The sequence below is a fragment of the Chiroxiphia lanceolata genome, chromosome 17, assembly GCF_009829145.1.
Source record: "Chiroxiphia lanceolata isolate bChiLan1 chromosome 17, bChiLan1.pri, whole genome shotgun sequence".
Taxonomy (NCBI): Eukaryota; Metazoa; Chordata; class Aves; order Passeriformes; family Pipridae; genus Chiroxiphia; species Chiroxiphia lanceolata.
The window spans coordinates 1,595,515-1,655,633 of record NC_045653.1 but is presented as its reverse complement, the minus strand read 5'-3'; the positions used below and the strand labels follow the sequence as shown (position 1 = coordinate 1,655,633).

The 60,119-nt window shown below is 46.8% G+C and overlaps 2 protein-coding genes across 2 annotated transcripts; one reads left to right on the top strand and one right to left on the bottom strand.

Moving 5' to 3' along the window:
- Positions 1–7,632: 7,632 nt before the first annotated feature.
- ASIP (agouti signaling protein) lies at positions 7,633–12,326 on the top strand. Its single transcript, XM_032704712.1, has 3 exons — positions 7,633–7,845; positions 10,887–10,948; positions 11,962–12,326. Exons 1-3 carry the CDS (start codon positions 7,665–7,667, stop codon positions 12,136–12,138), a joined length of 420 nt encoding a protein of 139 aa, XP_032560603.1. The 5' UTR covers positions 7,633–7,664; the 3' UTR covers positions 12,139–12,326.
- Positions 12,327–27,005: 14,679 nt separating this feature from the next.
- AHCY (adenosylhomocysteinase) lies at positions 27,006–53,860 on the bottom strand. The gene is made up of 10 exons (XM_032704703.1): positions 53,739–53,860; positions 52,027–52,217; positions 49,187–49,262; positions 47,201–47,353; positions 41,370–41,482; positions 38,171–38,378; positions 37,260–37,347; positions 36,283–36,400; positions 30,970–31,164; positions 27,006–27,938 (listed from the first exon to the last, which is right to left on the bottom strand). The coding sequence occupies exons 1-10, from the start codon at positions 53,764–53,766 to the stop codon at positions 27,807–27,809; spliced, it is 1,302 nt and encodes a 433-aa protein (XP_032560594.1). The 5' UTR covers positions 53,767–53,860; the 3' UTR covers positions 27,006–27,806.
- Between the last annotated feature and the right edge of the window lie 6,259 nt (positions 53,861–60,119).

The following is a 60,119-nucleotide window of genomic DNA, read 5'->3' as shown; positions in this document are numbered from 1 at the left end:
CCTTTCCCAGGATGTCCATAACTCAGGCGTTTCCTGCCCCAGTGGAAGGTGACCCTGGGCTGGGGAGCTCTGCTGGGAGCTGCTGCAGCTCCAGGATCCAGCTGCTGATGGGAACAGGGATGTTCCCGGGGAGAACCCTCCGTTTTGTGGGTGGAAATGCTTCTGCTTAAAAGGTGAACTAGAAAGGTGGTAAATCCCCAATGGGGAAGTGTCCCCAGTGACCCACAGGGAATTATCAGCTGGAATATCTGACAAAGAGAAAGCAACTCTGTGCTGAGCAGATCTGCTGCACTGCTGGGATCCATTATAACCACGAGCTACAGAACCCACCCAGGCACTCTTCTGAGCCCAAACCATGCAGAATCTACAAAGACTTGTTTCCTACCCCATTGTTTACACCAAGAGGCAGAGAAGCAACTTCAGGCATCTGAGCACAATATACCATGTGCTCATCCCCCCCCATTGGACCGGCAAACCTCTGTGCACTCCGAGGATCCTCCTCTCTACTCCCCTCCTCCAGGATGGCCCACCATAGTTATTTCCTCCTCAGAATGTGTGTTGCTTTCCTACAGGCAGTTTATCAATTACCACTTCCAGACATTTATCTTCATCCTTACTTCCCACTTCTGGGTCACACATGGATTTCCCCCCTTCCATGAAAAAGCTGTGCCCCACAGCACTTCGTAGAGATAGCCCAGTCCTCTCACTGATCCTGTGGAGATACCCAGGCTGTTCTGATGTCTTTCCTCTATATGGGACACGACATCCAAGTCCCTGATCCCTGGATTTTCCACACACACACGCAAGAGCAACACAACTGATCTCATTCCCCATTTCCTCATTTCTAAAAGGGCACATGATTGCAACAGATAAAGTTTGCAGCTACTTCATACAAATCTAAGGGCTCCAACCATTCCTACGTGTCTGTGCCACAGTCAAAATAACATGACCTCGCCAGGATGTGGAAGGAACATCCAGAAACCTCTGTTCCTCCCCACAGGCACCAGTGGTCGTGCCAGGAAGGTCTCCCCTCCCTGCCATTCAGCACGTTCAGCTGGGCCAGGCCAACACGTGTCAGCAACATGCAAATGGTACCTTCAAACAAAGATTAACTCTCACTGAGGATGTCAAGGATGCAGGGCAGGCAGAAGAGCAGGATATTTAGAAATTTCCTTACACAGGGAATGGGAGTGAAAGGCTTAATATTCTCTTTTAAATTTTACCCTTTAGTCACAGCCCCTTCCAGTTTCCCTTTGGCAGGTCCATCTACCATCAGCTAAGCAGGGATTGCTCCTTCTCCATGGCATCCACAGGAGCCCCTGAGGAGGCATCCCCCAGCAGCCTGATCCTGGGTTAGAGCTGTGCTGGGTCAGAACCAGCCTGGAGCAGGAGCAGCCCCAGCAACTGGAGCAGCCCCAGCAGCTGGAGCAGGCTGCAGAGCCTGTTGGTGCCCCAACAGTCTTGGATACTGGGATACAACACCCTGGATTGATCAGCACTGAGCACCACCCTGCACCCCATCTCCTGTGTGTGCACTGCACAGGGGGAGCTTCCACCACCACCACAGCTCCTGTTCCTCACTTTGCTTTCCACCCTCTGCAAACAGGGATCACACCCAGCACCTCCCAGCTCCATCACCCGCACTGTGGAAATGCTCTGTCCTCTGACTTTCAAGAAAATTGCTCAAAATTTATCAGGAAAAACCAGAGAGTGAATTTATTTTGGCTCTAGCATCAGATACAAATCAACCATTGTTCTTATTTGTCACATTGCCACCATGACCAGAAGGGTTATTGTTGCTCAAAGGGTTTCAGAGGTGAATTCACCATCAGCCTCCACCAGCCACAGATCAAATATTTCCTAACTCATGTCCTGTTTAAAATAAAATAACTTCACCTCTTAGATACCTTGATTGTAACAAAAGCCAATTTGTCCCTAAATATATAAATAAAACAAAACCAAAGAAAATAGAAGCTTCACAGGGAATACAAATAGGAAATCTCAGGTATCCATGTCTGTAAAGCCTTCATCAAGTCATGAACAGGGAGAGAAGGACTGTCAAAAAAGTAATGTCTCTTAATCAAAACAATATACAAGCTGTTACAAAACAGTGAAGGGATAAGTATTCCTCACTTGCCCATCCTGCCTGAGGCAGTTCAATAGAGCTGGAAACAATTATAACTTAGATTTCCCCCAAATGAGCTAGAAAAAGACTTAAACATGCAGAAAATGAGGAACAGGTCAGAACACTCTTAGAATGATTTATAAAGTTCCCTAAATGCCAGTATGAAGGCAGGAGTACATTTTCAAACAATCACAGTCCCTACCCCTGAGCTTTAAACAGCCCTAGGACCAGGAAAACATGTAATTTTAAAAGGATAAAGTATTATGAGAGGTTAATGCTGTTAAAAATAAATCAGAATATTAGAATTACTTAAAAATGGGAAGGAAAATAATACTCTTCAGAGACAGGTTAAATTCCAAGCAGGCTGTGTGGAGTGCCCTGTAATTACTCCCCCTAATAACACTATCCATCTAATAATGATTAAAAAAACCAGATATTAAAAACATCTTACCTTCCATCAGCTAATCAGAGGACAGGTGTTGAAGTTGTTTTAACTTAAACAGTCTAAACAATTGCCACAAAGTTGGCATATGAAGAGGAGCTTCTCGTAACTGAGACGTGAGAGAGAGGGATTCCTTCCCCCTCTAGTACCTTAAACTAGGAATCCAGGAATCCTTCTGGAATAAGCAGACTGATTGAGTCATTCGTCCACCCACAACCTCACACTTTCACTCCATACTTGTGGAATCAGCTGCTCCTTGAAGGAAGGCTAAAAATCCAGTTTAAAGTAGGTGCTAATTGTTAAGCTGGTGAAGTTGGCTGGGAAAGCTCATTTTCAGTAAAACAGGGAATAGCCAGAGAATTATCACTAATTTAATGGCTCTGTGGACAATAAAGCCATTATGTGGGCTTTGGCTTGACTCAGATCCTGGTAAAATTTTGGAATAGAAGATAGAGAACTAGATTAAAGATAACTAGAGTGGAGCAAGGAGATTATTTGGCATAGTCGGGGTCACTAAAGGAGCACTACCTCTGCTTCTAATGAGAAATTAGAAAACTGAACAGAAGAGCCATTGGATAACTGAAGAACTGGGAGAGAAATCATTTCTATATTTCTATATTTCTATTCTCTGGGCTCAGGACGAATGGTTCTTGTGACAGAGCTATTGTGCTCCTGGCTGTGTGTTCACAATGGATTTATGAGTGCCTGTGGAACCGATGATTGAAGAGCCTGAAATCCCCAGAACACGACTGGGTAAACAGCGTGCTCCTAAATGTCCAGGAGGGAGCAAAGCTGGAATGAACCCCTTGTGATCATATGGTCACATTTCTCCCATGACAGGCTGCAGATCCTGCCTGGATTTCAGTACTTATGTCTTAACTAAACCAAGTGATAACATGTCTGGTAATCCTCCACTCTAAACTTGCCTTATTTCAATTTCTAGGAGCCAAACCCTTCTAAACCTTCTTCTTCACCGTGGAAAATGCTTTTGTTTTCTTTTTTTCCCCTCCTGAGAGGTGCTTGGATGAGCAGGTAGCTTCCTAATGTTTTCCCAGCTCAGGTGAACAGCTTGAGCCCATAGAATCACTAAATATAAATTATTTCTCTCCAAGTTCTTCAGTTCAGTTCAGTGCATACAAGGAAACTTCCCTTATTGAGAAATAGCCTTCCCCTTTTGTGGGTGATGCATCATCACCTGGCAAAGTCACTGAAGGGGATAAAGATTAGAAAACATTTGGAAACTGAACCTCACGGGCAATCCCAGAGAAACCCTTCCCCTCAGCCTGAGGCCAGGCTGTATAAAACAACCTCCCTGGGTCCTCCTCCAGCCACAGCAACAGGGTATCACAACTGCCAAGTTGTACTTCAGTAAAATATGAGGAGAACCAAATGCTGAGGAAAACATATTCCCTGACGTAGAATCATAGAATAGAATCCCAGAATGGGTTGGGTTGGAAGGGACCTTAGACACAAGCCAGTTCCACCCCACTGCCATGGGCAGGGACAGATTTTACTAGACCAGGTTGCTCAGGTCCCATCAGCCTTACCTTGAACACTTCCAGGGATGGGACATCCATGTACCTGGGGAATCAGGAATTCCCGAGTTTGTTCTTTCGGATGTGCTCAAGAATTTGCCTTTAGCGATTGCATTTGAAAAGCATGAAAATTTGATCCCCAAATGGTCTAAGAACTCAAAGACCAGAACACAACAGAGAAACAGAAATATGCTGGTTTTCCCCTTCTCATGCTTCCAAGGACCTACCTCAACACACAAAGGCCAAGCCTAACCCAGCTGGAACTGAGCTTGTGTTGTGTTTGCATTCTGCAGAATCAGGTTTTGATAACACTGTCAAAGTGTTATAAAATTTACATAAAGCTTTATATACATATAAAGCGCTCACTCAACTTCTCTCATATTTTAATTGCCTGCAAAACAAGGGCAGATGTGCTGGGTGGAGATGGCAAAGAGGTGCCCAGGGGAGCATAGGAGAACACTGGAAGGGGATGGAGGAATTTGGTTGTCCACTCAAACCCCAAAAACTCTCTGCAAGGTTTGGCCCTGTCATTACCCACCCAGAAGCTCAGAGGTGTACAAGAGGTCCATACCAAAAAGGGGGACTGAGATTATCAGCCCATTCCCCCTAAACTGAACAAAACAACTGCAATTCAGTGAGATTCGGGTTAGACCCCAAATGTGGCTTGTTTGGGGCTCCAGGTTTGTTCTGGGGAGAGACCTTTGTTTGCATCAATTTTACTTTAAATTATTTTGTGGTTTGAGAAGGAGTAACAGCTATTTCTTTGTATTAGTCATGTGTTCTCACACCTTGATAATGCCCTTTAGAGCCTTAAAAAGTGCCTGTCTTTGCTGTGCATTCTGTGAACTCAACCCTAACCTGCTGTTAGGAAACTTCTATGGCAAAGGAACCCCTGGGGCTGGGGCCAGCAGGGCACTGCCTGCACCACTGGGGATTGTCTCAGGGGGGTTCTTTCCTTTCCCTCCAAATGCCTCTTTTTACTATTTACTATTTCCCTTTTTACTGCTATTCCTTTACCGAAACCTGATGGCTGCGACGGGGAGATCCCCAGCCATCCTAATTCACCTCCACACTTCATTTCGTAACTTTTTCAGTTTCTCACCATCTGAAAATCTCAACGTCTTTCACGGCATCCACTAATTCTAGCTTTTTTTTCCTTGCATTCCCTCTTTTTCTGTCGTATCCTGTGGTTTCATGGGCATGGTGGTATTCTCCCAAAGGTTGGACTTGATGGTCTTGGAGGTCTTTTCCAACCTTGAGGGTTCTGTGATCCTTCTCAAAGCAGGATCTCAGCAGCAGAGTGGAGACGAAGATTTGTCAGTGAGTTATTGAGGCTGCAACACAGTTTTCTATTTTTCATAGGTCTTTGTTCACCTACTTTAGCGTCTCATTTTTCTAAGCAGCTGTTTTCAGGGTAGGATCCTGACTTAGCAAATATTTTCACATACTTCCATTATACAATTGCCCCAGGCAAGGGCTGAACTTCTGTAGAAGAGTTTGCAAGATCAGGGCATGTAAAGAATGAACACAGACCCTTTACTCAATTGCAATAGCTGAAACCTCAAGCCCACAATTTTACCATCACAACAAATATTCATGGGAAGACTTGTTCCTTTTGGTTATCGCAATTTTTATTTTCTTCTAAATAAGGTCTACTTTCTTCTCTAGGAGGTGATTTGGAATCAAATGAAAGATTCCTCCCATCTCATTTTACAAAACTGGAATCAACTGGTTCAAAGGAGACTTTTACCCACAGCCATGACCATGGCCCAGCTGGGGTCTGAACTTTACATCAGCTTTGAACAACACCAGCTGTGGATCACTTGAAATACAGATATAACAGCCCAAGGTTAATCCCCCAGTGTGAATCTCCAGGCTCTATTTCAGTTGCACCTCACACAGATGTCTAAACCACAAAGAATCCGACACATACTTCCCTGCAAATCCCACTGGGGTCCTAACAGATGTGAGATCATAGAAACAGAGAATGGCTTGGGTTGGAAAGGACCTTAAAGCTCATCCAGTTCCAGCATGGGCAGGGACACCTTCCACTAGCCCAAGTTGCTCCAAGCCCCATCCAACCTGGCCTGGGACACTTCAAGGGATGGGGCAGCCACAGCTTCTCTGGGCAACCTGTGCCAGGGCCTCACTAACCTCTGAGTAAAGAACTTCTTCCTAATGTCTAACCTAAATCTCTCTCTTTTCTGTTTGAAACCATCCTGTCTGCCCTATCACTCTGTGTAAAAAGTTGCTCTCTCTCTTTCTCATAAGCCTGTTTAGGCACTGGAAGAGGCTCTGAGGTCTCCCTGGAGCGTTCTCTTCTCCAGGCTGAACAATCCCAGCTCTCCCAGCCCGTCTCCAGAGCAGAGGTGAATATCCTCATGGCACAGCTACAACCACCATGGAAAGCAGCATCCATACACCCAGCACTGATTTGTTCCATGAGCGTGGCCTGGAGAACAGACGATTTTAGAACTGAGCCCAAATGCTTGGAATTAGAAGCATAATATTCACCATCTCACAGGAACAGAGGGGCAGTGGGGGCTATAAAAGCACGTGCAGAGAACAGACTCTGCATAGCAGCAGTGACCGGATTGAAGCCCTTCCAATGCAGAAACTCTTCATCTTTTAACTCTCCAGTAATGAAGTCATCACAAGCAGATGAATGGCTTAAAACATTTGGTTTCACTCCCTCCTTTTACTGCCACCAGTAGCTTTTCACTGATGAAAGGCTACCCATAAATCTGGAGGCTGACAGTGCCCCTGGGGGAAGGCTCCCATAACTCTGACACAGCATCAAAGTAATGCACATGGAAATAAAAATCATCTTTGAAACACAGCCCTGCAAGGAATCTACAAGAGAAGGAGCCCAGGCTGGTGACACAGTCTGTGTGCCCCTCACTGTGTCACCGGGGGCTGGGAGCGTCATCTGACGTCAATGGCCACACTCTGCTCAGGTTCCTCCATAAATATCCCAAATCCCACAGACTTTGTCACATCTTACAAGTTATTCAGTGCACAGTAAGGTCCATAAAGACTTTACAGCACTGGGCCTTTTCATAACTCCTGTGAGCTACGGCCATGACTTACTATGGGATTAGAGCAGTCACTTTTGAGGTTATTTTCAGGAGGAGGAAACTACAGGGAAATACTATTTGTGTTTTCAGGGTTTTTTTTTAAATTGACATTATTTTTCCATGTTTTCTAGGACAAATTTGTTAACGAGATTTTCTAGGAAATAAAGTCTGATGAAGCGATTGAGCTTCTGCCCTTGGTCACACATTGCTGTAAAACTCGCTTGGGAGATCTCCTGCATCTTCTGGGAAAATAAACCTTGCAAGGAAAGAATCAGGAAAAAGAAACTGTCTAAGAGAGTTCTATTTGATACAGAGTTTTTCCACTCTGACAACTAGAAACTTAGGTATTCTGGTATCAAAGTGCTGGAAGTAAAAGAACTGTCAAAGTTTTGTTGCTAAAGCTGCACAACGTGGCAGAAAACCATTTCTGACATTCATATCCTTGCACCTCTTCCACCTGCAGCTTTTGACTGACTCTGGTTTTCATGACGATGGAATTTTTCCTCCCCACGATGGAAAGGAAGAAACTCTTCCTCAGCCTCCTGCTCTGCTACAGCTTGCTCAGAGCTGCTGATTCCCACATGGTCACTGAGGAGAAGGCAGAATGCAACCTGTCCAGGAGCAGCAGAATGGATCTCTCAGATCTCCCACCCATCTCCGTAGTAGGTGAGTAAAATCTGCCATTCGGTGCCAAATTAAGAGGATTTGCAGAAAATGCAGTTGTTGGCTCCTATGGACTATTTGGATAACTCTGCAATGTCACACAATTGCCTTAGTGCAGAGCTGTTGTGGCTACAGCACCCAAGAATGACAATGTGACAACCCTCAGTTTAGAGGAAAAAAAGAATAATCATCAGATGACTTATTTTAGTTTTACAGATTTTACTTCAGGTCCCATCGTACTGCAGGTCTTTTTGTATTTAGGTGTTCTTCTGCTGATATGGGCAATAACCTTCCTTTGAAAACCTCATGCATATAAAAAATATTAACATAATGTGGGGTCTTTTTAAGTATCTGCTCTTGTGGTAGAGAAATCAACAGTATTAACAGCTATTAATGTCACCTCAGTTTACCTGGTCTTTAACCAGGGGAAGAAAAGAGCACTGCAAGGGAGAGCCAGGGGTCATCTATTTATCCAAGAGAGACCCAGCTCTATCCCTACTCTTACTCTGTCCTGTTAGGGAAGAACCTTGTTAGGGCAAAGCTTAACTTTTCTTCACAAAATATTTTCCTTGTGTCTGCCCAAATTTACACAAACTTCTCCTTTCAAGAATCAAGTTTTTGGAGCTAATTAGCTGCAGAACACCATTCATAACTCTGTCAAAACACTAATAATGCAAAAAATACTCTTGTTTAGCTCCTTTCTACAGTCTTTTAGTGCTTTTGCTTAAAGCAGTTTGGTTTCTTACCTTGTTTACTGTATTTTTTCAGAGCTCTTGCTCATGATGACATTTCTTTAAGGAAAAACAGTTGCCCTGCACTTGCATTTCTACAGAAATCTGAATGTTTGAATCCTGAGTTAACTTGGTCTTGTTTAACTGCAAGTTTAGTGAACCTTGTGCTGTTGTGCAACCTCCCAAGCTGCACCATTGCATGGTCCTTGTGATCCCTGATACCTTCAGCATCACACTTCCAACATTTTTTTTTACTCCAGTTAAAATCAGAGATATAAAATACACTCACTTCAGTTGATTTCTCTATCTTCTCACAAAAGTGAGCCCCTGCTTTAAACATGACAGAGATGCTGTGTCATGCCATGTGGAAGTGTCCAAGGCCAGGCTGGACAGGGCTTGGAGCAACCTGGGCTAGTGGAAGGTGTTCCACTCGTGGCAGGGGATGGAACAAAATGAGCTCTAAGGTCCCTTCCAGCCCAAACCATTCTGGGATTTCATGAACTGAGTTTACCACAGAGATGGAACATCTCTCAGATACTCTAAGAATTACCTTCCTTTTTCAGAACAAAAAGGAGAGGTTGAAGTTATTTTCAGTACAGCTCGTTTTGAGGTACCAAACTCTTCCATGGCTCTGCAAGGATTCTCTGCTATTCCTTTGCCAACAGACATCCAGGATAGCAAAGATCCCCTAACACTGTCAGGCCCTTTTGCTCTGGGGGGTTCTGCAATGCCCCACAAAAACCCTCGTCCCTCTCTGCCCCGTTTGGTTGTCTGCAAAGAGGCACCTCCTCAGGAGCAGAGCAGCCTGTACCCCCTCCATGGCACATCCCAGCTATTCTGCTTCCCCATTTTATACTCAACAGAGGGATGAAGCAATCAGCCAGGGAGTGAAGAGCAATCCCCAGCACACTGATAGTCTAAGCCAACACCACAATCCCCAGTTCACCTCTGCGTTCGTTCCTCCCCTGCAAACAGTGTCCTTTCATACAACAGAGCGAACATTTGACACTGAAAATGCAGGAATAGTTCAAAAAAACAGATCTCTGCATAACACTCACCTCTTCTATAGCCAAAGCAGTCCAAACAATCCTGTACAACTGGACTACACAAAGTCAAATTAAGGTAGATTTAAATTATTTACACACATCTTGGTTACTGTCAGAAAGTTTCAAAGGACAGAATAACAAAGAACACTCAATATTCCAGCTGGAACTGGATCCAAATCACTAATTGAGTTAGTGCAATACCTTTATGAAGGCTTCCCCTTTTTAAGTGACAATAACTTTATATGTTTGAAGTACAGGTTTCCCCCCCACACACTATTTCTTAGAGATACATAACCCTAACTATAAAAATTCATGATTAATAAATGAAACGCCTCAAACCAACCCAAACTGTTTATTCTTCACTCTGTAACTCTGCAAATCCTAGCAATTAGTAAATATTCAGAAACATACTGATAGAGAACACTGGAATAGATGAGGAGCCACCATTTATCAGTGGGGATATGGACATTTTTTATCCCAATCATTCCTTACGTACATACAGTGCTTATTACAAAACTCACACACAGAGTAAAGGTATCAAAAATATCATAACAGGCTGGGGAGCTGGGAAGTGTCTCACACTTTAACAGTCTTGCTGTGTTAGAGGCCAAGACAAGTCTTAGTCTTGGAATTTATATATAGTTATAAATATATACATATAGTGATAAATACATATGATAATCCAAGTTACAGGCACATGAAAGAAACACGTTTGAGAATAATGTTTTCTAAAACAAATGGTGGGTGGAGAAGGAACAAAGAACTGCAAATGAAAGGTGGCATCACTCAGATGAGGAGTTTATACCAAATCAGCAAAGAGTTTTTGCTTGTGAAAACCAGTGTATGCTTCCTAATTCCTTCCAAAATTATACATGTAACACCACCTTCTAACAGAAAAAATTACAGAATTCTAAAGATTTTTCCTATTTTTGTTCACATGAGTAATGTCCATGAGTACCCTCATCTTTTAGACAGGGACCTTTAATTTTATTTCTCCGAAATTGTTCCTTGTTTGCATCTACCAAACAAAGTGTAAAAATTCTCTCCTAAAATACAAACATCAGTGTTCTTCTGCTTTGCACAAGCAGCAGTGACAACAAGAGTTCAGACACTCTGTGCCTGAGGTGAACACCTTCACTGGAAAACACACAGGGATGAGGTGGCAACACAGGTTATTTGCCTTCTCTCACCCAAAAATAGGATTATCTCAATGAAACACCATGCTGTAAAATTGGTTTCATGTTATGTTGTGCTATTCTCATTAAAGATTTAACTAGAAGATCCCAGAAAGTCAGCAGGAAAGAGGCAGAGAACAAGAAATCTTCCAAGGTAGGTGGTTGTTCAGAAAACTTTGTTGAATTAGAATGGCTCGTTACATGTAGAGTTTCCCTCTGTGCATTCATTTGGAAGGCTTTCACTGCCATTCCCTGAGTTAAATAATTGACATACAGCTTGAAGCTCTAAATACTGTAAAACCACATGCAAAATAATAAAGGTGGAAAAAACTAGAAGCTGTGGCTGCCCCTGGATCCCTGGAAGTGTCCAAGGCCAGGTTGGACGGGGCTTGGAGCAACCTGGGCTGGTGGGAGGTGTCCCTGCCCATGGCAGGGGTGGAACAAGAAGGGCTTTAAGGTCCCTTCCCATCCAAACTATTCCCTGAGTTACAAAGGTGCACAGGGTGCCTGTAGCTGGCAGGCTCCAGAGATCCCTCCCAGGTCCCAGGCACGTGCTGAGCAACCCAAAATTTCCCACCTTTCCCAGTCCCAGACGGAGGAGCAGCACTCCTTGGGCAGGCTGGGGGACACTTACCCATGTGTGCAGTTAAGGTTTCTCATGGATGAAGGATCACTGGGCTCCAAAGGCAGCTTGGCAGCCCAGCCCTGTGAGGTGGAGCATTGCCAGGTCACCTCCCTGCTCTCTCAGCCCAGCAAAGTGGTACCAGCCCCCCAGCCCGACTGGGAGGGTTCAGCCTTTCATTTGAAAAGTTTGGGGATCCAGGTACAACACCTTAATTAGTTTTATTGATAACTTCATCATCTTTGGATGTTTTTCTATACCTTCACTGTTTCCAGAGTTTTCCCTGCAGACCATTTTCCAACACTCTGCCCAGTCACAGTCAAAACCCAGGGCTCACAAGGTTTGTCATTTTGCTCAGAGGGTTGGTCTCCAGCCACCATTTCCCACGGTCCAGACCAACCACACCTCTGTGTTGCTAATCCAGGCCTCACTGCCAGCAACCACCTCCTCACCTCAAGCCAGACCCTCCCTCTGTTCCCTCTCTTGACCCGTGTGACCTGTGCTCACTTCACTTTTCTACGAGTCCCCACGTTTTTGTCTTCTAGAAAAATGCTGAACACAAGACACCTCCAAAACCAAGGCCCCCCCCAGCTGCCAACTGTGTGCCAACCTTCAGACCCTGCAAACCACACCTGAATTCCTGCTGTAACTACTGTGCTTTGTGCAAATGCCGAATTTTCCAGACAATCTGCCAGTGCCTGATGTTGAACCCCAAGTGCTAAGCCAAGCTGGAGACACGATGAGGCTCCTGTCTTTCATTAGTTTCTCAAGTGAGTATTTCAAATTGCCCCGTGTGTATGGCAAAATAGAGAGCTCTGAAGCTTGGATTTGTCCCTCTTAAAATTTAATGGACAGCTTTTTTATGGGGTTAATGGTATCACAACCAGGATGTTATTTCAAGGAGCAGACAACCAGGGAGATTGACAGTGATTAGGTATTTTTAGCAAAAGAGTTTGGTTTAGGATGAATTCTGGATTTTTGGTGCTTTGGGATTGTTCGGGTTTTTGGTTTTTTTTTTAAAAGAGTCATAACCCTTTTCACATATTCAACAAAAATCAGGACAAGAATTTATGTAGGTTATTCTACCTAAAAATAAGGCAATTTTTCAATCATCCTCAGCTAAGCATCAGTCCATCCACCTTCAGGGTTTGTAGTCATTGCAGTAACCAGCACCTCCCAGGTGTATAAAATACATGTATACTTGAACCCTAAATGTATCTGTGCCTCATAACATAAAAATCAGATTTTTTCCCATATCCGTATCCACATATCCATATTTTTCCCATATCCATAGGAATCAATTCTTCAGCCCTTCTTCTCCTGCTGCCAAGGACATCGTGTATATAAAACCCAAAAGCAGGAAGACATATCCACAACTTGGAGGAAGAAGGAAAGATCAGCCAAAAATGAATGTATGTCCCACATGTACACCTTGAAGCAAAGCAAATTATAAGCAATCAATCCCTTTCTTTGCCCTTTCCTGCTAGGGGCAGCTCCCAGAACCTACCCCAAGGGTGAATTCAGGCATCAGTCTCCATGTGCTGCAGGCAACCAGTGACCACAGGGGAAAAAAAAACCCATATCAAAGGGTGTAAAGGCTCAGAAACAGCTCTGAAGGTGTGAGTGAAGCTCAAGGCAGCAGCAAACAGGTGTCTGGGAGGCTTCTTTCTCTTGTTCTTGAAGCTCTTTGCCTCAATCTCAAGGTATCCAAGATGGCACAGAAGGAAACTCCTTCTTGGTTAAGCTACCAGGAGAACAAGGAGGGAGCAGACCCAGAAAATGTCCCAGTGACTCATCTGTCAAACTCCAGCTCTTGCTTTTCACCTCCTCTGTTCTGTATCTACAGGGTTCATCTCCCCTGCTCCCTTCCCTTCTTTTTTTCTTCTTTGGTACTTCCTTGATTTCAGCATTTTCCCTTCGTCCCACTGCTATTCCCAGTCACCCCAGGAGCCACGTTCACTCCAGGTTAAACCCCTCTCTCCTGTGTTCTCTCCACCTGCCTCCACAGGGTCCCTGCCAATGCTCTCCAGATTTCACAGTCACAGATTTTCTAATCGTGAATTTTGAACGCAATTCATGAATTTTCTAATCCTCTGTGCGGGTCTGCTTGAGAGGAAATTCCTTTATTGATTTATTTCTAAACACACATTTTGTAGCTGAGGGCTACAAAAGTCTTCCAGGAAGGCCAAGATGATACAGACAACACTCCAAAGGCACTCAAGCCTCATGAACTCTTTTTTCTTATAATAATCGATCTGAAGCCCAGAACTCAAAACACAGGTCAGGTGCTGACAGAAATTTTTGTTCAGTCTAAAGATAGAAAGATGACAGATTAATCTAAGAGAGAGCCCTAATGATGACAGGATGCCATTGTGTTCCTTATCTTTTATAAAATACATCCGTTGACACAGGCCATGCAAGCTTGAATTCTTGTACATTTACACAGATATGTTTTTTAATCATATATCTTGGCTCAGGAATCTGTAAGCCACTCAGATATGATAAAAAGGGAATGAGAAGGAAGACTGACACATTACAGCAGACTTGGGAATTTGGACCCTTCCTCTACTAGGTAAAGATTTAGGTTCCCTTCAAGTTGTTGACAGTGTCATTTTCATACCAGAAAGTCCAGCTGGTCAGAAAAACTGTATTTTACCTGGGTCAAGGGGATCAGGAGGAGAGGGAAGGGAAGGAGAGAGAGCCAGAAACCAACCAAACAGCTGCTCTCTAGACAGCAGCTCCCACTCCAGCTTTGCAGTATCACAGGGTGGCTGAGGACAGCAGGAACCTCTGGAATTCCTCTGGTCCAAGCAGGGCCTCCTAGACCTGTTTGCCCTGGATTGTGTCCAGGTAGCTTTGGAAGACTCCACCACCTCCCTGGACAACCTGTCCCAGTGCTGGGTCACCCTCACCATTAAAAACAGAAAAAAAAGCTTCCTGATATTTGACTCTCTCCAGTGTGTCCAAGTCTCCCTGGTGCTTGGGAGGCCAACCTGGACACAGCACTCCAGGGAAAACCTGCCCAGTGCTGACCAGAGGGAAGGGATTCTCTCCTTGACCTGCTGGTGACAGTCCTTCCAACATAGCCCAGGACACAACTTACCTTCTGTCCTGCAAGGGCACACAGACTCATGTCCAACTTTGTGCTCTCCAGGCCCCCCCAGGGCCTTTCCTGCTGAACTGTCTCCCAGCTGGGTGTCCCCCGGCACATCCTGGTGCCAGGGGCTGTTCCTTCCCAGGGTAGGACTTTGTGCTTCTCCTTGTTGACCAGCAGGAGGTTCAGACTGTTTTTGCAGCCTGGCTCAGTCCCTCTGGACTTACCAGCCCCTGCCCCTGGTGTCACCAGAAAACCTGCCAAGGACACCCTCTGCCCCATCACCCAGAGGTGTGGCACAGCCTGGGACTGTCACCAAGGGAGGTGGGAAGTGCCCAGACCCACCTGAGGAGCCACGGACACAGCAGCAGACCCAGCCAAGGACAGGATGTGCAGTGAAGGAAGAGACCCAGGCAGACCACTGAGAGGATTTGTTTTTCAACACATATGCATACACTTTTTAATATAGCATTTACCTACAGTGTATTTTAAAGTTTGATTTATTAATAAGCCTTCTTTGCAACTGGAATTTATTAGAAAGAGGTTATGCTTTCTTTGCTGTTCATCTATCACACCAAAGAATATATATAATATATATTATATATAATATATATAACCAAGTACTCTGAAATTAGTAGTGACTTGACCTTTCTGGGTAAAGATCATGTTGCATGAGGTGTTGAGAGGATATAGAAATCAATAAAATATGTGCACCAAATGTTTGCTTCAATGTTTTTAGTTTGAACAGCTATTTCTGCTGAGCAAGAGTTCCCCCAGGGACCCACCTGGAATGTCACCAGCATACAGATGATAAAACATGCACATGACAAAAATGGAGTGTTAAATTTTTAGCTGTCAGATACCAAAATACCTCCACTGAAAATTTGCTGGAATTCAAGTGTAGAGACAGCCCCAGTAATGCTCCATGACAGAGTCATTGAGCTCCTAGAGACTAATGGGAGTTTTACCCTAATTAGAGGTTAGGAGGATTAAGCACAAATAAATCACTATTAGCTTTTCTGAATATTGCCTGTCTTGTGTAAATTTAAAACAGATACTATATTTTTCCCATCCAGAGGCCTGGCTTGATTGCTTATTGTCACACTCAAAGCCCATAAAACCCAAGTTTATCCTGGTTGATAAAACAAATGGTAGAATTAACATCTTAATGACTGTACCAAACTAATTTTAAACATGTCATAGTTTTCCAAGCTAATTATTGAAACGGTCTGGGAGACCCCAAAAGGAAACCAAACAACTTCCCACGTCAGCCTTTAGGAACTTCTCACAGAAGGAAAGATTTGATGGAAGGTAAAACGACTTTTCCCAAATTCTCTAGATGAGTCAGTAGCATCTGTGACGTTGGTTTAGCTGAGGGTGATGAAAGACCAGATGAGATCCCTCTGAGATGAGTACAGTGCTAACCTAATTAAAGGAAAACCAGATAGACATTTGTATATCCAAACTGAGGAGCCAAGGAAGAAGTTGCATGTGCCATGCCCAAAGCTGGCTCTGTGGGAGCTCCATTTTACAAAGCAAAAATTACATCATCTCAGTCCTCCAGCAGACCTCTCAGAGGACACACTCCTCAGGAGGTACTGTAGCCTTGAGGTCACTCCCTGAGTGGGTGTAGACATTAAATGCCACTCAAGGACAAAGCAAAGAAGCATTAATTAATAACATTTTTCAACAGAGTACTTCAAGATTAATTAGACCATTCTATGGCCAGAAGTGACTCTATAAACACACTAAATAGGCCAATTCAGCACTTGTCCACATCCAGTGTCCTATTTAACACATATATGAGTTAAATTGAGTTCACAGAATCACAGAATATGCTGAGTTGGACCCACAAGGACCATCTCCTGGCCCTGCACAGGCTCATCCCCAAGAGTCACCCCCTGTGCCCCAGAGGATCATCCAAACCCTCCTGGAGCTCTGGCAGCCTTGGGGCTGTGCCCACTGCCCTGGGGAGCCTGGGCAGTGCCCAACCACCCTCTGGGGGAAGAACCTTTCCCTGAGATCCAACCTGAGCCTGCCCTGACACAGCTCCAGCCATTCCCTGGCTGCTGTCCCTGGTCCCCAGAGCAGAGCTCAGTCCCTGCCCCTCCTCTGCCCCTGCCCAGGCAGCTGGAACTGCAGTGAGGTCTCCCCTCAGTCCCTTCTCCAGCTGAACACACCAAGTGCCCTCAGTGTCCTCGCACGGCTTCAAATCAAGGCCCTTCCCCATCTTTGTTTCCTCCTTTGGACACTCTCTGATGGCTGAACATCTTCCTTCCATTGTGTCCCCCCAGGCTGCCCCAATATTCAAGGTGAGGCCGCCCCAGGGCAGAGCAGAGCGGGACAATCCCCTCCCTGATGCCCCAGGACAGGGTTGGCCCTCCTGGCTGCCAGGGCACTGCTCACTCACGGCCAAGTGGCCACTGACCAGGACCCCCAGGGCCCTTTCCTGGCACTGCTTTCCAGCCTCTCATTCCCCACTCTGTCCATACATCCAAGGTTGCCCCATCCCAGGGGCAGAATCCGGCACTTCCCCTTGTTGAACTTCCCATGGCTGGTGATTCCCAGCCCTTGGATCTGTCCAGGTCTCTCTGCAGGCCCTCCCTGCCCTCGAGGGACTCAACAGCCCCTCCCAGTTTTGGGTCATCTGCAAACTTGCTCAGTGTCTCTTCAGTGCTGTGTCCAAGTCATTGATGGAGGTGTTGGAGAGCACAGGGCCCAGATGGAGCCCTGGGGAACCCCAGTAGTGACAGGTGCCAGCCTGATGTCACCCCAGTCACTGTCACCCTCTGTGCCCAACCCCTGAGCCAATTGCTCAGCTGATGTACTCAGGCCTGAAAAAGAAAATAATTAACAAGGGACTCCCTCAACAAACCCAGGAACAATTCACGTTTTTTTCTCTCTGCTGCTGAGCTCTGACCTGCTGTCCCCCCAGGCAGTCCTCTCCTCACTGTGATCTTGAACACCCTGAGGGAAACACACGGGATGGACCAGCTGGGGCCACTACACTGCAAAATCCCAGTTACCCCTGCAATACCTGGGGCAGATTTGCCACAGACACTTTATTTCCAAAACCAAGAGTGTACAGCAAACAGCTCCTTGTTTCCAAAAAAGAAACATAATCATCCATTTCTGTAGTACATTTGATAGTTGAAAAGAAATAATTGCTTCCTGTGCTAGATGCAAACCACCTGAAGAACCACATCCTTTTCTAACTTTGGGGATGAGAAATTCCCAAGTCACTTTTGACAAGCACCCAACCAAAGGCAACGACTGAAGTCCCCCAGTCTGCTATAGACTGCACTTTCATACACGTTCATACAGTTTTGAGCTAAGCAGTATAAAAATACAACTGAGGGCATTGCAGGTGGGCACACACACAGGCAGTGCTGAATCTTGGCACTCCATGAACAATTCTTTCCTCTATTTGTACAACCTCCACTGTTCCGGCTTTTGGGTTGGCAATATCCAGGTATTTTCCAATGGCATCAGCAGCTTCTGCCACAGCACAAAGCACAGGAACACACACACAACAGACCTGCAACAGTTGCTCACTCTTAGAATCCCAGAATGGGAAGGGACCTTAAAGATCATCCAATTCCACCCCCTGCCATGGGCAGGGACACCTTCCACTAGCCCAGGTTGCTCCAAACCCTGTCCAACCTGGCCTTGGACACTTCCAGGAATGGGGCAACCTATATCGTTGTTTCACCACCCTCAGCACAAAAGCAAAAATCCTCCTTATATCTATTCTAAATCTACAAATTCTTTCAGTTTACAACCACCACCCTTTCCCCTACCACAACAGGCCCTGCTAAAAAGTCTGATCCCATCTTTCTTACAGACCCCCTTCACGTACCGAAAGGCCACAACAGGGTCTCCCTGGAGCCTTCTCTTTCCCAGGCTGAGCACCCCCAGCTCTCCCAGCTCACCTTCGTGGCCTCCTCTGACTCTCTCCAGCAGCTCCATGTCCTTGCTGTGCTGGACACCCCAGGGCTGGAGGCAGCTCTGCAGGGGGGGGTCTCATCCAAGGGGCAGAATCCCCCCCTCCCCTGCTGCCCACGCTGGGGGATCAGCCCAGGAACGGGGCCTTTCTGGGTCCCAGCACACGTGGCCACTCACAATAGCAGCTCTTAAACATGTAAAACAGAGAAGTTTCACAGCCAGAGTGAATTTGGTGGAATTTCCTTTCCCTTCACCAGCAAATTACCCTGATCAGGGGACCAAGACACCCAGATGTCAGTCTGGCACAAGGGGCTAGTTTAGGTTTTTCTGGTCTCCCAGAATCAACAGTTATTTTCTGCCTCTTGCACAGTGACACTGGAGGGGGTTGGAAGAGGGAAAGGAAATTTTGTCCCCTTGCCAACTGCTTTTCACAGAAGGCCCAGTGCCACCTCAGCCACACCAGGAACACCCGTGCAGCTGTGACATGGGACCTGTGGGAGACCATCCCCAGCTGGGGGAGCAGCACAAGGCCAGAGACACACAAGGCTGCCCCTCAGAAATTTGTGGTGCCTGCAGAGCACTTGCTGAGGTAATACAAAGATTTTATTGGCAGACCTCTCAGATGGCCAACACATGGTTAAGGCCCTCTCCCAGAAGGAAAAGAAGGCTTTAGTTATTTCTGCAAGATTTTTTTCAGTGAAATGAGAAACTATACAGTTGCACACATCTTTCTGTCCAGGAAATCCTTTGAGATGAAATCCTGCCTGAAATATGGGAGCCCTAAAATGGCTCTGTTAGTGTCACAACCCAATTCACATGTGGCTTTCATTCAACACAGAATAAGGCAGGAAAAGGCTAAAATACATCCATTCCTAGTGATCAGGTCCTTCTGCATCAGTGGAAATCCTCTATTGACTTTAATATACTTTAATAACACCTTCATCACTCACTCGCCACATTTTAGCTAATCCAGTAGATTTACCTAATAACAGTGTTTTTGTGGTACCCTGGCTATTTTGGGCAGTTTCCTCAGCTAAAATGTCATTTGTGATCTCATGTGGGCATATGTACAGCTCCCTCAAATAGAGGAACAAGAGCATTATAGGACTTATAACAGTAACAGCCAGAAATCACCCATGAGAATGTACAGTCTCACTCTTCCTTGTTTTCCATTAAAAAAAAAGGTGGTGTTTAAATATATGTTATAAAAATAAAAACTAATTCAAGGATAATGGTCTTTCACCCCATGGTGAAAATCTTAAAGTCTTCAAGAATGGAAATGGGAGCATTTAAAGTAATTCAACAGCCAGGATCCCTCTCTCTGAAAAGGCCTCAGAAGTATCTGACAGAGCCAGAGCACTTTAAACTAGAATGTTTCAGTATTTAAAAATCTCCTTGCTACAAAGCTGTGATTCAATTCATACCAGTTTCTCCATTTGGGAAGCAAATATTTGGAGCACTAAGGGACTGTTACTGTACAGTAAAATGGATCCTTGTGATTGCCTAGATGAAAATTGCCTAGGATGTTTTTATCCTTGTCCTAAATGTGGTTGCAAGAAGTGTGGAGCAGAATGCTGCTGTAACTGTGAATGGCTCTACAAAATTTCCCTGCATTCCAACCGCCAAGTATATCTCAAATTACTGGTACAAAAAACCAGTAATTAATATTAACAAACTATAACAATAATTTATTTATGCCTTTTTAAGTTTATCAACTTTTAATTTTATAAGTAAAAGGAAGCTATTGGCATGAAAATGTACTACCTGCTAACAAAGAGGGGGGAATAGAGGGCCTTATAAAAGAAGACAAAGTTAATTAATACCTTAATAACACTTTTTAAAATTTGTTGAATTTTTATATTTTTGACAATTATCTGAGGTTTTATAACAATTATTTTCTTAAAGTCTAAAAATTAACTTAACATAAAGAAGTACATATTGTTTTAGAAATGGGGGAATATATAATTTATCTTTAAATTACAAAAATGGTTATATAGTTTCAAATTTTAAGTTGAATATGAAAAAACTCCAGAGTATGTTTGTGCAAATGAAGGAGGCCTCCATGAGAGTTGTGTGTGAATGTGTGTATGTGTGAGAATTTAAAATTCTATGCCAACCAATGAGCAGACCAGAGGCTTTGCTTCCCTGTATTCCCCTCAACTTACTCTTTCAACATCCTCCCCGATCTTTCTTCTAAGCCAAGAGTTTGGGCAGAGAAGTTGCCCTTTATCTACAAAATGGCACCTCAGCAGCAGGTCAGACCCCCAAAAAGAGTCAAAAGGAGTTGGTAACCAGTTGTTAATAATACACACACAGGAAAGAAGTTTTGGAGGGGAAGAAGAACAGACCCACCAAACGTTTGTTCCGAGTGGAAACAAGTTAATAACGCAAAGCAGATACCAACAATAAGCCCTGGCTTAAACCAAAATCTGAGTGTCAGCCCCATTACTGAGCATTTCAGGTGCTCCCAACATCTGCAGTGCTGTTCAGTTTACTGCTCCAGTGCTGCTGCTCCCCAAGGAAAAGGAGCACACACCTCTGACTGTGGCCCATTTAATATTCCCTTAAGAAAATGATTTTCCAGTCAATCAAACCAAAGCCAGAGTGCTACAGAAAAGTACCAGGCTTGCTGAGAAGTGTCTCTGGGCTCTACAGATGAAAGAAGAAGTAAAAACTTCACTGTAGATTTTCTCAATATCCTAAAGAATTTAATTTCTGCCATGGAATTTCAGGAAATTGGACAAGTAGTGGGGATGTTAGTCCCCATCCAGTACAAAGGATGCTGCAGAACATTAAACCATTTTGTTTTCCTCCTATTCACTTCTGGAAGTGTTTGTTCACAGGGCTTTTTTTTCTTCTTCTTCTTCCAGTCTTTTGTTTGGTTTTGTTTCCCTAAGCTGGCGTGCAAACCACAGGCCTGAAGGATTAGTGACTTTAAAAAAGAAGAAAAATAACTGTAATTGATGTTTCTTACAATTGTGCAAAGCTGTCCAGTGGCAAACAATGCTACTGCAAACACTGCTGAGGCTTCACAGGGCACATTCACTACAATGGATTTGTCTTAAGAAAAAGGCCCACAGGCTACAAACCACAATTAGCTTCTGAGAAACTTCGTATCATCTGCAAGCAGAACCACTGCAATGAAAACAAGTTCAGTCATGAGTCACAGAGTCACCACTGCAACATCCATTTATCCATCCTTTGTTCTCTGCTGCAGTGATCCCCAATTCCTCAGGCAGCCTCTACGCCCCCATCAATCTCCATTTCCCAGAACATCCAGCTCTGCAAAATAAATAAATAAATAAATAAAGAGCAGGGCCTAGGAAAAATGTATTGCAAACGTAAAAATCAGGGAGCCTGGCATTTCTGGTTAAGTGGAGAAATACAGAGCCTGTGATCTTTTATCACTTCTGACCCAACAGTGGAGTGAAAACAGAGGCAGGAGGTGCCACATTTTACAAGAGTATTTCCACTGGTAACAATAAGGACAGCATTAAAAGAAAATTAATCTGAAAGGCTTTTAAGGCAATATGCGACTACTTTTGGCCAAATCAGAGCTGTCTGAAGACGAGGAGGACAATCCTCCATCAGCAATTCCATTTCTCACCAGGTTCCATCATTTTGCAGGGACACCAAGGCGATGGTGCTCATGACCACCCCAGGAGAGCCCAACTGCACCAAAGGCAGTGGTTTGCTGCTGGACTTGAAGGCGTTAAAAAAACAAACTGAAATTGGACATAGCATTAAATTAAAATTTTTCCCAGCGTGGCAACCAGGTCTGATGTAGCACTACTTTACTCCTGAGGACATTTCCTGATTGAGTAGAAGAGAATAGCAGAAAAAGCCCTGCTAAATCAAAAGCCAGGAATGGCTAAATTTGAGGAACAGCTGTTAACTAGGGTGGACTTAGACATTTCCCAGTTCTCAGCCAGTGGTTGCTGATACATAGGGGATAAGGGGGTGGGGGGAAGCTGCAAATCTGAGTCAATTCCTCTAGTATGAACTAGAGCACACAGCACCTCTGCACATCCCTCTGACACTCTGTACACGCCTTCCCAACCTGGACCTCCTCTGTGCACAGATGGAAATCTCACTTCTTCAATTTTTGCCCCTCAAAAGGAGCCTGCAAGCAAGACTGGAAGAAGAGGCTGCTGAGCTGAAAGGCAGAGCTGCTTTAGGACTCTGTACCTTTGCTCAGCCTGGTTGGGGGCAGGAGCCCAAGGGCCCCTCGCTGCTCTGGGACAGCCTCTCACTGCAGCTTCCACAGGGGACACCAGAGCATTGTACTGTGCATCCCCCTGCTCACCCCTACAACCAGACCTGCTGAGTGTCTCAAATTTGAGTAGGAACCTTGCATTTGTTCCCACTTCCCAGTCTCATCCCTCCCTGTGCACAGGTCTCTGTTTGCAGCGACCCCTCTGACCCTCTCTGGGATGCCCCGTGCCAGATCCGGGGAGCCAGCAGCTCATCTCCCCCTGGCACTGTGATATCTGCCCTGCAGAGTCCCAGGAGTGAGAGAAGCTGGAGTCTGTCCCTGTCCCATGACTCACCAGCCAGATGGGGGATGCCAGATGAGCCCCTGTGGGGGGTTTGGGGCACAGCCTTGATACCTACAGACAGCAGGCTCTCCTCACTGCTATTCTTCATTCCTGCTCAGACCATTGCAGAGTAACCACAATGGGTGTGACCATCTGTATTTGGGGAATCTGGATGCTTGACCTCAGGCTAGACTGAGCACTGAATTAATTCCATGTGGAATGAAAGCAAACAAGGAGAAAAGAAATAAAAAATGAGTGTGAATGATTTAATGAAACTGTAAATGACATCAGATGTGCTCTTGCCCATAAAGAGCAAGCAAGCAACAAGGCTGAGTGATCTCATAGTGCCATTTAGGTTGGAAAAGACCTTTATGATCGTTGATTCCAACCATTCCCTCAGCACATCCAAGTTCACCACTAACCCATGTCCCCAAGTGCCACATCCCCTCCAGGGATGGGGAATCCACCACTGCCATGGGCAACCTGAGCCACTGCTTGACCACTCTTTCACTGAAAGACATTTTCCCCAATATTCAACCTAAACCTCCCCAGGTGCAACTTGGACCCATTTCCTCTCCTCCTGTCCCTTGTTCCCTGGGAGCAGAGCCTGACACCCCCCCCCAGCTCCCCCCTCCTGTCAGGGAGTTGCAGAGCCAGAAGGTCCCCCCTGAGCCTCCTTTTCTCCAGGCTGAGCCCCCCCAGCTCCTCCTGCTGCTCCAGCCCTTTCCCAGCTCCATTCCCTTCCCTGGACACGCTCCAGCCCCTCAATGTCTTTCTTGTCATGATGGGCCCAGAACTGACCCCAAGATTTGAGGTGGAGTCTCACCAGTGCCCAGCACAGGGGGACAATCCCTGCCCTGGTCCTGCTGGACACACTGTTTTTGATACAATCCAGGTGCTTTTGGCCTTCTTGCCCAGCTGGGGACACTCTTCCTTTAATGTGGATTGGACACCTATTAAGAAATAAGCAGGGAGTCCCACGGTGAAACAGCAATATGCATTTTTTACAGAAAATCAGCTGCTACACCAAAGGTCACATTTCCATTCTGGAAAGCTTCTGAAACAGAAGAGAAATCTGCACATTTTTCTGTAAAGGTTATTCAAAATTTCCCTTGAGTTCAAACTGAAGCAACACATGAGTTTGGCCAAAGTATCATAGTGAGAACTAAGATGACCCCGTTTAGGCTGAAGGCTGATAAGCTGGACCTAAAGAATGGGAAATGCACAAAAAAGGCTGAACACAAATATTCAACATGGTCCTGCATTACCTCTGCCAACTGCCAAGCCACACTGCTGCCAGGTACTGGCCACAGCACTGCTGCTGCCAGCACCAAACCACAACTGCACCTCAGGGAGCCAGAGGAAGGAGCAGAAACTCTGCCAATGGTTTTATTGGGGTTTGTCTCTGATCTAGTGCTCTTCAACAACAAAAAAAAATAAATACATGATCTAACCAAATACATTCTAAACATGATTTCTGCACTTTTATCAATTCAAACCATCAAAATCCCACGTTTTGAACTTGTTCCCACTACTGTACTTTCAGCAGCAAATCAGCTTTTCATTGGTTTGCTCAAAGAAAACGCTGTGCTAGTAAGTCACTGGACAGGTCTTATTGTCACAGGGGTGCTTTAGTGCCCTAGCCCAGGGCCTTGCAAAGCAGATGGGATGGCTCAGACCTGGTCACACTGCTGGTGTCTGGACACTCCCCTGACTTGTCTACGGAATGATGATTTCAGGTGCTTAAAGCCTCTGGAGGGAGCTAATCTCCAGACATAGTTTGGCACCCAGGATGTCTCACTGGACATATTTTCTGAAGCTCAGTAGTGTGATGTTCACCAAACTTCCCAAGAGCTCCAACAAGGAGGAAACACAGGACCTCAAGTTTTTATGAGAAGAGCCAAATGTGTACATATATATAGACATACAGATTTCTCTACATGTTAAACAAGTGAAATCTGCAATGAACAATCATGGAAAAAGAAGGTCCTGACCCACTCCAAAACAACAAAGCATCACTAACACAGAACCACTGGTTGCCAGGCCCCACCCTAAACCACTCCTGCCAGATCTTCCAAAAAAACCCCCCATTTAAGCCAAAAAGGCACACTGCTTTCCTAACACACTGTACCTTATCTCCCAAAGGAATATATATTTCAGATCAATTCAGGGTGCCAGCCAGCCCTTCCATCTTCAAATTCTGAGAGACTGCAGTTCTTTGAGAATGAGGTGAAAACCTTCTGGGTCCAGTATCAGAGGACTGACCAGCTGAGGTGGCTCTGTGGGCAGCTGACAAAGCCCCCCTGACCAGAATAGGGAGTAGCTGAAAATCTCTTTAGATAGCTGGAAAAAGCCTCTTGATAGCAACCCTGGTAGACTTTACCTCTGGAAGGTGAAGCATCTGCTGGAAGGGCTGTGGGCTTGTGCTCAAACTACCCAGGAGAGTTATGGAGACCATCAAGGCCCATTTCTTGACACAGATGGTCAACCAGCCAACTAAGGGAGCTGCTCCACCAGATCTGTCACTCAAAAAAACCCCAACAAAACAGATCAAAGATGAAAAGGGCAAGGCAGCCTTTCCCCCAAAGGCTGCAGTGTAAGGTCCTTGACTGCCCATGCAAACTTTATCCAGAGGTGTAGAAAGAAAAGTGGAGCCAGAAGGTGAAGAGCAGGGATCCCTCTCCCTGTTTGGCACTTTAAAGACACCTCCATCCAGCTCTGGCTCCTCAATATAACACTGACATACTGGAGACATCCACCTGGAGACAGAGAGCCCCCCAACAGGGCAGTGAGGCATGGGACACACACAGAGACCAAGATGGGGATTAGTCAACCTGGAGAAGGTGGAGAGGGATTTAAAGCTGCCTATGAATCCCTAATGCAAGCATGGAGTGAAGATGGAGCTAGTCCGTTCCCAGAGGTGCAGATGAGAACCAGCCCAGGTAGCACAAAGGAAATTCCATTTAAATGAAGAGAAAAGTATTTTCACCCAGAGGGTGCTCACATATCAGGAGAGAAGCCTAAGGTGATGTGAGCTCTGTCCCCAGACTAACTCTCCTGGGCAAGCTCATATCCAATCTGATCTAACTGGCCCTGGTAGGACAGGGATGAACCACAGACCTCCAGGTGGCCCTTCCTAAATAAATTTTAGGAAGCCATGATCCAGCAGCAGAATTACAAGCCTGTACTACAGCACAGATGTTCAGCTGAGAAAGGGGTTAAGAAAGCCCAGGTGGAGGAAACTAATGAAGAATAAGGACAACACCAAATCTTTATTTTTCTATTGCATTTGTTCTACTACAGTGACACTTTCCATCATTATTCTGTGTCACATGCACAAGGGGCCCATCAGCTACATTCGGATTGTACTGCATCTGTGTGTGTCTGTGTGGAACTCACTGTATAGATGTAACTTGAAAGGATAATCCCCACTACTGATTATGGAATCATTTATGGTGGTTCTGTGGGACCCAAATTCAGTAGAATTGGTGCTTTTTAGAGGTCAGTGCAAAACAAAGCAATGAAAAAAGCTGCATACTGAGCAACACCTTGTTTGTTCATCCCTTTTTCCTCCTCCCAACAGTTCACACTCTACACCACATTTCACTTGCTCCCTGACATCACACCCAGGGCTTGGGCACCAATCTGAGAACTTCAAACATTTTGTAACTTCATTCCAAACCTTTCATCTTCTTACATCTAGAAACAGAGGTGGCCTACAGTGCAATGTTGACTGAAGAGGACGGTGACAAGAAAGGACTTCCACGACATATATGGAGATAAATCTGTGTGGGCAGAGGGGAAGAGCAACTTTCTTGCAAGATTCAGCCCTGCAAATATTTCAATAGCCTGAGGAGCAGCTTTTCCCAGCTCCAATACAAGATGCACAGCATTGGCTTTTGCCTTGAGGACACTCCAGGGGGAGACATTAAACATTTTCAGCAGTTTAAGGATCACACAAAGGTGAACAAACCCATGGCAAACCCCAAAGCATCTCACTGTACAAAACAAGTCAGGCCACAGTCAGATCTTTAATAAAAGCACTTTGAGTCAGTGACAAACATGATTCAGCAGACATGACAACTCAGAAAAGTCACGGCGGGAGCAGTGTGCTGCTGGTGTTTGCAGAGGATCCAACAAGGGCCCTAAACCCAATCATCCCCTCAGAGGCTTCTCAGCCCTTCACCACATACCAGAAGGTTGCTAAAAAAGTCTCTCTTGCCTCACCCTCCTCAAGGTTAGTACAGAAGAAGCACAGAAGGGTCTTTGTTCTGACCAAAACTGAGAGAGTAAATTAACCCAGAAGAAACCTCCTACTCAGAGATTAGAGCTGGAGTTTAAGTTGATTTTATAGGAGGGAGACCAAACAACCAGTTTCACAATAAGCACTTCAGCTAGGGCAGTTGTAGAGAGGGGCCTGACACCGCCAGTCTCCCAACAGGATCCATCTGACTGCAGCAGGGCAGAGAGCACCAACCTGCAGGAACCGTTCCCCACCACAGTGATGAGTCTGTTCAAAGCTGCCAGCCACCTGTATGACCAGACAGCACATTTCCATTTAGCCATCTTCTGTCCTGCTCCCCTTACTGGGACATCAGAAGCCAATAAAAGGTGCATAGGACCCTAAGTGACCAATTCTACTTGCAGGAGTCAGTGATCCTCCTCCACTACCAAGGCCCTGGAGCTCCCCTGGCAAGGGGTTGTGCAGCACTGAGAGGAGGATGGCAAAGGGCTTGTCCTCAGATGCCCAGCACACACAAGAGCTTTGGAAGGTTGTATCCCTGCACTTTGGTCTTTGGGTAGTGCCACCTGCTCAGTATCTGTAGTGGTCTGGCTTGAAGGGCCCGTCCCTCGACAAGCCCAGGTATTTGGCCTGTTTGTCACTCAGCTTCGTCAGCTTCACACTCAGCTTGTCCAGGTGAGCAGCAGCCACAGCTTCATCCAGCTGCAAAACAACACACAGGGACAAGAACATCAGTGGAACACAGTCCTATTAGTCCAGAAACTCACAGGTCAACAGTGAGAAGTGAGTCTGTGGAAACCAATAACAGTTCTAATGGGGACTCAACAACACAGCTGTTCTCCTGCCAACATCCCTGCTCTGAGCACAGAGCTGCATTCACATGCAAGAGCCCTGTGCTTTAGAGGGAAATCAAATTAAGCTTAAGTGAGACACAAAACTTTATATAATCATGCCCATTTCAATCTCACACGTTCACATCCATCCAACAAGCAAAGAACAGAGATCCAACTATTTGGAGACAAGAATATGCAATTTGGTAGAATAATAAAGGTCCAGTCGTGTGTCCTCTACACATGGACATACCATCATGGACTATCATCTTACAAAAGTATTAATAATACTGGAAAAAAATGCATTTCCTTTCCAAATATACCACCTTAGGGGCACACGTATTAGAAATCCATTCCAGAATCACTAATTCAGCAATACTTGTATCTGTTGGCATTGTCTTCATGAAGAATAAAGCCAAGGTGGCCTGAAGGACACAGGGTTAGAAATGTTGATGAAATTTCTTTATCCCAGGTGTCTGGCAGATGTGCAAACTCAAGAGATTGAAAAATGGGTACAGTTAGAAGACAGGTAAGTGCTCCAGGAGCAGAAGAGTCAGAAAACAAACAGTAGGATGGCAAAGGAGCTGCTGTGTCAGAGGGGATGTACAGCCACAGAGAATCTTCAAAGGTACAAAGGACAGCCCAAGTAGGGATCAGGTGCCGCTGAGTTACAACAGGAGGACGAGCTGGATCATTTGTAATTCCTGCAAAACACAATCAGTGCTAAGGAAACAGATGAAAGTTTAAACCCCAGCAGCATGGAAGAGGTTGGTGGCATTTCCCCCATATCAGTTAAATAGATGTGAAAGATGGCAACGTATCTGAAGGGCAGTAAATCAACAAAGCAATCAAGGGCCAAACCTTCAGCTTGTGGGAACCAGCATGGCCTAAATGATTCAATAACTAGTCCTAGGGACTGTGGTAACAAGCCACTACTCTGAAGTAATCCCACTGCAGTGAACCAGGTAAAAAGCTGCATCTGCTCAGAGTACAGTTCACTGCAGCTCAACCTGCTCCTAATGGGAAATGTGGAACTGCCAGAACTGCTGAGAACCAGCACAGCCAAAGGAGGGCAAGACAAAATCAGAAATGTAAGATGCAGTGGTTGAAGAATGTGGAAGGGAACCATCATGAAATCCACCAACCACCACTTAAGATTTGGGAAAACCACGAAAGAAAGAAAAGCTAACTGGAAGGACTGTGTTTAGAAGGGAAACAACTATTTAAGCTTAGCAGATCCTGCCAGAATGCCACAAAAAAAAAGGAGGGTTAAAAATTGGGTCTGGTTGAGTAGACTGATACATGAAGCTCTCATAGGTGTATTTCTAGCAAATTTAAGACAGCTTACACCCACTTGAAAAGGAACTGAGTCACTGACAATTCCCAGATAAGGTTTTCAAGCTGCACCAGAGACCAGCTGTTTCACAGCTGCTTCAGCCTGGAGGCTTTGAGACTTAGATAAAGACATAAATTTAATTGAAGGTAAGCTGACATTCTCACCTTAAAAATCAAAGCTGAGCAGGACGGATTTGGTGTCAGGAAAATGGAAACAACCATTTGCCTTCATTTCCAGGAACAGACGTTGCAGAAACGTGTGCACGTTTGTAGGAGCTGATTAAAGCAATGTTCTTGCAGTCAAAGAAAGTGCAATGTAAGGCACTTGGTAATTCTTAAGTTTTACATTTGGACCTCAAAGCAACTACACAAAAAAAGGAAAGGCATTAGCCCAGAAAATTATCAGAGAAAGCTCTTTGTTGGTTCTGATGAGGGAACTGCTTTATTCTTTGAGCAAAGCCCTCTGTGAGGCACAGAGGGTCATGAGTGTATGAACGTGAGAAGATCACTGCTATATGCTCCACTAACATGCACCTTTAACTGCTCTGGGCATCACCTCTCCCTCCCAGCTCAAGTATGCTTACTAAAAATAGTTATTCAGAAAGAGGATGAAGCCACATCTTATTAGCAACACTGGGCTATCATTTTCAAGGGAACTGTCAACAAAACTGTTCCTTTGAAGAAAATTATGTGCCAGGTTGCTGATCCACTCCTACACTGCATTTCTGGTATGCTTTGCTTGATCCTTAATGAATGGGCTTGGAAGCTTAAGTCCTTCAGCAAACACCTAATCAGTAAGCCCAAACATACAAATTCTACTTCCCAAATGGAAAGTATTTTCACATTTACTCTCACATCTGGTGGTACTCCAAAGGCAGTGGGACTTAACTCTAGCATCTTTTTCCATGACCATCTCAAATTCTCGGGTTTGTTCTGGAAAATTAAAACCAGGTTACTTTTCTAAAAGGAATTTGTGAGTTATGATATGATCCAGATTTTTCCAAGAACAAAGAATACAGAGATAAGTTTAAAGAGAAACATGAGGGAATCTGTCACAAATATTTTGTGAAGCTTTTAGGACCGGACTGTGATAAGCTCTCTCAGGTGCAAATGGGACCCAGACTATCAACCAAGCAAAAGCAATTTAGTGTCACTCCAGCTTCAGCTCTGCCCCACTACACTTTGCAGCTGGACAGGCATGTGAAGGCTTGCTGTGAATGCTGACAATCAGCAGAAGGAACAAGATGGAACAATCAGAAGGACCAAGTTGGTTGGGAGAAGCTCCCTGAGTACCCTGAGACAGGGCTTCCCAGTACCTCAGGGAAGAGTCAAAAAGTGACTGGGTGCCCCTATCACAGGTCAGGCAAGTCCCAGTTCTGCATACCAGGTCAGCCCCAAAACACAGCCCACTGCAGAGTCAGCATGCCCAAAGCATCCTCTGAGCAACAGAAGCTCCTTGCAACAACAACATTCAGCAGAAAATCAGACTCAAGCACAAACAAGACACGTCTGAACGACCACATCTGAATTTGGCTTCCTCGCAAGCACCTCTGGCTGTTCCAACTCACCTTCTTTGGCAGGAAGTGGACCCCAACAGTGTATTTGTCACTGTGTGTCCACAGCTCGATCTGTGCCAGCACCTGGTTGGTGAAGGAGTTGCTCATGACGAAGCTGGGGTGGCCCATGGCACAGCCCAGGTTGACCAGGCGGCCCTCGGCCAGCAGGATGATGTGCCGGCCGTTCCTCAGCGTGTATCGATCCACCTGCAGAGGGACAGCAGAGCCCTGTCAGGACACACAGCACGGACACCTGCACGGCCTGGGGGCCACCTTCCCACAGCACAGCTCAGCACTGGGCTTGCAAGACACTTTAGTTACAACTGGGACATCTCCTCCCTCAATTCCAGGCAGCATTGGCCAAGCCTGGAGCTCTCCTGGACTTTCCAGCACGTCAGTTTTGGCATCGGCTTCATATTTAACCAGCTATCCAAGTCTTCTGGCTTTTCCACATTGTGTTGCCCCAGCCAGCTGTAAAACCCAGTTCAGATGTGCCCAGTGGTGCCAGCTGGGGTGGAGACACAGGGCAAAAGGAAGCCCTGCGTGCAGCAGTCCAGAGCCTCTGAATTTCAGCCAGGGGAAGAGGCAGAGTTCTCACCCTGCTGGAGGTCCCCTGGAACTTCCTCCACCTCCATAAGGCCAATACACACAATCAACTGCCATCCTGGCTTCTGGTACCGCCCTTTGCTCCTGGGGGACCAAAGGCATGGTCCTCTCCAGGCTGCCCTGGGGACAGCAGGACTCTGCACACACAGTCAGGTCTCAGGGGGGCTAAGGAGGCACGTCTGTGTGACAGTCCCACACCAACATGTCACTTGACGTGTGCCTCAGCTGTCTGGGCCAGACCAGGCACCTGCAAAGGTGAAGTTAACTCTGCTTCTCCTTTATACCTCTCACAGCTCTTCTCCCCCGTGCTTTCACCCTGTAGGAGGTCGCAATATTAAAGTAACTAATGAAACAACGATATGGCCTATAAGTCACAAGAATATTCGGTATTAACTGGTATTTATTGCTCATGTCACATCAAGCACTTGGAAATAGAGTGCTTTGAAAATACTTGAAAGATAATCAAAGACCAACTTTTGACAAAACCTAATGCTTCAGACCATTTATCTTCTGCTGGCACAGCACAGCAGCTGCAAAATGCCTAAAAGGGTCTCTCCCCACAGCTGTATTTATACTTTAGAGACTAAAAGTTATTTACTATTAAGCTAAACACAGCATTTTCAATTTTATCCTTAAAGCTCTGACCTGTAAGTCAGAAGCCACATGGGATGAAGCTTTAATTGTAACAACACCAGCTTCTGAAAAACCATCTTTGTGCAGGATTTTAGCAGAGATGTCAAGAACAAATCGATAAAAAACACATAGTTTTAGAACAGGTATTTTGCCTTCAGAGCAGGTCTGTGCCCCAGCTATGCTTCGATCCCAGCACTATTTTCTGTTTCTTGGGTTCACATACCAGATTATTGTGATTTCAGCACAACACAGGCAGGCAGTAACCACTTCAAACAGCAACCCTAAAAAAGTCTTAATTAGTCCTGCCCAAAAGCAAACAGCAAGGCAGGGTAAGAATGATCCCCCCTGAGCAGTTATAGTTATTATGGATGCTAATTCTCCAGTGTGGACCAGCAGTGACAGTGCTCAGTCCACCCAAAAAAATAACATCAGGAGATTCTGGGAGGAATCAATGAAATGAAGAGGGAAGAACACTAAAACCCCTGAGAACAGCTACAATATTACCTATACCAAACATTATATTTACAGATTCAACTAGTACAAGGTAGTTAAGCAGTTAAGTAGCATTTCAGTTTTGAAGTCTGAATTGGGTGGCTTAAGGTGTCAAAATCTTATATCCATGTAATATCCACACAACTTGCCCCTGGACAGCTGCTGGATTGTGCATGGACCACATACCTTCAGCAACCTCTGACAGGAACCACTCAGTGCACAGGGTAACAGAAAAAAAGCAAATTAATGCCTTTACACAGAGGTAGTGGCACCAGAAGAGACTCAAGTCAGTACTGTGGAAACACATCTCTCACACAGGTACATAATAGGCTGACTCGTAAGCCCAAAAAATTGCTACAGAAGTAGAATTGAAGTTATCCAAGCAGTAAGTTCCTCTCCATATTTATTCAAACACCTTTAGCTTGCTCTGGACTTTCTGGTTGCTTTGCACTTCCCCTCCACTCCATGAAACAAGAATTATTTATTTACAGAGCCAAAGTTCACTGACCTTGACCTTTCCCTCTCCTCTGGAGTTGAGCTTGTGCTACAGGTCAGTCCCTAATTTCCAAACACAGCTGAGCAGCCCTTAACTGTCCTTTGAAAAGCAATACGAGTCAAATGGCACAATAAGTTGTTTTTTCTGTCTCAAACACTGAACATCTCTCACACCAGATCACCGTTTGTAAATGGAGACCATGTGGTACTGAAACCACCATGCTGGACACGTTCTTGGCTACTCTGAACCTGCAGCTGAAGTCCAACAACCCTCAGCTCCAGCATTAATCCCCTAATCAAGACACAGCTGTCTCCATAGAAGTGAGGGATTTTTGCTCTTGTACTACATTCCCCTCTGCTACAGGATATGGAAAAGAAGCTGCCAGGTCTTGGTAAAAATGAGAGTATTTAGAGAGTTAGTACTTGGCATTATATAGGATATTTCACCCAGAACCCTGATGGGAATGTGTTATCCTTAAAATAAGTGCAAGATTTTACACTTTAAAGAGAAGACTGACCTCCCCCTGAGGTGTTCAAAAGACAGGGGACAACGCGACCGTGGAAGTGGCCCTTTAATAAATCTGAGCAACAAAAGGGAGAAATGAGCAATGGCCTAAGTGCCAAACCAGTAATTTCCTTCCCAGAGTTCAGTGTGAAAGCAATTCTAGCAATTATTGCAATGGTCTCAACACATGTACAGGGTGAGGGACAGAAGCTGCAGAACCTCCCTCCTGGAAGCCTGTTTCTAAACCCAAAGTTAAAGCATGTCCTGGAAGAGTGAAGCAGTTGCAGCAAATTCCTACTCAACACCTCTTGTTTCCAGCACAGAGTTTGGGGGCCTAAAGTCACGTTTTGCCTCCCAGTCCTGCCTTTCCCCCCCTTCTGAAATGAGGAAGGTTTTAGGATGTGTATTAGCCCCCTGCTGTTCAACTGCCCAGTCAAAAGGGCAATCAAGCACAGAGAAGGGAAATTCCGAATAATGAAGCTCTTTGACAAAACTTGTTCATGTAACACCTGCTCAGCAGGTGCTTCCCCACCTTGTCTTGCAGGTCTGAAGTCTTTAGGGACAAGAAATCCAGACACAAAGTGGAGCACAGGGGGATGCCACTACCACAGTGTAACATTAAGTATTATAAATAAATACAGCATTAAATGCAACAGTGCAACTGGAGACTCAAAACAGTTACCAGTGCTCCAGATTCACTGCTAGGAGTCAAAACTAACCTGAGCCAGAATCAACTGTCATTGGGGTAGGCAATGTACACATGTCCAGGCCATCCTCATCTCAGAACAGCTCCAAGTATGTGGAATGGCCAGGGAAGAGCAGATTTACCTCTAGGCACATCCCATCTCCAGTGGGAAGCAGTAGGTGAGTAAGGAGAAGTACCAGAGCCCAAGGGTACAGTGTTATTTTCCCCAGTAAATCCTCTCAGCTCCAGCTCCCTGTGCATCAAGCAGAGACAGAGATGGTCCACCCAGGGCTGGCAGAGGCACCTTTGTCAAAGCTCAACTAAGGAATTCCAGGCAAACACACTTGTGGCAGCCCCAGCATGCTGGGAGCTGTGGGCTGTGAGCAGGGATCTCCTCTGCATCATTGATCACCTCCTTGTGACAGCAGCAGTTTAGAACAGAGGGTCAGGGCAGGATTTCTTCATCTCTAATCCTCATGGACAACCTCGACCCCAATTCCATCTTTTTTGAAAGGTAATTTTTTTTAACTGGAAATTTGTTACAGTTTTTGTACCTGGGACTCCACTGCACCCAATCCACGGGGGACAGACTGGCTCCTCAATGCAGAGCACATAAAGCAAAAGGGATCACTGCCTCTGTGCATGTATGGTACCATATTAACATCTAATTAAACATTCAACCACGTTTATTTCTTTAAGCAGCCCCAGTTTTAGTTTTAAAACAACTTGAGCTACCAGAAAGCACCTGTGGGCTCCTCTGGGGCAAGAGCTGCTGAGCACAGTCAGCTCCACACTACGGGCATGAGCAAGAACAAACTTGAACAGTGAGAACCTGAGGGCGTAACTTCAGACCTGGCTGAGGGCATGTAGAGTGTCCCAGGATACTGAAAAGCCTCTCAGAACTGCTTAGTAAGAGTCTGATGGGGGTGGCTAAAAAGCCACAGGGGAGTTAAGAAAACTGGAAGGGCAGATTGAGATCTAAGAGGTAAGTTTGGGTGTGGGCTTTTAAAAAGTAGAAAACCTGTCCCACAATCCTGCTATCAGCAAGCACACTGACTCTTCAAAAGGTCACCACAAGTCCCATGCCAAGTCAGGTAAAGCCTGGTTTGCTTTACATGATGGTCTCTCCTCAATGCTGGTGTTACAAAACAGTTTTGATCTAGTTTAGTTTTGTTTCTCTGCTTTAGGACACACAGTTGGAAAGCTGAAATTTTTATCTCCCTGTTTTCCTTGTGTAGCTACAGCCACAGTTTAAAGTAAACACATGCCAGCTGAGCAAGGATAAAACATCTCCCCTGCTCTGCCTACGCATTCTGGGCTGCACAGGTTTCCAAAATGAAGCCACTGAGTCCAGAAGAGAAGTCTGAGTCTGGCAGAGCTCCAGAAAAGCTTTCCTGAGGCTTGAATGCCAAAGTAAAAAAAAAAAAATGCTTTGAAAACAAAGAGGTGTGAATATTTTCAAACCTTGACACAATCCCAAAGGACATCCCCTCAGGACCAAGACTGTTCTGGTGCAGAGCAGTACTTGAGCAAGCAGCTTCCCAAGAGGAAAGTCAGATCAGCCACAGGGCAATCAGTTCTAAGCTTTTATAGGGTCTCTGATGGTCTGCTCTGCATTCATCACCTAACTGGCTTACTGAGCTCAGGGCTATCAAAGCAAGCACATGTGCATACCTCCTCACCACTCCCCAAACATCAAAGCTCACTTCCCTCGATGCAATTAATTGTCTACACAATCACCACTCAGGGGTTGGCTCCTTCTGCCAAGGAAGTAGGAGCACATAAAGATGCATCCACAGCAGGCACCTCTCCCCAGAGACCACCCTGAACACTTGGGCACTGGATGGAACCAGACACCGAGCAGCTACTGCTCCTTTCTAGGAGGAGAGGTTGACAAGGGCTGTCTCACCTGAGGTTTAACATTCACTGCCTCCACTGCATTGTCATTCAGCCACTTTGCATCAACTTCCACATCAAAATGGCCAATATTACACACTATGGCATCATCCTTCATCTGCTCAAAGTGCCTGCAAAAGAAAAACAGTCGTATCAGAAGTTAACACACAAAAAACGTGTCCTCCTCCTCCAGCAGCAGCAGATGCTCTGGTCCATAGCTCTGCTCAGTGCCTGGATCACTGACTGCATTTGACTCTCATAATGTGTGGGTCTGGGAAGTCTATTGGAGAAAATCCTCAAGCTTCTAGGGAAGGACACTTCCCAAGGATGTAATAACTTACATTTTCCCCAGTATGGAAAATAATACTATTTTGTTTAATTGGTCAAAACAAATACCTGCAGTTATTCTCCTTCCTACACAGAACTCATTTTCTCCATGACTTTGAGGTTTCCAGCAGTTTTTCATCTCTAGGGACTAATGGCCTTATCTCCTCCCACCTAATCTGATCTTCCATTACATATACAATCCCCATGGCAAAGAAAGGAAGGAGTTTGTGTGGAGTTGGGGCTATAAACTGAGATCCAAGAAGCAGTAACAAAACACTGCAGAGTAGTTCATTGAGAACAGGATGGTTTCAAGGTTATGTGTACTTACAGATGGAACTACTTTCAACCTGTACCTGCCTCCTCTTCTGTTCACATTTATCTGACCTAACATAAAATTTAGCCCCGATGTTCTCATTCTCCAAAAGTCTCTATCTATCCCTCTTGTTTCTCCTGCCATAAGACAGGAACAATTGCAGTGGTGCAACATCCAACAGAACTGAAAGACCAAAGGCCCAATTTCTCACTAAATTCATGCTAAATTCTGATGTCCAGAAGTGAGACTGTGTGCTCACCCTCACCATACTGCTGACATGTTATGATTACATTAAAAAGACCTCAAATCTAACTGTACAGGTATGCTTTCACCAAGTGGCTTGACCATACCTGCCCTGTACAATGTCAGTGCAGCCTGTGGTGGTGACGAAGATGTTGCCCTCTTTGCAGGCCTCCTCCATGGTTGTAACTTCATAACCTGAGATGAGAAAAAGTTATTTCTTTACCCAACAACCAGCATTTATTAACAAGTGGAATACAATCCTGGAAGTACAAAAGTACAGAGAAAGAATGAGTAAAAAGTCTTATTTACGAGCAAAAACAGCTGATCTATGGATGATGCAAAGTAGTGGCATATTTGTCTTGCTGAATACCAAAGTATCATGAAAATATCCATCCCTCACCTTTTCCAACCTGTAGAACTATACATTCAGCATCTTATGTCCACAGGGCTGATATCTGGCACAGCATACAGACTGGATTCAGGGGTGAAGTTTGCAAAGCAAAGTGCACCCACAGCACCTGCAGGTTCTGCTCAGGTATGAACAGAAATGGGATAATGGGATAAACTGTACTAAGAAGGCCAGTTACATGAGGCATCCACAGAAGTGAAGGAGCACAGCTGGAAAGGCAGGGAGCGTGGCATTGCCCTCCACAAACATCTACTGAGGGGAAGGCCTGGAGCTTTAATGTGGAGATATTCCAGCAAAGTCTAATCCCACACTGGACACTGGAACTGCCCAAACTGAGGATAATAAACCCCCTCAAAACCAGGCTTAGAGCATTATGAAATGGGGCCTTACCCCACTATGGTCTGAATCCTTAACTCCAACCACATCTGCAAGGCCTCTAGTAATAAACTCCTCCCTTAACTGCCAGGAAAGAATTCCTACACTCAGAATGGATTCAACTCTACCTCAGTAGAGGCAGGGCTGAAGCCTTCTCGGCCGACTCTCATTTATTGCTCCACAGGCAGAGATGCCCACCAGATGCCCTAATTCCTGCCCTCCTGCAGCCCTCACCTTCCATGGCTGCCTGGAGGGCGTTGATGGGGTCGATCTCGGTGATGATGACTCTGGCCCCGAAGCTCCGCAGGGCCTGGGCACAGCCCTTGCCCACGTCCCCATAACCTGCCACCACTGCCACCTTGCCAGCAATCATCACATCTGTAGCACGCTTGATGCCATCGATGAGGGACTCTCTGCAGCCATAAAGGTTGTCAAACTTGCTCTGAGGAAGAAAAAGGAGCAGTTTCAGAACAGAGCAGGCACTCAAGTGAAATTTCCTTACAGAAAGAAAATGGACTTATGTGCAAGGAGGCTGAGAGTCAGTTAAATATTTTAACCACCATGAGGGATGGGAAGAAGGTAACCTGGTTTGACAGTTTTATTTATCCAGTTTCAATCTGTGGAGTTATACCAGACACAGGCCTTGACACGTCCCTGGTAAAAAGCATTTCACAAATACATCCTGTCTACTGAGCAGGGCCTGGACATGTTAGAAACTTGTAACTGGTAACCCGAATTTATCAAGTAAAAGCACAAGCACTTCTCGTACACAGAGGTAGGTCTGAGTGCCCTAACCACATGTTCACCAGTTCTCTGCTGCTGTTTATCAGACAGTGAACTGAACCAAGTGCCACGGGCAGGCAAAACACACCAGCAGATCACCTCAACTTTGCAAGAATGCACCTTGCAGAGCAGCAACCTGCCCACATAAATCACAAGAAACGGGTTCCTGCAGCCCAAGAAGATCAAAATTACATCTTCCCCTGTGAAGAGCTGACAAAGAACACTGTCAAGGCCTCACTATTGCTCAGATTTCAGAAAATCCAGCAAGTATCCATTCACAATACTGGTCACTGCAATCAGGAACCCCTGGATTGCATCTCCTAATGCCCCATTGCACAACATCCTCCTGCTGCAACACTATCACATGAGATTAACAGCCAGACCCTCATATTAAAATTGCCCTGCTAAGTCAGATGTCAAACACTGCTTCACCACTTGAACACCTTCCTAAACCCAGAAACACACATTGCTGTACTATTTTTGTGATGTTCCTTCTCCTTGGGCCTTTTGTTTTGACCAGGAGGAAGAGCTGTACAAAAAGATTTCATTATCTGGAGAGTTACAGAAGCCAAGAATTTTTAAAATTCTGGCTACTAATGTTCACCATTCACAGGAAAATTCTGGTCTCAAAGCCTGCCTGGGCCTTCTACAGCCTTAGGGCACCAATCCTTTTTACTTAACACTGTCTGCTATAGGCAATCTTAAGATTAAATACCTAGAGGTAGCAACCTGGTCTCGTGGAAGGTGTCCCTGTCCATGGCAGAGGGTTGGAACAAAATGAGCTTTAAAGTCCCTTCCAACCCCAACCATTCTGAGGCTCTCTGTGAGCGGGGGAACTGCTCTATCAAATGGGACCTCCCTTGCAGCTGGTGCCACATCAGGTGATGTTACAGTTTGGTTTTCCCTCTACAGCTTACAACTGTAAAGTCTTCGTAATAAAAAATAAATGCAAACTCCACATTTAAAACCATTGCTGCTCCTCCTCCGATGTGTTATCTGAGTAAGGAACAGCAGCAGGTCACTCCCAGCCTCAGGAGCTGGCCAAGGACTAGTGCAAAACAACTTATACCTCAGATCCAGGAAGTTCCTGACTCAGTGTCTCTAAGTTTTATCACTGGCACATCTGCCATTAATATTTCAAGAAAACCTGTGTTACTGATCCTTCAAACTCCAAAGCTAGTGCCAGCTGGCAATTTTCTTTCCCACTGCCCTATCAGATTTTCCTTGCAGTATAAACCTTCTTATGGAGGAAAACAGCATGGTCAGATCCGATTCCTCATCACTGACTGCAGTCCAGGTGTCCGTGCATTCCCATGCTGGATGCAGACATCTGTCCCCCCAAAAATACATTTGAGTGGCAGAAGGGAGGAACAGAACTGGCTGCTGCCTGCCTTCTCTCTCCAAATACTAGCACAGGAACCTGGCACCAACTGCCAAAAACTGGGAGAGCAGAATGTCAGCTCAGTTGCACATCCTCCCAGAGGTCTGCAACTGTGGTTAGTACAAGTCTTGTACGATATAAACACCAAACAGTACTTGAAAATAAGTACTTTTTTGGCACTGGAATAAAGTGAGCTCAACCCAAATCCACTCAACAGGCTTTTATAGGAACATCTGGATTTCCAAATCTACTAAACAGCATTAATAGTTATTATGCAAGAGGTACAAATCTAGGCGAAAAGGATGTCAAAGAAATAAGCTTCTTCCAAGATCAACTGGATTCCAGCCCACTAGCTAGGAAATAAAAGTGTTGGATGCATCTTAGTGACCAGAAAGGAGATGCTCTCCAGACAGCACTGCAGGGAAGGCAAGTCAAGCAGGTCATGAGAACTGCCAGGCCCAACAGGAAAATGTTCACATCAGAACTCAAAATAGATTCAGCAACTGGATTGAAAACCATCGAGATGCATAAACCTCAAATACACCTGAAATTCCCACTGTAATTCACCTGCAGCCAAAGAGCACCAGCACCCTTTAAACAGCACTCCACCTCATCCTGGATTCACCAGGATTTATCCTGGGGAGCAGTAACAAAGCTAAACAAGGGATAAACACCTCCTGCCCTGTCCTTGGAACTGCTGCTCACAGAGATCAGCCAGAGGCTGAGCAACCAACCTGTATCAGCCACAAGCTCATGCAGGTCACACTCTCTTTTCCAGCTGGTACCTGACATTGGAATGGGCTGCCCAGGGAGGGGGTGGAGTCACTGTCCCTGGAGGTGTTTAAGGAAAGACTGGACATGGCACTCAGTGCCACGGTCTAGTTGACAAGGTGGTGTTGGGTCATAGGTTGGACTCGATGATCTCAGAGGTCTTTTCCAACCTAATTCATTCCGTAATTCTGTATTCAAGACTGGGGACAGGCTCCTTGCCCCAGGAGCCACGATTCCCAAAGGGGTTTTCACATTATTAGAAAGTAGAAGAATGTCCTTATGTGCAAAAGAGCCCTTTATGTTCTGAAAACAGGGCATTTACAATGGCATGTCCCACTAGAGACATCATGGGCTCACTTCAAGGATAAGGTGGGAATTTGCTCAGTACCAGGTCAAGAATAACCCAGGATGAGAAGGAAGACTTGCATGGGAATGACAACATCCCAACCCCAAGCTGGTCAGAGAGCAGAAGAGGGCAGAAGGCTCCATCTGCATCACCTTGGTGACAGAGTCGTTAACGTTGATTGCTGGCACCTTCAGGGTCCCATTGGCCTTCATCTTGTACAGGTTGTGAACTCCAGTGGTTGTCTCTTCTGAAATACCTCTGATTCCTGTGGAGAGAGTAAAAGGATTCACCTTAGCTGGAGTTAATGCTGCTGCAAACCAGCACATACCAGTGCTGGGAGCATCCTCCAGAGGTCTGAAGTTAAACAAATCCTTGGCAGGGAGCAGGGAAGAGATGAAAACCCTAATTTGGATCCTCAAACAATAGTTTGGAGCTTCAAGTTTCTTCCCCCACAAGGCAATTAAAAAACAGCAGGACAAAATACTCTTTGAAAAAAAAGAAAGGGACCAGCTCTTGATCAAGGAACCAGAAAGATTCCCCACTCTAATCTATTTTCTCACTAAATAGTCCTCTGCAAAAAGGATAAGATATTCACCTCAGTGATGTTTTTCCAGCATAGTCCATTCTAGAGTGGTTTGAAAGATGATACCCAGTCAACCACACTTAAAACTAAAGCACTTGGATCAATTGGGGGGAAAAAAAAAAAAAAATCAAATACACAGCTCACCATTCCCAATCCTCCTGTTGTAATCTCCTTCAGCTCTGCTTAAACAGCCAACACCCCCCAAATCTGGATACTCACTAATCTGGAGCTGATTGAGATTCACAAGAAAAGAGGAGCTATGAAACCTAAGAATAAGAAGTTCTACCCATACCAGGAATCTCTGCAGAGGAGACACTGCCCCCTCCAGGCAAGCAGCCTCTCCCACTGACCTCATGGAATAAAACTGACAGGATGCTCATCAGGAAAATAATTTTACAGCCATTTTGATAGAAAAACACTAAGAAATAAACAACATTCATGAACTGTTCTAGTCATGTCCTTTTAACTGGTGAAGCAGGTGACAGCCCAGGCTATGTCATGTGAGTGCACATGGACAGACACAAATATTGTCCCTTTTCATGTCATTTTTCTTAATTTGTCTCCTTCACTATATAACACGTAATTACTCACGGTTCCTACACTCATCTTTTTTTCACCCACAGCCTTCCTAGTACTTCAAAAAGGTGAGTACTACCCTTTAAATGTCACAAGTAACAGCAGGGAAGCCAAAGGACTTGCCTGAGATCACTAGGCAGCAGCACTGGCAGAGCTTCTTGCCCACAGCCCAGCCCACACACCTCAACAGCCAATATCACTTTAGAGAGGGAACTAACAACAACAACCCCCCAGCAAAATCCCCCAAAATTATTAATGTAGTTTGTTAATTCGGAGTACAGAGGAGAAGTGTCCCAGTGTCACCACCTCCCCACCCACCAAGACCCATGAGAAATTTATAGGACAGGGTGACTGGACAATCCCCTCTCTGAACAGCACAAGAACAGCCATCACTGCTGGGAGCAACAGCACCAGCACAGCCCCAAGGCAGAGACAAAGGCAGCAAGATCACATGTGGATGTGGCACTTGGGGACACGGGTTAGCACTGGGCTTGGCAGCGCTGGGGGAACAGCTGGACTCGATCTTAAAGGTCTTTTCCAACCTAAAGGATTTTGTGGTTGGCCCCTCCAGCTGGGCAGCTGGTTTTGCCCCCAGAGGACAAAGAAGTCAGCCAGCCCAGGGGCCTGCAGGCTCCAGGGAGGTTCCTTGAGGACCCTGCAAGAACACCACAGGCTTGCAAGGAAGGCCAGAGGATGTGTTTCTGAGCCACAAACCTCTGCACCCTCCAGCACCCAGGGGTGCTGTGCCTCCCAGCCAGGAGAAGGCAGGAGGAAGGGGAAGGCAGGAAGGGTGCTTTGCCCCAACCCTTTGGGATTCATCTGCTTGGCTGGAACAGTCATGGATGGCAACAGCTGCCAAGAGCCCAGGGCACCCCCAGTAAGGGGTAGCAGGGCAAAAGGGAGGGAAGGGGAATCCCAAGTTTCTCTCAGTCCCTGATCTCCAGCACAGCAGTGCCCTCCACTGCCCCTCCCCAGTCCCAGCCCAGCCCAGCGGTGCCTCCACAGCCCCCCAGCACAACACCCTCTCCCAGGGCAGTCACACACAGCTGCTGAGTCTGGTCCAAACCCACCCCCCTCTGTTTAAAAAAAAAAAAAAAATCCAGCTGTGAGCTGGTCCAAGCCCAGGGGAGCAACACAAACCAAGAGCACCTTCGGGCCAAGCCTCTGAGTGCAATTCAACGTGGTTTTCACACCAGATTTTGGACAGATGCCTCAGTGGAGCCTGAGAGGGAGCCATGAGACCTCCACATGGCTCCCCAGCCCAGCAGGCAGAGACACCAGCACTCCATGGCACAGACACCAGCACTCCATGGCACAGAAAGGAAAAGAGACCAATGCCACTAGAAGGGGAGAGCTTGATTTGCCTGGAGAAGACGACGACTCCAGGGAGGTGTCACCACAGGCTTTCAGTACTTGAAGTGGGCTTGTAAAATGGGGACAGACTGTTTAGCAGGGCCTGTTGCAACAGGACAAGGGGGAGTGGTTTTAAACTGAAGGAGGATTGATTCAGACTAGATACAGGGCAGATGTTTTGGTTTTTTTTTTTTACAATGAGGGTGATGAGACACTGGCACAGGTTGCTCAGAGCTGGTGGATGCCCCATCCCTGGGACCATTCAAGGGGATCTGAGCAACGTGAGCTGAAGGTGTCCCTGCACATTGCAGGGGGGTTGGACAAGATGGCCTTTTAAAGGTCCCTCCCAACCCACACCATTCTGTGATGAGGCCAACTGATCCCCAACCCGTGTCTCACCACAGAGCCCCAGACAACCCCACTCCCCTGATGGTCACCTGCCCAGGGAATGCATCCAGGCTTTGGCATATTCAGGGCTTCCTTGGAGGGGACAGGACAGTTTAAAGAACATTGCCTCATGCACAGTGAAATGGAACATCTGTAGTAAGCCTCCCAAAAGCATGGATGTTCTAGTGCAACTGCCTGGATTAAGTACATCCATCCCCTCGTGAAGGAAATCTGTGGGAGGTCATGGCAGGAACCTCTAGTTCAGACCTGCCTTCTCTCCTAGTCTGGCAGCTGGAAGACACACTCTTCATCCTTCCAGAGCTCTCCAGATGACATTCCTGAGTTGAGCACACTAACTTTAAGAAGCACTAAGCAAACCTCCCATCTTGTATGCCAGCAGCTTCCCCTCTCTGAAGGCCACCTGAACGCTGCCCCAGGTGACATTTATAGCTGCTCTAAACCACTCTGCAGCTGCTCCAAGCGCTGCCTGCACCTCTCATGCTCAAAGCCTGAGGGATTCAAGTGACTGGGGAACAGAGAAGGGCATTCAGCAAGGAAAAGGTTGGACTAAATTGGAAAGGCCTTGCTAAACACCCAGACCCACTTTGCTCCCCTGTACTTCTTACCTAAGAAATGAGCAAACATGAATCACTGCATCACAAATGATCCAGTCTTCTCCATCCTTTCTCAACAGTGGACTTTTGCACAGATGCCAGAGACCTCCCTTGCAAAAGCTCACATGACTTTTTCCTTTGTTCAGTGTTAGTTTTCTCCCTTCCCACCTTTATTTATCTTGCTGTTAAGGGAATTTAGTTGAATGGAATAAGCCAGGGGTAAAAAGGCCATTCTGCCCTCTAACAGCAGGCACCACTAAGGACAGGGAATGCTTGCTGAGCAGCTCCACAGGTATTTAACACATCTCCTTGCTGAAGGAGGCCTACTTGCAACTGTTATTTGCACACTAGGACTCAACTATTTAAATTAGAAGCAGTTGAAGCACAGAAGACAATTCCCTCTGAAATTAGCCCAGAAAATTTTTCCAGCCTTTAAACAGCACTTTGAGCTGCCTCATTCCCAAATGTCTCCTGTGCTCACAATCAACACACTTGACACACACTGTACATGCTCTGCTGATGTTACTCTTGTTCTACCTCTCACCAAAGAGGTCAAATATCCCCACAAGCCCTTAGGATATATTAGCCTCTATCATCTTGAAGATACATAAAAATGGATGCTACACAGCTCCACAGACTTTGCACCAGAGGGCTCAGGACAGAGCTCAGATAAATGAGATCAAGACTCTACTCAGTGGGTCCCATTCTGGAAGTTTTGCTGTTTCCAAGGAGCAATGGACTGGTAGGTAAAACAGATCTAGTCTGTCACCCTCTACAGAGATCAGTCTTAACTTACTGAACTGCTGCAAGGAGGCTTTTTAACTACAGCCAGTGCAGATGGCCACACACTTTGGTAAGGGAAATGTTGACTTGTATGACATCCTGCCTCCACTCTTTGAAAACCCAGAGGAAGAGCCATTCCTATGAATTTAGGAAGTAAACCCAGGCAGTAGGGATGTTTTTATCAGAGGCAGATGGAGATGGATGCCAAGACACGAGACAATTCAGCAGCCATTGCCCTACTACACCGTATTATGCTGGTCCCTTCCACACCAGGAGCACAAAGACAAGCACAAAGGAGCAGAGGGCTGGAGGGGAGAAAAGTAGAAAGCAAGAGGGCTGGAAGGGTGAAAGCAGCTCAGCTCAAGGACCCCTGGGAACAGAGACACCAACAGAGGCACTACATGGGCATGGCAGGGAAACAACCCTGCAAAACAGAGTGGGAACATAGAAAATGCCTTTTTTGGCCTCTTACAGTGCCAGGAAGACAGAGAGGCATGATCAGTTGTGGTATTCTGTGGCATCAAAAATATCAGAAAAGCAAGAGGTCATGAACATCAGACAGGGGAAACCCAGGAAGCACAAGAGCTTCAATGGAAGAGAGAGGAGCCCAGCACAGCTGAGCAAAAACCAATGAAAACCTCTCATAAAAGTCTAAATAACACAAAGATGCTGACTGTTGGATTACAAATGGCATCAGGCTGAGGATGAAGGAGAAAGTGAGGCCTGTCAGAGGGAGAGTTTCCCCTCTTCCTAGTGTTCCTACCCCCACGAGCACATGGATGGGGAGCAGAGCCTCAGACTCCTCTCACACAGCCCTACCCACAGCCTGCCCCCTTCAGATTTTTTCCCCACATCTTCCTCCTAAAGCAGAGTAAGAGTCAGAGAAGAGCTGACCCAGGGGACTTCTACAGCAACCTCAGCTCTACAGACAAGAACATGAGCACACCCCACTGTATCACCACTCAATTTTCTTCACTCCCAGATGCCTTTAGCAACACTGGGCACCCATGGCTTGCTGCAACACAGGGGATGGACACTGGGCTAAGGAGAGCCTGTCACACTTGCCAGGCACAGATCAGCCTGGTCATGACAAATTCCCTTCACATAAATCTTTTACATAAACATGTTCTAGCAACAACAGCCTGTTCTCAGTTTTACTAACTTGCACTGAAGGAAAGTCAAAGCAAGAGTCCCAACCCTGGCTCCACCAGCATCTTCACTGTCAAACTGGGTGAATTAATGCCTTACAGTATTTAAGGCAGAAAACTGTTCCCTTTCTAAGAAAGGCTACAGGTTGTCATGACTTCATCCAGAGCTGCACCAAGAGGAAGGGGAAGAAATGCATTAAAGATATTAACTGCAAACAGACACTGAGCAATCACAGAATGCAGCCCTCTACCAGGAAGCTTTCAGCAAGACAGTAGAACCACTGGTCAGTCTCGGGCAAAGGGCACTGTGAAGGATGGCCAGGACAGGTCACTGGACCTTATGTACCACAGAGCAGAGATGGAAACAGCTCCTGCAGGTAAGAGATTCTGGTCTTGGGCTGTAAGCAATTTTCCCAGCCTGTTTGCACATGCCTGTCCCTCTTCCCCCACTCCTTTTCCACCAGCAGGGAATTCCTACAGAAACACTCCCAAACAGCCTCCCAGGTAGAGCTGTCCCTGACAAAACAAAACACAATCACCTTTCAGGAGCTGTGGGTACTTGGTATGAACCAGGTTGGTAAGATCTCCACCATCATCCAGGATCATGTTGAGGGGCTGCCCATCCTTGAAATACAGGGTCTGCTCGATGCACCACAAATATTCCTCGTCGGTCTCCCCTTTCCAGGCAAACACTACATGGGAACAAACACACCATTAGCCAGTTTCTTACTCAGCATGTAGTGAAGCAGCCAAAGAAACATTTCATCAGCAGCTCTCAGTAGCAGCCAACAGATAGATGATTATCTGTGCCTGCAGGCCAGAAAAGACATTTGTACTGAAAAAAAATCTCAGAATGAGCAAATATTAAATCACTTTGCCTCTTGTTCCAGGACACAAACATGGTCAAAATTTTGAGACTTCATTGCTCTCATTCTTCTTCCAGGTTAAGAGAGAGAAGGCAAAGTACACTAAAGCAGATTCACATCCACAACACCTCACTGGCTCCTCTAATACATCCTACGCTACCAGGAATTAGAAATAGCCACTGGACATATTGGTACAGACAAATGAAAACACAACTACAGCAGTTTCTAGCACAGCAGAAAAAAGGGACCAGACTACAGCATGAGTTGAGCAGCAGAATATAAACTCTTCAGCAACTTTGAGTTTAAATTCTATTCTGTAGCACAGCACTAAAATCCAAGCTGAGGTGCCTCATCTGCTCTGCACATCCAGCCCCAGCAAGGTGCTGCAACCACTGGCATGTTGTGTCTAGCAGGATTTGTCTTTCCAGGCATTTGTACTGGCTTCATGCTATACCTGACCCTCAGTGGCACTCAACCACTCAAACATATATTAGGCACATTATTTACACCCCTCAACATTTGGCTGAATCATCCTGGTTTCACTTTTTACACAGAAAACTAACCTTGAGGCATGAAGAGCCAATCATGCAACTGCCCTTTCTGAAGAAATGTGCATCATTATCTCATACTGTATCCAAAGGACCAGCATTCCTCCAAGGTCTCAAATTCAGGATGTGAAGTGCAATATTAACAAAAAGAGCAAGTTCCACAAAATGAGGACACCAAGGGCAGAGGTCAAACACTCAGACAAACACTCCACCTGTAAAGGGCTCTTCAGTGGAGTTTTGGGTTTTGAGAACAGTGAGGAAAACAATAACCTAACACCTAGAGAGTGCCCCCTGGCCCTTTGACATCCCATGCCAGAGGCAGGCAGAGGCAATGCCTGAAGCTGGCAATGCCAAGGGAGCTGATGAAGGGACCACTTTGTTGCCCTAGAACACACCACAGAGGAGGAAAGACTTGTGGCAATAGTTAATTATAACAGAAATGAGAGACACCTCCCAAAGCAGAGAACCAGGCTGCCAGAAATCAGATTTAGCCTCTGCCAACACCTGGGCTCAGGTATTGCAGTTCCCAGCACACAGCCATGAGAATTTCATGTCCTGAAGCTGAGCAACACAGCAGACAGCTTAATGTATTTATACTGATCCCTGAGGAACTGCTCTTCATTGGAAGGTGACAGTAACAAGACAGCAGCATCCTGATACACCCACTTCAGAGATACCAGGCAGGAACACAGCTGGGCCAGCTCTAGCCCAAAAATACCTTGGGTATTGCCCCTGGCACTGTAAAGGGTATATGGCAGTTCACTTTCCTTCCCCAGCCCCTGTTCAGCATAGAACTTGCTGGAAAAGAACAAAACACTTCCAACTACACACACCTACACACCAATCCATTTATTTAATCACCAGCCCATTCAATCATCTTAATGAGCAGGCTTAGAGATGTAAGATACAGGCAGGCACTGCCACAGCCTTTGTGAGGAGTGCTGTGCACAGGCTGATGCAACACAGCCTGAATCGAGTGTCCCGAATGCTTCGGATGGGTTATATCTATCCTGAAGCTTGTTTGGAAGAGCTTGATATGTACACAGTTGGATTTAGCAGGAACAGATAGTACAGCCCAACTCAGAGTCAAACTAGAACATGGATAACTTACCAGGGACACCAGCTTTTGCAATAGCAGCTGCAGCGTGGTCCTGCGTGGAGAAAATGTTGCAGCTTGACCATTGTACCTGGAAAACAACCCAAGTTTTGTTTGCTGAACAAAGTTCTGAGATATCAGGCACTCTCTACCACGCACAGGAGTTAGAAAGGGAGCAAGAGCAGAAAGAAATTAGTGCAGATTCCTGCCCTTCTCAGTAGCTCTGTGAAATTAAGGTGAAAACTAAGTGTGTGACTAAGCCAGGGAAAATAATGTCACTTAGGCAGAGAACATAAGGGAGCTTTAGCTGTGCCACTTATTCAGCCATCTCCTTGCTCATGAGTGCTTCTCTCAGACAGCCAGAGCATACTTCAGCTACAGATCTTCAGGAGTGCACAGCAGAGTGGGTTTGGAAAGTTTTGGTCACTAAAGGTCAGATTTTCAGAACAGCCCCATAGCAAGTGTCCACTGAGGAACATGGACATGCAGCAACACACCTGCTGGCACTGACAACAGTCAGAAATGCAGCTGAAACACTACACTCAATCAACAGGCATTCTCCAAGGTTATGCTCACCCACCTCCCACTCTGTGCTCCAGTCATGGAAGCTTTTCCAGCTGAGCTAAGTGTATTCCACAGATTTCTTAACTAGGCTCAGGTACCTGGAAAAGCAACAGCATGCTGCTGAATTGCACTGAAAAGGATCTGCACACTTACTGCAGCTCCAACCACCACATCCCAGAGCCACAGACACTTCCCACTCTGCTCCCCAGAGGGCTGACTGGCAGGTATTTCATGTTCATTGGCTGCAGACCTCGAGGAGAGGGGGCAATAAGGCACAATCCTTCAGCCTGTTTGCAGACACACCCCCCACTTTATCAAGCAATGACATTTCAAAGTAAGGGCTGCAGTAGGACCCACCTCACCTGAGCCTACACAACCAACCCTTGCCAGCGAAAACACACTGGGAAAGAGCACAGGAAAACTGAAACCATGACCTTAAGCACTGCATCTCCTCGCCTGGGTTTTTATAAGCTCCCCCCATATCAATACAGATGACATCAGGAAGCATCAGGACATTCAAAGTATACAGAACACCTATATATTGCTACCCTTCAAGCTTGATACAGACACAGGCCACTTCAACTCTGCACCCCCAGATCTGTAACACCAGACCCTTGAATAACTGGCACACTTGATGGGCTTGGAGCCACTGGTTATGAAGAGGATGAATTTTTATTATAAATTCAGAATTTACACTCTTGAGGCACAGATTATTTATTCTGTCTTTGTTAACCCAGCCAAAAAAGTGACACAAGGTTACTGCACAGCAGTGAGCTACATCCTCATTATGTAGGGTATGATTTCATCAGCTTCATTCCTCCCTCCCTGGCACCACAGTTCTGGTAGAATACATGAACCAGGGCTGAATCCTAACTCAAGTCAAAGCCTAAACAAATAGAGAGCATCACAACAAGGAGCTAACACAGCACCACACACCTTAAAGGCACAACCACAACACGCTTAGAGGAACCAAATCCCTGCAGGCACCTCCCTGAATGACTCATGAACCCCATAGGACACTGATTTGGGGCTGTGCTCAGACTAAAGCAGCTTGGCAATGCTGAACTAAGCACACAGCTGCCTAGGTCAGCCATGCTGGGATAGAGCAACCAACAGGAGCAGCAAGGAGCTTCCCAAATTTCAGTGGCTACTGCTCTCTTTCAAATCCTGTGAAAGGACAAGAATTTCATACACAGAGTAGCTGGAACAAAGCCAAGACTGTACCTCCACAAAGCTCCCTTCAGCACTGCACTACTTGCAACCACAGAACAGCTCTGACCAGGCTGAGGAACACCTGCACAGCAGCTTGTACCTTTCCAAGGCTAACCCGGCACAGTGTCCACACCTACTGCTTCCTCCTCTTTTTGAGCCAATGCCACAGGTGGTACAGAGGAAACTTCCTCTTCTCCCAGTGCCTTTTAATCAGCATTGACACTGCTCAGTTCTGGACCATTCCCAGGGAGGGATCCCATATAGGGTACCTCTGGGCAGCCTGAGTTCAGGCAGCTAAACTTCAGAAAGAAGGAATTTCAGATCACACACAAATTTAACAATCCATCAAAGTTCCACCAGCTCCCTGCTCAGCACACAAGCAGTGCTCAGATGCCTGGCTCTCTTCAGCCCTGTACAGTGAACACTCAGCTGTGAGGTCTGGACTTCATTCAGCAAGTCAGGCATGGGACACGTCTGTAAATGGCTTTTAGTATCTCAGTCTTTAACATGGACCAGAGTAACTGGTGCAGAGTCACATGTGCACCAAATTCAAAGTCAGTGAGTCCCCAGCCCTCAATCCCTGAGCCACACTGCATCCCTGTTGTTTTCCTGCACAGCTCAAGGGCAGCATGAGCTCTCAGAGAGCTTCATTAAATTCTGCTGACTTTACCAGGGCACAGTGTGGTTCTTAATACAGGCTAATCTGTGGTGGGGGCAGTGGCTCGAGCCAGCAGCAGCACTGCGTGCCCCAGCACAGCAGGGCTGTGTGGGAGCACTGTGGGCACTGCCTGGGGCACTGCACACACAGCTGATGGAGCTGCTGCAGCCACCCACCCACCCAGCCAGCCCAAAACAGGCACTCAGAGGTGCAGCTTGTTCAGGGGGGCACCACACGCCAGAGGTGCACAGAGCACACACAACAAGCTTTGTGCTTAAGGAGAGAAGACATAATCCATCCACTCGAGACTGCAGCCTCTTCCAAAAAATACAGCCAGGATTCCCGAAGGTGTTACACAAGCAGGAGCAGTGACCCCGGCAGGGCATTACCCAGCAGCTGAAGGGGAGGCTCAGCACTTTACCTCAGCCCCCAGGGCGATGAGGGTCTCGATGAGCACTGCTGTCTGCACCGTCATGTGGAGGCAGCCGGCGATGCGGGCGCCCTTCAGGGGCCGGGACCCAGAGTACATCTCCCTCATCTTCATCAGCCCTGGCATCTCATTCTCTGCAATCTCGATGGCCTTGCGACCCCAGCCTGCAAGGCTGATGTCAGCTGCAAGAGAAGCAGGACAGCTGTCAGAGTTTAAATAGCTGAGACCTTGGGATCCATTCACACACTTGTGGGGAGGCACTGGCTGCAACACCTGAGCACCCAGCAACAGCTGGGAGGCAGAGCTGGGGGAAAACTAGACCCTATTGCAGCCACTCCCTCCTTTTCTACTATTGTAAAAGGCTTTCAAATGAGTTTAGACCAAAGCTAAGAGCCCCTCTGGGAAAAAGCATGCTGCATGAGCATATTAATCAGCTGTGATCTAGCGCCCAGACATCCTGAGGCCCATTAATTCAGTAAGCCACAGCCTTAAGCACTTAAAGACACTGCCCAAGTGTCCAACACTTCCTATAGAGAACGACTTCCACAGTAATGACCTGCATGTGGGGAGGGGCTGCCCGTATGGCAGAATGCTCCCTGAGAATGCACCAGGAGCTGTGGTTCCTGGGGGAACCTTCCCCCTCCTCAAAGCAAAGCTGTAGGTCCTACCCCCTTGGATGCACAGAAATTATTTTAAGGCCATGTAACTACCTTAGTTACCAGTCTTCTACTACAAATCCTTTTTACAAAGGTAGAAATTCAGCAAAAAAATGAAGAGAGGCTTCTAACAGGCTACTGCACTCACCATGTCTGATCCCAGCTTTAAAAACACAGGGGTCAAACAGGTAATGCCCAGGTGCATCAAGCCACTGTCCCTCTTACTCAGTTTGCTCTTTCAGAGATTTCAGAAGATTCCACTTAGGCCATGGTCAGATGCTTTTCTTTCACCTACCTCGTGAACAGGGGCCGTTTAAAGCACTGGGGAACACCAGGACTCCGAGTCAGACTGGTGGGTTTAACACAGACAGGCTAATTGCATTTTGCTGCAGGATGAAGCCTGGGGCCACTGAAGCTATTGCACGTGTTAGAGCTGACTGTACAACAACCAGGGCCTGAAAACTGCCTGAAAACAGGCAAGCGAAGGACCATGGAAACAAACACATCAAGAGGAGGTTGAATCTTACCCCTTTAAGGGCTCGGCAGCTTTACCAGGGCTGCTTAAAAGATATCCCGCAGTATTTTGGGTTCAGAGCCTCCAGGGTAAATTATTTATGAATTTGAGCCTTAGAGACGAGCGTTCTTCTCTCTGAAATCAGCCTCCAAGGGACATCCAATTCTTTATAAAAATCGGGGTTCTTTGTGAGTCTCAGCTCCACAAAAACACCCGCCAAAACCTCCAGGGCACGTGAATCACAGGTCCCGGGCCGGGAAACACTTTCACATTCGCAGCAAAGCCCGTTCCCGCCAAGGGCTCCAGCGGCGGGGCAGGGCCGGGGCTGCGGGGCAGGAGAGCGGCACCACGGCGGGGGAAACCCCTCCGGGCACCCCACGAGCCGCCCTTTCCCCGCGGCCGCTGCCCCAGCGCAGGGGGGGCTCGGGCCCGGCTCCCCCGCGGGCAGGACCCGCCGGCCGCGGCCGCCGAGGCCGCGTTCCCCGCCCCGGCCCGGGGGAGCCGCGCGGGGCCGGCCCGGGGCTCGCACTCACCCACTTTGTAGGGCAGCCGGTCCGACATGGTGGAGCTGCGGGGCCCGGCGGCGGCAGCAGGAGGAGAAGGAGGCGGCCCCGCGCCGGCTTTAAGTAGAGGCGGCGCCGCCTGCGTGAGGCGGGGTCGGGCCGCGCTTCCTCCGGGCCGCGGGCCCGCCTACCCCGGCATGGGCCGTGCCCTGAACCCGCCCCGGCCCCGCTGCGTGCCTCGGCCCCACAAACCGCCCTGTCACCGGAACAGGCACCCCATGGGCCGCCGCCCCAGCCCCACGGCGGGGCAGGCTCTGGCACTCGCTGCCACCCACCAGAGCCAGGCCAAGCCAGGACCCTGTGTATAAATATATAAATATATAAATAATATATAAATATGTAAGTAATACATAAATATATAAATATATAACTAATATATAAATATATACATATATAAATATATAAATATATAAATATATAAATATATAAATATATAAATATATAAATATATAAATATATAAATATATAAATATCTGCAGGGACAGGTCAGAGGATGACCTAGGCTCTGCTCATGGGGCCCAGAATCAGGACAAGAGGTCATGGGCAGAATCTGATGCCCAGGAAGTTCCACCTGAATATGGGGAAGATTTTCTTTCCTGTGCAGTGAACAGAGACCAGAGAGGGTGTGGAGTTTCCCTCACTGGAGATATTCCAGAACTCTCTGGACACAATCCTGTGTTATGTGCTCTGAGATAACTGGAGCAGGAGCAGGGACCAGATGCCCCACTGTGGTCCCTTCCAACCTGACCCGTTCTGGGATTCTGGGATTCTGTGGCTGGAGCCACACGAGACCGCAGTGGGGCTCAGGACGGCGCCAGGACCAGCCACGGAGCCACTGTGGGCACTGAGCAAGCAGCGCTTCTTGTCCCACTTTCCTGGGGCAGCACCACTTTCAGGTGTTACCCTGGGGCACAGGGAGCCCTCACTGTACAGCTTAGCCAGCACCGAGGCAGGGAAGGCGCTGGTGAGGTGCCAGGCAGAGCTGGCCCAACTCGTGAGCCGCTCTGTGAGCTGGACCTTGGACTCCCAGTTCCCCTGTCCAGCCTGCAGTGGCTTTGGCTGGTGCAGGGCAGGGCTGGCATGGGCAGGGCTGCGGTCCTGGCCCCCTGGCACAGCCAATGCCCACCAAACACGCAGGAGGCAGAGCCCTGCTCCGGCCTTGCCTGGGGGTCACACACACATTCACTCCTGTTCTGACACCTCCAATAGGTTTTTCACAAGCCCCAGTCATAAACTGTGCTGAGCTTTTCATCCAGGCTGTCGTACACCTCTCCTTTTATCTGTGAAATGCTTAAAAGTGAGGATTTCCTCACAGAAATTCTCACTGATATATTTTGCAAAGTTTAAATTAATTCTGAGCACAGAGTTCACCCTGACACCCCAGCTCCTAGTCCTTCCTGGAAATGAAGCTCAGTATTTGTTATCTGAGCAGCAGCTGATGTTCAGTGATTGTCCTACAGTGAACAGTCCACACAGAAAGACACAAGTCCCACTAGGAGACCTGTCCAGGCAAAGTCCCACTAGGAGACCTGTCCAGGCAGTACACATGGAAGCAACAGGATTTGAGTTTAATATTTGGAATGCTGCACGTGCACCAAGACACCTGAGACCATTCCAAGGAGTTCTGTAAATGAAAAGGTGCCCAAAGCAGCAGCATGTCTGTTCCGCTGGGCCAGGCTCACCTAACCCAGTCCTGCTTTCCCTGGTTTGCATCACCACCCACCTTTTTGTCCCAGCTCCAAAGCCCCCATGGGCAGCAGCAGGACAGAGGTTCAGACTCTGGCAGTTCCCACTGCCCCAAGCCCCCAGGGTGGGATGGCTGGGAAGGTGCAGACTCTGCAGCCTCCTGCACCCCTGGTTGTGCCCACAGGCAAACGGGAGCTTCTCCAGAGCTTCCTGAGACCTGAGGGAACAAAACACTCCCAAAGTACTGAGTGACTCCCAACTTTGTCACTAACGCATAGGATAGAATAGAACAGAATACGCTGAATTGGAAGGGACCCACAAGGATCATTGAGTCTAAATCTGGCTCTGCACAGATACCCCAATGATCCCACTCGGTCCCTGGGAGCGTTGTCCAAACGCTCCTGGAGCTCTGGCAGCCTCAGGGCTGTGCCCACTGCCCTGGGGAGCCTGTTCAGTGCCAACCACCCTGTGGGGGAAGAACCTTTTGCTGAAGTCCAGCTTAAACCCCCCCCAATTCAGCTTCATACTCTTACGTTGCCATTCGTTCATTACATTGATAAACTCACTTCATTAATTACACCTTAGAAACAGAATGTTCCAAAGTGGAGAGGGGTTTCATTGTTAAGTAAAAGTCATGCTTGTGTTTCACAATTGTCTTTTTTTCGCAAATTTGACCATTTCCCTTCATACCCAGTGTTATGTCTTTTCTTTAATAACACATGAGATCAATGGTTATTTTTTTTTCCTCCCTGAAAAGAAACACTTTACAGAAATTCGATGTGTTGGTTCAAGGCATCCGCTAAAATACTGGGAATTGGGAAAAATAGAAGGTATAAAGGATAAGCTGTAGGGAAAATAGAAGATAAAAACAAGAGGTTGTTTGTTTAAATACTGTAAGTGATAAGGGTTTCATAAACTTATGTCCTAGAAGGAGCAACTTTAGGCTTTACTCCAAGATGAGTGTGTTGCTGGTGCTCTATTTAATTGGAAAATGGAAGAAGTTCAGAGCAGTTCAGCCACTGTGTAACAGCAATTTCATTTGTTATAAACTAAATAATGTATGTGGAGAAGGATAATTTTCCATAAGACAAGACTGCAGGAGAAGATTCCCATAATGAGGACAAAAATCACCCAAACCATCTGGAAGTTGTGGCTTCTTTCTGTGGAAGAGGGAAGGTTTATGTTATAACACTCTCAGGCACGTGATGGGATTCTTGGGGTGTCCCAGGGGTTGGACTCGCTGATCCTTGTGGGTCCCTTCAAACCCAGGTTGTTCCATGAAAAGCACCTTGTGCCAGGTGTCTACAGCAGCAGGAGAGAAGTAATCAATCGGAAATTCCAAGGTTTTAAGTCTTATCCTGCTCCAACAGCAGTGTATGTTGTTGGATCCTGCTCCCCCCTCCCCTGTTATCTTTTGTACTGCCTGAGGTTTGTAGCTGAGGAAGCTGAAGCAGGGGGATGTCATGCACAACCAAGGCTGGAGAATTTCTGGATCCAAATCCTGTACCTGTTCCTTGTTTAGAATAGGGGTTTAATACTTGACACAACCACTGTCTCTGAGCAGAGCGGGTATTGGGACACGCCTTCCTTGGAAGCAAATCCCTCAAGTTTTTTGCAGACAAAAAACTCCCAAAGATTCATTCAGAAACAATAAACTGGAATGGGGTGTTTGGGCACATGGGACACCCTAAGGTTCCAAATGGCACCAGGAATCTTCTGGTACTGTGTAAAGCTCTGGCAGGAGACTTGGGAGCCACAGTTAGCACATACCCATCTGGGCAGGGCCCCAGGGCACTGGGGACTGGTAAAAGGTGAAAGGTATGTGCTTGGTGGTGTGCTCCCATGCACTGGAGATAAATCTGCTGGATCCAAGGCCGGTGACTATCTACCTTTCTCTCCTTTTCCTCTCTGGCTTTTTCTTCTCCTACCTTCTTCTCCCCAAAATACATTGGAACCCAAAAATCAAGTCCAAGCCTTGCCAACTGCCTTAATCTGTCTGGATGTTCTAAAGTGTGCAAGTAAAAATTGTTTTTCAATGAACCTCCTGAGAAACTGTTGTTTGTAACCTGCTGTGCCCAGAGGATCCCCAAATAGCCCCTGTGTCCTCATTGCTAGAGTTTGCTTTGGAGCCTGGGCTTGTGGGAGCACAGGGAGCTTGGAGCTGAGCTGGGGGATGGACCCATGGCCCGGCTCAGGCGCCCCGTGGAGCCGCTCCGGGCTGGGAGCTGGGCCCAGGGGACAGACGGGATCTGCTCCCGACACATCCCTGCAGACTCCACAAAGAACAGCCCATGGCAGCAGGACTCTGCCCAGCACAGGCTTCACTCCGGGGATTTTATCCCTCAGCACAGGAGTGTGTTTAGTTACTGTCAAGGGATAACCCAACATTCCCCCTGTTCCCCAGGAAGCTGCAGCCCCTGCAGGGCTCATCGGGGACTTCAGCTCTGGGCTGCTGAGCACAGTAAGGTCGTGGAGCTGCTGGAGTGAGTGGGGAGGAGGCCCCGGAGATACTGCGAGGGCTGGAGCCCCTGTGCTGTGTGGAAAGGCTGAGAGAGTTGGGGTTGCTGAGGCGGGAGAAGAGAAGGCCCCAGGGAGGCCTCAGTGAGGCCGGGCAGGAGCTGAAGGGGCCCAGAGGAAAGCTGGGACAGAGTGTTCAACACTGGGAGGAGAGGAGAAGAGGAGATGGCTTTACACTAAAGGAGGGAGATTCAGGTTTGATTTGATATAGGAAGATATTTTTTTGCACTAGTGGTGGTGAGGCCCTGGCAGGGGCTGTGCGGAGAGACTGTGGATGCCCTATTCCTGGGAACATTCAAGGCCTACTTGGATGGGGCTCTGAGCAACCTGGTCTGCTGGGAGGCTGGTCAGGTTAGAAAAAGATTATTTTTAGGGTCCCTCCAAGCCAAACCATTCAAGGATTCCATCATTCCATGACCCCATCGCCCCCAGTGAAATGGCCCCACAGCTCCTGTGACATCCCAGCTGCCAGAGCTGTGCCCGTGTTCCATGTGGAACTGCCAGGGCCCGGCGACGAGCACAACGCAGCCATTCCCCTGCTGCCAGCGAGCCCGGAGCAGTTCTCAGCAAATCTGCTGCCCTGACCAACTTCTGTTCCAAGACCACTCTTCACTTTGCTCCCTGTGGAGTGTTTTCAGGTGATCACTGCTACGTCCGTCAGTCCTGAGTCTGCCTTCAGTCTGGATCTCGTCATCAATGCCAGCAGCATGTGCAGCCTCCTCCCAGTGAAGGTACAGTGCCAATCCATGGAGATGGGAAACCCCTGACCTCCCAGGAAGGCTGGAGCTCAGCGGGGCTGGTGTGGGACAGGGACCCCTCTCTGAGGTTGTGCTCCCTTACACAGACTGCCGGAGATACAGAGGAAGAGATGGACGTGGATGTTGTGTTGGATACCGAGGAGATGATGGAGGTGGATGTGCAAGACTCCGAAGAAGAGATGGAAGTCGATGTGGTGGAGGAGATCGAGGACATGGATGTCGACCAGCAGGATGAGGAGGAGGACATGGTGCTGGGATGAGGACAGTCCCCCAGCAGCACGACAGGCACGTCCTGGCCATGCCCTGCCCCAGGGTCACCTGCTGTGTGTGCCAGGCTGGGGGCCCAGGGAATGCCCAGCAGGGCCCGACTGCACTGACCGTGCCCTTGCTTTTCTTGCAGGACTGACGGACCTGCCGGCCATGGAATCGGCCACCTGTACATATGTTTTACATGTTGATCTGTAAATACGTTTTATATTGTTGATTTTTTAAGAAGGTTGTTGTTTGTATAGAGAAGATAGTTTAAGAAGATAGATTTTTAAATAAGGAGATAGTTTTTTATTAAGATAGTTTTTTTAAGAAGATAAGGTCTGTTTTTAAGATAGTGTTTTATTAAGAAGATAGTTTTTTTAGAAGAGAGTTGTTTTTATTAAGAAGATGGTTGTTGATACTATGACTGTTGTCATCAAGAAGACTGTTGTTTCTCTAAAGAAGAATGCTGGATTTATTAAGAAAATTCTGAAAATGTCAATAAATTCAGGATACGTGTCTTATATGTTGCTGTTTTATTGTCCTTCTGTAAATACATTTCAAAGATTATTGTTGTTCCACGGGCCCTTAGAATGTGCCCTCTCAGCCCAGACCCCCCCGTGTCCTGGGCTCATCCCCAGCCCTGGGGGCAGCAGGGCAGGGGGGGTTCTGCCGCTCTGCTGCGCTCTCAGGAGACCCCACCTGCAGTGCGGCCTCCAGCTCTGGGGTCCCCCACACAACAAGGCCAGGGAACTGCTGCAGCAAGGCCACAGGAGGCCACCAAGGGGCTCAGGGCACTCGAGCCCCTCCCCTCTGCAGACAGGCTGCCAAAGTTGGGGCTCTTCAGCCTGGAGAAGAGAAGGTTGTGTGGAGACCTGGGAGAAACCTTCCCGTGTGGGAAGGGGCCTCCAAGGAAGCCGGAGGGTGACTCTTGGTCAGCAACTGTAGTGACATGACAAGGGGGAATGGGCGCAAACTGACAGAGAGGAGGGTCAGATTTGATGTTAGGAAAATATTGTTTCCTGTGAGGGTGGTGAGGCCCTGGCAGGGGCTGTGCAGAGAGGCTGTGGATGCCCCATCCCTGGGAACATTCAAGGACCACTTGGACAGGATGCTGAGCAACCTGGTCAGGTTGAAACAA

Coding starts and splice junctions, on each gene's coding strand:
- ASIP (XM_032704712.1), top strand. CDS start 7,665: ATGACGATGGAATTTTTCCTCCCCACGATGGAAAGGAAGAAACTCTTC. Junction 7,846..10,886: donor CCCACCCATCTCCGTAGTAG/GTGAGTAAAATC, acceptor TTCTCATTAAAG/ATTTAACTAGAAGATCCCAG. Junction 10,949..11,961: donor AGAACAAGAAATCTTCCAAG/GTAGGTGGTTGT, acceptor TTTGTCTTCTAG/AAAAATGCTGAACACAAGAC.
- AHCY (XM_032704703.1), bottom strand. CDS start 53,766: ATGTCGGACCGGCTGCCCTACAAAGTGG. Junction 38,379..41,369: donor TTAACGACTCTGTCACCAAG/GTGATGCAGATG, acceptor TTTCTTCCTCAG/AGCAAGTTTGACAACCTTTA. Junction 27,939..30,969: donor TCCACTTCCTGCCAAAGAAG/GTGAGTTGGAAC, acceptor GTTGTTTTGCAG/CTGGATGAAGCTGTGGCTGC.